This window comes from Neopelma chrysocephalum, unplaced genomic scaffold (genome assembly GCF_003984885.1).
Source record: "Neopelma chrysocephalum unplaced genomic scaffold, ASM398488v2 Primary Assembly neopelma1_24, whole genome shotgun sequence".
Classification (NCBI taxonomy): domain Eukaryota; kingdom Metazoa; phylum Chordata; class Aves; order Passeriformes; family Pipridae; genus Neopelma; species Neopelma chrysocephalum.
Window position 1 is genome coordinate 8,259,295 of NW_020897693.1, and position 71,375 is coordinate 8,330,669.

The 71,375-nt window shown below is 41.8% G+C and overlaps 3 protein-coding genes and 1 long non-coding RNA gene across 7 annotated transcripts in view; 2 read left to right on the forward strand and 2 right to left on the reverse strand.

Moving 5' to 3' along the window:
* Positions 1-3,452: 3,452 nt before the first annotated feature.
* On the forward strand, positions 3,453-42,739 carry TRPM5 (transient receptor potential cation channel subfamily M member 5). The gene is made up of 24 exons (XM_027702015.1): positions 3,453-3,569; positions 4,517-4,697; positions 6,100-6,266; positions 9,582-9,762; positions 12,212-12,276; positions 14,070-14,261; positions 15,562-15,664; positions 16,533-16,651; positions 17,284-17,634; positions 19,886-20,017; positions 21,273-21,396; positions 23,466-23,611; positions 24,354-24,466; positions 25,876-25,971; positions 28,327-28,585; positions 30,095-30,213; positions 30,746-30,878; positions 33,278-33,452; positions 35,932-36,100; positions 36,787-36,965; positions 38,236-38,368; positions 40,348-40,420; positions 41,252-41,342; positions 42,371-42,739. The coding sequence occupies exons 1-24, from the start codon at positions 3,453-3,455 to the stop codon at positions 42,469-42,471; spliced, it is 3,519 nt and encodes a 1,172-aa protein (XP_027557816.1). The 3' UTR covers positions 42,472-42,739.
* Positions 42,740-44,835: 2,096 nt separating this feature from the next.
* On the reverse strand, positions 44,836-49,127 carry TSSC4 (tumor suppressing subtransferable candidate 4). Of its 4 annotated transcripts, none has more exons than XM_027702026.1 (4): positions 49,000-49,127; positions 48,656-48,779; positions 47,745-47,817; positions 44,836-46,687 (listed from the first exon to the last, which is right to left on the reverse strand). In XM_027702026.1, the coding sequence occupies exon 4, from the start codon at positions 46,597-46,599 to the stop codon at positions 45,559-45,561; it is 1,041 nt and encodes a 346-aa protein (XP_027557827.1). In that variant the 5' UTR covers positions 46,600-46,687; positions 47,745-47,817; positions 48,656-48,779; positions 49,000-49,127; the 3' UTR covers positions 44,836-45,558. The 4 variants fall into 4 exon arrangements, with proteins under 4 accessions (XP_027557827.1, XP_027557847.1, XP_027557837.1 ...); XM_027702046.1 differs by having other exon boundaries at positions 48,565-48,779; XM_027702036.1 differs by lacking the exon at positions 47,745-47,817.
* A 282-nt stretch (positions 49,128-49,409) lies between these two features.
* LOC113976671 lies at positions 49,410-53,679 on the forward strand. Its single transcript, XR_003537144.1, has 2 exons — positions 49,410-50,236; positions 50,718-53,679. It is a non-coding gene; the product is annotated as an uncharacterized LOC113976671 (long non-coding RNA).
* A 1,672-nt stretch (positions 53,680-55,351) lies between these two features.
* CD81 (CD81 molecule) overlaps positions 55,352-71,375 on the reverse strand; it is a 33,948-nt gene continuing 17,924 nt past the window's right edge. The window contains exons 3-8 of the mRNA XM_027702068.1: positions 66,697-66,794; positions 63,723-63,797; positions 60,923-61,030; positions 59,881-59,976; positions 59,472-59,561; positions 55,352-58,776 (exon numbers count right to left, since the gene is read on the reverse strand). Coding sequence (XP_027557869.1) covers positions 58,714-58,776; positions 59,472-59,561; positions 59,881-59,976; positions 60,923-61,030; positions 63,723-63,797; positions 66,697-66,794 — 530 coding nt within the window. The 3' untranslated portion in view covers positions 55,352-58,713. The remainder of the gene's footprint in view (positions 58,777-59,471; positions 59,562-59,880; positions 59,977-60,922; positions 61,031-63,722; positions 63,798-66,696; positions 66,795-71,375) is intronic.

The following is a 71,375-nucleotide window of genomic DNA, read 5'->3' on the forward strand; positions in this document are numbered from 1 at the left end:
GTCCCTTAATCATCTTCATAGCCCTATGCTGGACCCACTCCATGAGCTTCATGTCTCTCTTGCGCTGAGGAGCCCAGAACTGGACATAGCATTCCGGGTGAGGCCTCTCAAGCTGAGTAGAGGGACAGGATCACATCCCTTGACGTGCTGGTAATGTTCTGCTGAATGCCCCTCAGGATACCATTGGCCTTCTTGGCCACCAAGAACACTGCTGGCTCATGGGCAGCTTGTTGTCCATCAGGACTCCCGGGTCCTTGTCCACAGAGCTGCTTCCCAGCAGGTCAGCCCCCAGCCTGCACTGGTGCCTGGGGTTATTCTTCCCCAGGTTCAGGACCCTGGAGTTGCTTTGCTGAATTTCAGACAATTCCTCTCTGCCCATCCCTCCAACCTGTCGAGGTCCTCCTGAAGGGCTGCACAGCACTGCGGGGTATCAGCCACTCTCCCATCTTTGTGACAACAGCAAACTTGCTGAGGAGGCATCTGCCCCTTCACCCAAGTTGTTGATGAGTAAGTTAAACAATGCTGGGGCCAGTATTGAACCTTGGAGGATGCCACTAGTCACAGGCCTCCAAAAAGACCCTATGGCCTGATTATGACCCTCTGAGATCTGCCATCCAGCCAGTTCTCAATCCCCCTCACTGTCCACTCATCCAGTCCATACTTTCCTAGTTTCCCTTTGAGTTTGGTTTTTTTCCCACTACAGTGTAGTATGTATAGAGCAGCCTTTAAAATCTTATTCCCCACCCTTTTAAATACAAAAGCAGCGTTTCCTCGCTCTGTTAGCACCATTGGGTAGAACACTGAACTGACACAGAACATTTGTACCTGTACATTACTTCAGTCATACTGAAAGTCACAGTATTTATCCCTTGGAAGTCAAACAAAAGGTAGAAGATAAAACAAGAAAAACTGTCAAGGAAACTTAGAAATATCACTCCCTAGTAGTCCAGGATCTCATCTAGTGTAGATTCTCAGCTCCATATATGGCTGCACTATATTCTTGCATGGATACCATTCAGATTCTACGTAATTTTTGGACTTGTTTTACGATTCTGTCAGTACTGCTTTTCTGCTCTTGATGCTGGAAGATCTCCTGGCTTGGAATATGAACAGAAGAACAGCTGTAGAAGATCATAACAAATTCCATGTAGCTCTGTATCCTGTCACAGACAGTGGCCTGCAGGGATGCTGAAGAAGTGGTATAAGAACAGATGGAAAGATGACGTAATACTTCTCCAAAATAAGCTTTCGGTCTCTAATGTGATGGTTCAGAGACTGCTTTTTGGAAAAAAAAAAAAAAGGAAGAAGGTAGTACCTTGTGCAGTCCCAGTTACCAGGTGCTTTCCTCACTTTCCAGCCTTATAAAAGCTTGTGAATAAAACTTCTGTTTCTGCATCTTACCTATTTTTATCTAGTTCACTGTTGTTCACTACCACTGAGAACCAGAATTCCTAAACTGAAAATCAAATAATGTGCTATTGCTGAAAAAAATCATTTGCCCAAATGCAAGAATGTTCCTTATAAATCTCAGCAGCGTAGTGTCTTTATTCCAAAAGAGAAGTCACAGATAACCACATGAGAGAATTTTGCAAGCTAAAGTCTAAAACGGGACTTAAAATTAACCACTTGAGGCCCAATTAACTATCAGATTACTCTGTAAATTACTATCTATTCCAAGTTCATTGCTTGTATGAAGCTATAAATACGTGTGTACTGTCTAGGACAGTGATGAACAGTGACTAATGTACCCTGGAAATTCAGTCCTGAAAAATTTTCTCTAATCAAACCCTTTGTTCTGTCAGCAAGTTCCAGGAAGGGTTTTCTGCACTTTATAGCAGAAGAAATGTATTATTATTACTCTGTATTAACTATTTGTTCCCAGAATACTGTCTTCAATGCTCTCAGGAGATAAAGCTGCACCTCCAATGGAAAAGTGGACTTGAACAAAAAGGTGGGCTTTGCTGTGGCTACCATAATTGATGAAGAAGTTCTTTTAGGTAAGACAGCCAGAGTAGTCTGATATCTTACTGTTCACAATCAACACTTTGTTCTGTCCAGAAGTGAGTAGCAAGCAGGCAGGGAGAATGAGAACAAGCATCTTCAAAGCTGTGATCTCCAACAGAAGTTTGGGGGTGGATACAGAGGTGTGGCATAGCTATAGGGGAGGCAAATCATGAGAGGGTTCATAACCACTTTTCAGAGGCAGATTGGAGAAAAAAAAAGCAACTCTGAGCAATGTTTTCACAGAAAACAGAAGAGAAGAAAATACAGAGGCAGCAGGGGTGAAGCAGCCAGGGCACAAGTTCCTAAGAGAGTTCCCAGACTAAGGGAACAGCTGGAGGGCTTGCTCCCTCTACTGGAGCATTCTAATAGACCCACAAGAGACTTGCTAGCTTGACCCACTTTTAAGTCCACAGCAAATCTCTTGGACTGAGAAATAAAGATTAATGCAGGGTTGGTTACCATTGCTGGCTTAGTATCACAAGGGGTTCCTTTAAAAGACTGGATACATACTTCAATATGCAGATGAAGGCAGAAGGGAGAGAGCTATTTCATTGCTTTTGTTTTAAATAGAAACAAAATAAGGCATACAACTTGAAATCTGTATTTTTCAGATCATAATTCTGTCAGTTCGGTCAAGCTGGAACATGGGAAAAGCAAGTAGACCTTTCCAGTGCCTCATGTAATGCAAAAGAACAACTCTTGTTATATGACCTTTGCACTAGGACAGATCACTTGCTGTCATTCCTGTAGCCACATATGGAGAAAACCACCTGTGTTTTTGAACTGTGTGTTCCTGTCGAGTACAGCCTGGCCTTAAATACTTTGGCTTATGAATAAATAGCTTATTCCTAGAGCAAACAGAGAGTAAACCTCTCCTAAAGTATCTTCAGACAAATACAATGTCATCACTTAGTTATTTAGCATTCATGTCAGGTAATATAAGTCACAGCAACATGTAGCACGACATCAAGAAACCATGACTCAGACACTCACTGACACAGCTCTACTCTTGTTTGAAATAGTTTGTGGCTGAGACTCCTCTTTCTCTCTTGTAGAATTAGGGTCACCTTTGGGCTATGAGACATCCCACATGCCTTTGGACAGATTGCAGGGTCTTGCACCTTGCAGCTCAGCTTTCTGCCTGCTAAATGAGAGTTGAGGGAGCCTTATTCCTTCATTATTCCTTTTTATAACTTAAGTTAGATAGTGTTCTGTGGCATCTGCCTCCTCCTATATATAATGTCTGACATTTGGTACAAAGACCTCCAATTTTAGCTGAACATTACAAGCATAATAGTAAAAAAGTAAAATATTTGACTAAAAACTCAGCTAGATGTATGTTAGTGGATTTTGTGGCCTCTCCAATTTAAATAGCTTCTCATTTTCCAGTTCTCTGTCATCTCAGTGAACATCTTGGTCTACTGGTGCTCAGTCACCTTATAAATTCAATGGAGGAAATGGAAACCAAGCTCTGCAGTAGTGACAAAGAGGAAGCTTTCAAAAGAGAACTACCATACTGCATAGGAGAAATAGACTTCACAGCTTCTGGGAAGAAACATGGAAAGGTAGGGCACTGAGGATTTTAACCCTTTAACACTATTGCTGTTCAGCTATTACTTCTTAGCAATAAATGTAGAGACTGTAACAGTGAGGGTCAAAGTGCCACAGTGTGAGGCACCACATTGTACTCAAAGTAGGGACCATACCTTCCTGAACATGAATGTGGTTTAAAATATGGCCTATTAATATACAGGAGTCAATCACCTGATTTGCAATGATATGCTACAAGTAGAGTTGATAACTTTTCCCTTAAAAAAAAAAAATCAATTATGTGCCCTACTTCCTTCATTTTGCATCATTCTCTGCTTTTACAACTTTCTGCCAAAAAATATTAACTTGGATTTCAACATTTTAAACATACTTCTGAGCTGTTTCAAGATTTTTCCTAAAGTTCTCTCTCTATTCTGCTAATATGCAGAGAAGGATATATATGGACAGACCCACTTGCTCACTAGTCCCATGCTAGAGCAGAAGGACTTCCTAGGAATTCCTGAAATCTGCCTTAAGATTTTGTTTCATCATAAAGTCTTAAGCACAAAGTCAAAATATATACAGAACTGAAGAAGCAATAGATTCATGTAATGTATCCTTGAAAAACAGATGCGAATTCAGGTGAAATTTTTCATCTTGTGGAGAAACAAGAAACACATAAGAAATTTGTTGGCTTTGCTAGACTGCCACAAAACCAAAGGCAGCAGCACTAGAGGAGAGTGTAATATGTCAGTGTGCAACACAGAACTAGCCCATGGAACTGGCCCAATTACTGAGATGGCAATTATACAGAAGCTTGCTAAATTCTAGTATTTAGTTCTCTGTTGGTTCTTGCTCAAATAATTTTTTCTTAAATAACCAAGTTTATGATAATTCCCTTCTGCATTTACCATGAACAATCTCTTTACTGTATCCCACTGTCCTATCGCTATTCACTGGGTTTTTGTTTTGTTTGTTGAAGTTTATTAAGGTTCCAAGAACCATTCACCCTGGAATTATATTTGAAGTTATGCTCAACAAATGGAAGCTACCTGCTCCCAACTTGGTTGTGTCTTTAGTAGGGGAAGAAGAAAATTTCCAGATGAAGCCTTGGCTACGGGACACCTTAAAGAAAGGACTTATAAAGGCAGCTCAAAGCACAGGTTAGTGCTTTAGGTGTTAAAGAAGGAATTCGTATTCCTGCTGAATTCTCACACCTAGCATCCAGTGATCTGCTAATGACAATGGATTTGCTCACAATTTTTGGAAATTCAAGACTTTGCTGAATGCAATCTACAACCTGTATGTAAATAGCTTTGAAAGTTAAAGTGATTGTATTATCGGAGCAAAAATAAGTTATCTTGAACCAAATTACTCTAGACAACCATTCCTGAAGTGTAAAATTACCTGACATTATTCCCTCAGAGATGAGACTAGAAAGATAGCATGAGATAGGACCAATTACACTGTCTCTCTTTGGTGTCGTAACAAAATAATTCTTAAGAGAGCAGTGCAATTTAACTTCAATAAGAGTGAATTTAGGTCAAAAATAAGAATTCTTGTTTTCTCCCTTTTCACTTTTTAGCTACCAGTCAAAATCATGCTACAGTCGTTTTTACTTCTTGAAATCTTGTTTTCATCAAAGCTAAGAGTTGAACAATTTACTAGTCAAACTGCCTATGATTAAACTCAAGATTAACAAAAAGACCTTGTTAATGTATAACACAAAGTAAGTCAGCTCACTTTTTCCCTGGCTGTTCACATGAATTACAAGAGTAGTGAAAAGCATTTAAAAACAAAACCAAACCCTCCAGTGTCTGGGAATAGGCATGGAAGTGACTTTCACATAAGATGACATTTTTTTTCTATATAGCTTTATGAAAATACCCGCAAAACAAAGTGAAAATATCTCTGAGCTTTTCACAGTAATCTCTTGGTTTAGCTTCACTGTTCCAGACAAGATTGTAACAGTTTTGCTTTTTGTAATGACCAAAGCCCAGTACTGAAGCTCATTTTGGTGCTTCTGTGCCACACAGTTATTCTATAGCTCCACGTGCCTTCTGTACTTAAAACTGGACAGCATCAAGATCTCCAGTCTCTTTATGTTACATATTTGAAAAAGGCCAACTATCTGTTTATCTAGAGTGTTCATGATTCCTTGTCACCCTAACAATGCTGCTATAAATTCGACTCTCCTAAAGAGACAACAGTCAGAACTGCCTGGTACAGGGATGTTTCTGCTCGTGTTTAGACAGTGAGTGACTCTAGAGTGGACACAGCATTCTTGATGAGCTTATTAATATCAGAGTAAAGATGGCAACATTGCATCTCATGATATGTGAAGAATGTTTGCTTGGGCATATAATTTCTTCTTGTTTTCCTTATTAAAGTCTTATGTAATTTGTATGTATTTTAATTCTAAAAGTTATAGTCCATCAAGACCTGTCTTCGCTTTGTCTACCTAAAAAAAAACCTTAAATCCAATACTGCAAGTAATGTTACTTGACACACAAACATGTTCAATTACAAAGAAATCATCTAACTGTTTTTAAAAACTAATTTCAGGTGCCTGGATTTTTACCAGTGCTTTACGTGTAGGAATAACAAGACACTTAGTGCAAGCAGTCCGAGATCTCGCACTGGCTAGCACTTCATCCAGAGAAAGCGTGATTGCCATAGGAATAACTTCCCTCAGAAAAATTCGGCACAGAGAAATTCTGGACAACATAAAGGTACTTTTCACTCATTCTACTTGTGAAACCAGATTGTTCAGATATAAGCTGCACATTTACAAAATTTGGAAGTGGTTGGCAGAACAACATTTATATAATTGTAAAAAAAAAAAAAAAGGAAAAAAAAGTGGGTTTTAAACTGTGTTTTAGAAGAAAAAAATAAAGAGCGAGAAGGGTTTAGAACCGAATGATTCTGTGCCCTGCGCATTCGGCGCACGCTGCAGTGATTCCAGAGATATACGGCAGATGGCAGCATTAGACATTAGCGCAAGGATGAAGGTCAGGAAAAGAGCACATGGAATAAGATACCTTCAATGTTTTTTCCCCTGTCCACTTACTGCAGAATCTCTTACTCCAAGCTATTATATAAATACTGTAAAAAGCATATTTTCTGTTATGGAAAAACAGACATAAATATTCCAAGACAAGGTTTTCTTAAGTAGCCACTGAAGTGGTGTCTAATATGCAAAAACTTGCTCAATACACCAGGCAAAAAATACTAACTATGCAGGATTTTGCCCAGTTATTGGAAGCTCTAGGGACTTCTCAATTTGGGTCAAAGAAGTCAAAGTTCTTGGGAAGAAAAAACCAAAACCAAACCCAAAACAAACCAACAAATAAAAACCCTCACCCAACAAAACAATTTCTTAAAGTGTTAATACTAAATTGACCTGCAAGTGGAGAAAAAAAAATGTAGCATTACCTTTTTGTCACTGGGGATACAGTCTGTCCTAAGCAAAATATTATAACGATAAAATTGGTGTGTAATAACGACCAATGACAGTTTCTCTGCACTATTTTACTCCCCTGCAGAAGCTAAGAAACAAATGACAGAGGCAGCCCTTTGAACTCACACCTAGCTGCTCTTTCAGATAGGCCTGCAAGTACCAGCTAGCAGCTGGGAGACTGCCAGACCATATCAGTGATTTATTGTAATTGGGCTTCTCCTTTTTACATCGTTTTTTGCCAACGACAGCCACCTGTGTGTTGTACCAGGTGGGACTCTTTAGCTGGAGGACTTTAACCTATTTGTGTGGGTGAACTGGTCTGAAAGGACCTCAGAGGAAAGAATTCAGTTCATTATGTTTGTGAATTTTGCTCAGGAAAGTTGCTTTAGCAAATGCAAACTATTTCACCTCTCTCCTAGGTTAAGTGATCAAAATACATCTGCATCTTTCCCAATCAGCACCTACAAAACAAGTGCACTGGTCTTTTTATTGCATTAGATTTTCTCTCCCTTAACTAAAGCCCGAATTCTTTGGCAAGGAATATTTTGTAAAGAACGTTCCTGACCCTATGACTTCTGGCACAGCTTCTACCCAAAAACATTTTGGATTTTAGTCAGTAACTTTAAGACAAAGGAACTACAGACAGGGATGTTGATCTAAACCCAACTCTTTTTATACTTGGCACTAACACAAGCAGCTTGTTGTATAAAATAGAGCTAACAATCCACACTAGCAAGGAGAAAAACAAGCCCTGAAATCAGTTGATCCCTCCCGTCTCTTCTGTGTTAATGGTGTGCTTTAAACATCATTGAAACATCACTTCCACATTTTCAGAGAATAAATAGGAAAATCCCAAAGGGCCTTTTTCAATTGTTTGTTGTGCCTCTGGGTCCTAGTCAAAGGCCAGATCTTGGGTGAGTAGGCTTAATGTTGCATGGCAGCAGAATATAGGCACACCCTCTGTCAAAACAAAAAATCTGAAGGAAATTAATTGTATCGAGAAGCTTTCCCCAACAAATGACAGACAGAGAGAAGGAGGTAAAAGAAATCTGTGGCACTTGCTGTTTGTAAAGGATGTGCAAGTTTACTGCTGTTTTTCCTGGAACAGCGTCTGATTTTCCTACTCTTCCCAGAGCTGCTGACAAGGAAAGACGCCACAGGAACATGCCTGATAATAGCCCTTTTCACCTTTCTTTGAAGGAGATTTCTCCAGTTTGGCTGTATGCAGCTTCATTTCAGAAAGCAACATAGGAGCATGATATATGCATGTGCAGCATGAAGGAGCTTGTCCTCTGGGTTGCTTCATGTTTTTATGCATTAATAGTGCTGCTATGAGCTCTTTCATTGCCTCTTCAACATCAGCCTTGGTCTTGTCTGTGGAGAACATGGATAACTGCTGGGTTGGGCTTTTCCCAGGATTCAACTGGGCACCTCCTCCTCTATCAGACACTGCCAATAACTGAGATTGAGGAAGGCCCTACATAAGACTTGGCTCTTAAATACCTGAATGTAAATCTCTCTTCCATACCTTAATGACAACTATGTTACTTGTGTAGTTACACTGCTATGTTCTCAAAAGAATTTGACACCTGTCTGTGCCCACACAATTAGGATGAGGAAAATGCAATACAGTCACAATAGTCAAGCTGACAGTCTGAGTTTTGCTCATCAACTCAAAGGCTACAGGAACTGGAAACAGGCATGATAGAAGGAAATGCTGACTTTAAACAGTTGTTTTAATCTGACCTACTTGCAAGAGGACAGTAATTATGAAAATGAAAAATAATAACCAGGCATTTACAGCCTGGCTTGCAGCTAGGAATGCAGTATCAAAGTGGATGTGCAAGAGTAGGAAAGAAAGATGTATTAGGGAAGTAAGGGGAGCTTGAAAAAGTATTTGTGTGGAAGACCATATGTAGTGCAATTCTTAGAACAACAGACTGTAACAGGGGTTCTATTTTACCTAGACTGATTTTATGCCAAAAATCACTAATAAATCATTTAAAGACATAACACCCCTCACACAAAATGAAAGATAAGAAGATTTCACTTTCTAAAATCCGTCACTCACTCTTTTAGAATACAATTTCCAAACTGAGAATAATGATTAGACTTCATATAACCCTGTCAATTAAGTACAGCTGCATTTAAATTGCTATGGACATGTGGCAGGCTAACTTATCTACTGGCCTAAACATGGACAAAATGCTACTGTAACTAATAGGTTTGCCCTTCCTTATACCAGCTGAGGCTTTACAGCTCCATCCACAATTACGGGGTCTCATGGTCCTTTTCCATTTGTCCAACAAACATTTCCAAAACCTACATTCCAGAGATGGTGATTGATGTCACTATGTTTTGCAGAGGCCAAGAGGGAAATTTCAGGGACTTCAGTTCTCAATCCTGTCAAATCTGATGCCTTTCAGAAGGAGCACATTCTCCTCTACCCTTTTTCAAGAATCTATTCAAGTGTCTCATAGGTGGTGTGGTATCTCAGGGTGCAGACAGCACAGAAATGGAGATTAAGCACATTAAAACATGGACTGGGTTTTGCAGAGAACACTAACATCTGTCCTCCTCTCTTTAGAATGAAAGTCTTGTACACTATCAATCAGATGATGATATTCAAGGCCCACCATATTCCTTGGACCACAACCATTCCCACTTTATTTTGGTGGACCATGTAACACCAGATGAGCCAGATGGAACCACTAAGCTACGTTTCACCTTGGAAAAGCATATTTCAGAACAGCGTACTGGATATGGTGGTAAGCAGGTTCTATATAGGCATGCTAACTTGAGTAGTACTGATATTACAGTGATACCTGTGGGGCCCTGGCCTTATCAAAGGCAAGTCCAATTCCCAAATTGGACAATTGCTTACAGAGGCAAGATCAAGTAAACACATTTGTCATTATGTAAGAGGCAGAACTTCGGTTACTTCTGAAGTAGAGAAAGCTGCTCTTTGAACCAAAGATCTGGACTTTTATTGCATCTCCTTAAATGTAGCTCAAAGCTGGTCTTCAAAGCATAGCTCAAATTGCCTTAAACACAACAAATGGAAAATAAATCCAGCTTCAAGTGCCTTAACCAGTGGTTCTAAGAGATTGATATTCACTGTTGTGTACTTTTATCCCCTCTCATACACAAGGTCTTGAAGTGCTCCCACACTGGAAGAAAAGACTTTAGTTCTAAAGCCCTCTGAAATATTTTAAGCCATATTTATTTCAGGATAAAACATTATCCTGGGTAAATACTGTAGTGGCTAATGGCCATCTAAATGTATGTGACCTTTGTTTATAATAAGAACTGAGTGTTGGGCAGGTCTATTTGTGGAAAGAATTCAGTTGTAGCACTAATTCAATCACTTTTGCCTTTCCTTTGTTTCTGTAATACCTGCAGTGCTAGCACAGCTGAAACAGAAGGGAGAGCACATTTATTCACAGTTGTGTGCATCAATGGAATATTCCATTACATAGCCCATAGTATGGTTGCACAGATGTACCTGAGGCCATGAATGCACGTGAAAAATACTTGTCTGGTGACTCACATAGGAAAGACCACAGGTGGGCTGTAAGGGTAGGCTGAGGTTGTAGTGCTGAGAATCACAAAGTAGCCTCTTTTGGCTTGCAAACCAAATCTGATTGAACAGATCTCAGTGGAACAATATTCTGACAAAGAATGCTGATTCATATGACAAATATTTCACTGGAACATACTGAATTCAGCTTTATCTTCTATAAACAAAACCAATGTCAGTCATTTAAGCTCATTTATACACAAGCTGAGCAAAGCTATGTGACTTTACTGAAGTAAAACACTTTATTAAGGTCACGCAGAATTTCCCTATTTTAAAAAACATCTAGAAGTCTTTTAGAGGAAATTTTTTTATATAGTAAATATTCCTTGCAATTAAGGACTTTCCACCTTCCCAGCATAAAGTCAGAATACACTGGCCCCTCCTCTGGCTAAATTTTATCTAAATTTATGGTAAATGAAGAATATTTGAAGACTTAATCATACCTTGAGGAATGTGTGGTCACAGAGGTCACTCTTCAAAGAACATCACCTTAGAGAGGTATGACAGTGCTATGCTATTCACTAAAACAAATTAGGTTACTTGCCAATCGCATCCTGGCTACAGCTCACTTCAACATCATCTTTGTAGTCATTCCACAAGAGAGCAAACAAGAAGTAAAAGGAGATCTGTACAGAGTTCTGGGAGATCTACAAAGGGAAACATCAAAAAAGTGTTTGGACCAAATGCCTTTTATCTTCCAGCTGAAAGAGGCATTCATCTCATGATGCTACTGTTTTAATTGAGCTCCTTCAGGCCAATCTATAGTCACCTTTGGATTACAGAGTACAGCATCTACAGTATAAACCATCTAAAAATACGTGGGCCCCTGTAGGAGGATATCTTAGGACAGGGATGCTGACCTCATTTCTTCCCCTGCTGCCATGACATGTTAAATATTTCATTAGCATTTCTTTTAAAAGTATCCAATTATGTTGTTATTAATCACCACACTAGACTGTGCTGAATGAAATTTTAAGCTGTTTAACCAGAATAATGAGGAGTATATGGTTCCTGTCTCCTGTCAAATCATATCTGACTCATCTCACCCTAGCTGGTCTACACAGTCAGCCTCTTCATATTCTTAAATCCTCCTTTTATAAGGTTTTTCTCCTGGATTCCACTGCACCTTCCAGCACATGTGTAACACCAGGGATGAACTGATAGCTTTTCACTTCTAACTGTATCTTAATGTAAATAATGGTAGCTGCCTCTCTGAAAACAAAACAATCTTGTTCTGCACCCTAATACAGCTCCATTACTCCATAACCTGATAGCCTTGCAGTAAATAAATAACCTAAAAATTCAACAGTGGTATGACACACAGAAGTCCCAATATCCATATTGTGCAGCTGAGGTGTGCTGAGGAGAGAACAGCCTGGACTGCTTACTAAGCATCACACAACATGTCCAAGGCAAAGGTGCCTTCATCCTGAATCTTAGACCAGGACCCTGTCTGATAGGTGACGGTGTTATTCTCTTCCTTTGCCACTTGCTTCTGCAATTGCCTGCCTTCTGCAGGTTCGTGTAGGCACCAAAACAGCACAGAAGAAGACAAGTGTTTTTGAGGAGTTGGCAAAACTGCAATAGCTTTGTGAAAGCCATCAACTTTTTTAAAAATTAAACTATCTATTTCACAGGAACGGGTAGCATTGAGATCCCTGTGCTTTGCTTACTGGTAAATGGAGGACCAGGCACACTTGAGGTAAGAAGCTGTTTTCAACTTTAGAAAAATAAATTAACTGATGCCAAGTAATTAATGGAAAATTTGGCTGGATGACAAACACATCTATTGGCACTTTACATAAAATCAAATTTCATATCTATACACCATTAAGAATTGAGTTCTGTTAATATTAAATTTGCCAGTATTTGTTTGGGAGAAATATTTCCTTCTGAATAGGCACCAGCTGATTATTAAAGCTTCCATTGCCAGGTTGTACAGTGGGAAGAAAGAATCCAAAACCAAAACAAACTCACAAAAGCCAGCTCCAGATCTAGTGAAACAGAAATACTGAGCTATTACTTGAGAACACATACAAAAAAGAGATGAATCATTCAGTGCTGTCCAGCAACTATGAGACAACTGCCTGTCCCAGAGCTCAGAGGAAGTACAAGACCAGGTTTGCTAGACATGCCATTTAAAACGTTAGTATCCTAGTCCTACTGAGCAAAAGAACATTGTAGGATAGAAGACTGGATGTTGTCTGCTAACAATCCCAAATCTTCAGTGAGGATCAGTTTGGATTTTTTTCCTGAGTAGTTCTACAACTTAAAGAGCTTGTTAACAAGGACATACTCCTTGATTTCTGTTTTACTGTTTTTCTTAATAAAACTCTCTGTCTACAGTAACTTTAGAGAGACATAATTTAACCATAATTTAAAGTTTTCAAGTGATGAGATTGTACCATGCAAGCTGGTAACCTTTTTTAGAATAATGACTCATTTCTGGTGATGTTTTTCCAATTTCAGTCTCCAGTCCCTGTATCTTGTCATAACTTTGTCAGATGGACTAAAACAAACACTGGTATTAAAAATCTCACTGTTTAAACTAGGATTATGTCACCTCTTGAGCTTCCTTTCCAGAAGCTAAATATTGCAGTGTTTCCTATATTTTTGGATTAGAAAAATCACAAATTATGACATATAAATCCTCTGTTCAAAGTTTTAGAGAACAACATGACTTGGAGACCAAAGGTGATTGGGTGAAGCTGCTGGGAATCTGCTGGGAAGGGATAACTGGTCACACTTTTTTAGAACATCACTTTTTTTAATTACAAGTTGCATGATGCACACCAAAGACTACAACAGTTTTATAAAACTCAAAAAAACCTCAACACCAAAATTAGAGAAAAAAGTGTGCACCACAATTGAATCAATGGAGTCCTGCATGACTCCAGAGGAAGAAATAGACTGGCAGCAAATAGTCATTGTGCAATTGTGATGCCATGGTCTCTGCTTTCTTCTCTCAGCTACCTGCCTGACTCATTCTAATTGCACAAGTAATGGAATTAATAGCCTTTAACTGTTGTAGTTGCTATGATTCAGTGTTTTTTCCTGTAGCCCAGTGTTATATTCCCACAGGCAAATTCCTGACTTTCAGCACATCTTTGCTGGGTGTAGCAGGCAGAAAAAAACGCTACACCAAAAAGCCTGCTAATAATTTCTGTGTAAAGCTACTCTTGCACTTGACTACACTGAAACACAGAATTCAGGGGGGAAAAAAAGTCAGGGTCAAAGAAATTTTATGCGTTGTTTGTCCAAATCATGTTGCTTAGCTACTCAGCAGATGTGTCATGAAAAGAAGCATAGTCAGGGGCCTATACATGTATGACCTGCTACAGAATCTGAAAAATCATAATAGCTTAGAGGACTGGACTCATTCCACAGTTAATCTGGTTTAGATACACATTTACTCCTAATTTTCCAGAAGTCCTTTTTTTGAATAACATTTTCTTTCCATATGTGAATTCTGAAAATGTACTTTTTAAACTACAGAGAGTTTGCAGTGGATTGGAAAATTCTGCTCCCTGGCTTATCTTAGCAGGGTCTGGAGGTACAGCTGACATCTTAGCTGAATTCATGAATGACCCACAGCTTATCATGCCAGAAGCTGTTGAAAAGCAATTTAAGGAGAAATTCCCTGCAGAAAGCTTCTTGTGGAAGGACATTCTTCAGTGGACACTAACAGTGAGCTCTCCTAACATTTGTAGCTTCGGTAGCCCATTCAGTACAGGTTTGGCAAGAAGCTGCTCGGAAGTTTTGGGTACTCCAATGCTTCGACACTAGTGTTACAGGATACCCCTCTAACATAAAAATCAAATGCTCATTTGATCATACAAACTACTTTGTTGTCCTAGTGATTCAGCTGAACACTTAGGGCTCTGTCCTTCATCAATTATTTCCCCAAGCAACAGCCAGCACCCAGGAACACCACAGTCCTTCTGTAGGACATGAAGCATTATTTATATCCACAGCTGTGGAGCTTGTGCAGCTGTGACAGAAGAGACCTAATTCATGATCTACAGCTGTTAATGGAAACCTAGTTGTGGATAAGTATGAATAAATTAAATAGAATGAAGAGTGTTTAGAAATTATCCTATCTATTGTCAGTTGCTTGTTCTTAAAATATTATTGTTCTTAAAAAAAGGAGGACAAAACAGATTCATAGATTTTCCTTACTCTTTGTCTTGAGGTTGCTGGACTTAAACCACTATGCATAAGCCTTTTAGAAACAAAAAAAACACTTTGAAATCACCTTTATATGAAAACCGAAGAGCACTGTGTGCCTGTGAGATAAACTAAGTCCACCTGACCTGAGCCACTACTTATTCTTTGCAGTCCCTGCCATAATCCTTAGCTTTAAAAGTTTAAAAGTTCCACATACTAATTCATGAGGAAGAACTTTGCCAGATTACTAACAAAAGGGGATGAAAGGCATATAGAAGCAATATTGCCAGATGCTCACAAAGTCTCAGTGCAGCTGCACTGTGAGAAAGAAAACTCAATAAATAGACAAACAGAAGGAAAGAGAAGACTCCTGTGTATATCAATATTTGAGAACTTTTACCCAAAGAAGAGTTAGAGACTGTGCTTTTAAATCAACAACTCTGAGAGCAAAACTTAAATGTCAAGGCAGGATGAGATTTAACAAAACTAGTGGTATGCTGGCTATAGCATGACTATGAGTCAAATAAGAATGTGAGTTAAGGAAGGATCTTTTAATTAAAGCAACGCTCTGGTTCTCAGGATATCCACGTTCTGATTCCTCCTATCCTGCTATGTGACTTTGAAAAAGCAGTAACTCCCTCCTTGCCTTAGGACTTATTTATATATGGGAAACTAATAATGTTTGTCTTCTTGCCAAACCTCATCTTTACAATTAGAATGTAAGTTTTTGGGAAATACAGTATGGGTGATCTTCACTGGGCTCTTGGGCACTATATATAGCAATAGGACAATGTGTAAAATGTGTTTCAACTCCCAACAGATTCAAAACATTATTTCACACCAGCATCTTTTAACTCTGCACAATTTTGAGCAAGAAGGTTCAGAAGAACTAGATACAGTAATTTTAAAAGCTTTAGTAAAAGGTAAGAAAAATAAACACGGAACAGTGTAATGCTTGTTTTATTCGACATCTTCTATGCCATAAATATATTTCACTTTATTCCAGTGCAAGTTCAGTTGGCTGTTGGATCAGATTTCATTTCTGATGCACTGTTCATTTGTTTGTTGACAAATTAACTGTGGCAGTTACCATAGCTCTTGTAACCTTGCCTTAAACTACTGTTTGCTTTTTAGTCTCATGCTATTGTATTATACTAATTTAATTGCTCCTTTATTTCAACACTTGCTTCTCTTAGTAGTAGAGGTTACAGAATAACTGAAATATATTGGAGCAATATATTATCCCAATTACAAGCCATTAAAAAAAACCAACAAGAAAACGAAAACAAAACCCACAAGTAGACAAGAATGGCCTTAGTTCTAGAAATAATCCATTTCTCCTATAAGAAATTTTCACTGCATCTTGTGGAAGAAAACATTACTTGTGCTGCCACATACTTCAGTTTCTGTTAACTTAATGGTTTGTGTTAGCCTAAATTTAGCATGGGGAGGGGGAAAGATATTCTGTTCCGGGTGTGTTAATTGAAACAAGGCAGAAACAACAGCCAGTCCTGTCCCCTGCTTTCTACAGGCCAGGGTCCCTCTTAAAAGTGAAAAGCCATTTAAACTTAATGGCTTAATAGAGAATTCTGCTAGAAAAAAAATAATATATTTGAATATTAATATTTCTTAATTCAGGAAAAAACTGCTGTGAAGAGTTCCTGGCTAAGCAACCCACAGATTTGTGATAGCTGAAGGAGAGCTTGTGCTGCTAATCAAAGTACCAATACTATATTAAATTAAACATAAGTGTGAAGTACTGAGTTTATTTGCCTTTCCTATTTTTACCAGCCTGCAAAAGTCAGAGTCAGGAGGCCCAAGAATATCTGGATGAACTGAAGCTGGCAGTGGCCTGGAATAGAGTCGACATTGCTAAAAGTGAAATATTCAATGGTGACGTGGAGTGGAAGGTACCAGGTTTTATCTTACAGGACAATGGGTGTATAATCCAATGTGTACAGGACAATGGAACATCCCAAAAGATGGCTTCAGTTTTTAACACTACCTTACTGCACGCTCCACTAAGAGATTGGGCAGCAGTATAATGCTTCCTGAGGCTGTTTATCTTTAGGGTCCCCTATATCAAAATGGCTGAGTACAGAGGAATAATTCAGCAGTCATGATCTTTTTCTTGAGCTCTCTGGGGGCAAGAATCTTTCTCCCCCTTCTGTATAGGTCATTAAGGCAAACAAACCAAAGCTTAAAAGCACAAGAACAGGAAGATATTACTGTTAGAAGGTGGTAGGAAGAATGTCACTGTTTTCAACTGCTGTATAAATATGCAGTGCAATGGGTACCCAACATCACCACAAGTCCTACAGCAGGCTACTTGTGCTGATGTTTGCACATTATTGCTTACACAGACATTTTATCACAGAGAAATCAAGATAGTTCTACCTCTTTCTCATTGTACCCACTGTTGACCTGGTGGAAGACAAAATGTGCATGTTCCCATGTTAAATCTTACGTCTTGTCATCCAGCCATGATTACCCCCAAAAACTTCCTTGTTTTTTTTTTCTTTTCCTCCCTATATCAATGTAGTCCTGTGACCTGGAGGAAGTGATGATGGATGCTCTGGTCAATGACAAACCAGAATTCGTAAAATTATTTATTGACAACGGGGCTAACATATATGAATTCCTGACCTACAGTCGTCTGCAGCGACTCTACTGCTCCATTTCTCAGAAATGTCTCCTCTATGAACTTCTTCTGAAGAAGCATGAAGAAAACAAGCTGACCTTGGCAGGGCTCACTGGTCAACAGGAAAACGAGCAGCAGGACATCTGCCCATTCTTCACTCTCAGTGAGGTCTCTAGAGTTCTCAAGGATTTTCTTCATGATGCATGGAAAGGTTTCTGTCAAGACCTCAGACATGGAGGCAAGAAAAAATCTGTGAGTAGCAACTTCACATCGTAGTTCTGCTCTACTCCAGTTTACAATTTGAACAATTTTAACTAGGTCTAGCCTTTCGGGGTGGGGCAGGGAAGGAAAGGGAAGATGACAGAATAGTCACTTCAGTTTCTCATTCATTTTTTCAGTCAATTTTTTCACATTTGAAATGGTTTGATCTTTTTAATTTCAAAATTAAAAAGGAAAAGAAAGTAATTTCTAAGATAGATTGTGATTCCTCTTTCTCCCCCTCTGCACGTGGGGTTTTATGCAAAGTTTCACTGTACCTTGATCTACTGCTAAGATATGGCCTTTGTTTCACAATCTACAGAGGCCCCTGTATTTCACACTCTCACTTTTTATTAGACATGAAAATAGTCTGCATTTCTCGTACAGAACTTCAAGCAGAAGTATTTGAAAGGCAGTATTTTCTAGGAGAAAGAAAAGCAGGCAATGGACATTTTCAATCCCAGGTCTGAAAATGGTAATCTTTATACATGAAACTAGTCCCAGCTTTATACTGTGTATGAGTGGACTGGATATTCAATAACATGCAGTATATGATACTTACCTTTAGATCATTATAATCTTGTTATTGAGTGACATAACACACAGCAAGAAGTAAGAATGATTGTGTGAAGTGGCCCTGGCAAGCACGCTGGCCACCATGTGACAAGGATAAGATGATATGGGTACATCTGTGGAATGTCTGTAGTCCACAACTGTGCCATAGATACATCATTTTTGCATTTTGACAGTATATTTAATATTAAAACTCCTAAGTAACACAGTTCGTGAAAAAGCATTTAGAGTAAGTTTGGATGCATGATTTCAAAACAAAGACATATAGAGAAATTTCATTAAGATTTAGTTTTAGACAAACTAAACAATTCAGCCATTTGTTATTTACCAAGTTCTAATTCCATCTTAAAACTGTTTAACCAAAAAACTATTAAAAAAAATTCTCACTAAAGAGCTTAAATCACTTTTGTTTTGTAATCTCTAAATTAATTAGTAGTATGAAAAGTTAAGTTTAAATCTAGTCACAGTTCCTTCATTCCCAAGGACAGACAACTTGGGACCACACCTCTGAAGTCATTAAGCAGACTCTAGATTTACAAATTTTACAGAAATAAAAATTTACCCCAAAATCTCACTTGCCTTTCTGGCATTTGGCAGTAAGTGAGCTAAAGCCAAGTGCTGTAAATAAGGCCCAATTCAGATATCAGATCACACTGTCTAGTAGCTTTTTTCCTTTAAAAGCTTCTTCCCATGTCTGCTTCTCAACAGTGGCTCAATCCAATTATCATTGGCAACAGTACTGGGACACCAGTGTCACTGCTGCTAAACTGTGCATGTTGTTTCAAGTTAGGTACTAGTTGTTACGAAGACAGGTGAGACTTTTAGGATATCTTTGTCACCTGTAAGGTTTTCAAGGCAATTCAATTTATTAAATAGCTCACTACGAACTGAAGAAACCCACCCCCAACCTCCCGCCAAAATGCCATTAAAATAAATTTGAAGAGAATTCCATAATTCAAATTATTAAAAACTATATTCTCACAAAAAACTTGTTTTCTTAAGAATAAATATACTCTGGCTGCTTCTAATTAACACAATAAATATAAAGGCAGTTTTAAAAAATACTTAGAACTCGGAACTTGACCTAAGTGGCTACACTTCCTCTGGATAATTTTTTATCAAGTGCTAAAGGAATAAGCAGCGTTCTACTTAAACTGCTCCCTGTGCGAGTGAAAGGTTTCTCAAAGGAATGACTAAAAAGGGGTATTGACGTACTCTGCTCTTGCACTGTACAGGGCCTTGGCGAGATTTATTTCTGTTGAAATAAAATGCCTTTTGTTCCCTTTTCTCTGAAACCACGTCCTCTGTGGCAGTCAAGCAGAGTCAAATATAATTGAAAGCAAGCTCAGATTAGTTAATCATAGGTTTGTCTTGTATGATATTACACACCAGCGGTGAAATCCCAGCCTTAATAAAGTCAATGAGAATTTTACCATCGGCTTCAGTGGAGTCACCATTTCATCCAGAATGTTCTCACACATATTGAGTTGTAATGGGGACACAAGGGTCCTTTGACTCAGTACAGAATGAGCTAATTACCTCTTAGTCCTACAGAAAAGAAAAAAAAAATCAAAAGAAGAAGCAGCTGGCAAGGCCACGAACAGCTTAGATCATGTCATTTGCATGGAATGGACTGCAAAGCACGTTTTAACTTCTACAAACCATATTTCAGGATAAAATGAATACAAAGCGATTACCTGGGCCCTTGGATATGAACCAGAAAAGCGAAAATCCTTGGAGGGATTTGTTTGTATGGGCAGTACTTCAAAACCGGCACAAGATGGCAAACTATTTCTGGGCTATGGTAAGCTTTGAGCTGTAGCTGCTCCAGGTGAAATATTAACGTATTCCAAGTTTACGAGATGTTTTTTTTGCTCAGCCTTGCAGCTCAGATGACAGATAGGTTTGTTTCCAAAATCCAAGAGGTAGCATTTATAGGGCTTTTCATCTCTGCATGGCTCGTGGCAGCAGGGGCCAGGGGGTCTGATGGAGGTGTAAATCAGCACAGCCTGAACCTCTGCGGCAGTCAGCCCTCCCTTCCCTGCTCCTGGTGACTCAACACTCTCAGGTGCAGGTTTTGTGCCTTCTACAATGGGTCAATTGAGTGGGTCCAAGCATGGTGGGAGGGAAGAGGGTGCAGTGAAGCGTCCTTAGCTTATGTGCTCTATGTGTAGGAAACAACAGCATCACGCTCTCGAAGGCTGAGCTTCAAGCTGGCATAATTGGCTGCTGTTTTACAACCCGCCACAACCGAGGCCCTGTCTCCTGCATCTGGGAGCCTCCCTGCCCCCACAGAGTGAGACAGCTATCAGACTCCATCTCTGACCTTCTAGAGGAGTGCATCTGGCACGGGGGGAGTCATGGGGAGGGACAAACTGCAGCACAGCTCTTCAGGCTGCAAGTGTGTGTGCGTGTGCATCAGCACCTTGCAGGACCTTGTTTGTGGAGCCCTGTGACCAGAAGGCACGTCTCTGCTCTGTGACACTGCTGTGCCTCTGCCAGCTGTGCTCCCTCCTTTCTCCTACATCCTTATGCAGGGTCTCAGCACAGCCACGTTGGAGGTATCTCAGCACTGTGAGACTGTGTTGCTCTATTTCCATAGCATATTATTCTCCTTTCTAGTCTTTGACTGCTACCCCAAATCAGGACCCTGTAAGGGCCTGGACCCAGAAGTCTCCAGCCTTACAAGGCACAAGAACTACCAATATAGAATCATAGCATTTTGGGTAGAAAGTGACCTTAAAGATCAACCAGTGCCAACCCCCCTGCCATGGGCCCTCCCACTAGACCAGTTTGCTCAATGCCCCATTTGACCTGGCCTTGAACACTGCTAGGGATAGGGCATCCAGAATATGTGAGTTTCAATTCTCAATCATCAAAACTGTCATTTCAATCAATATTCTGGACTTTCAAATCTGTATTTGAGCAAAAATTTTTCTTGGAAGGGGAGATATGCATGAATTTCTTGTTGTTGTTAGATGTGCTCCTTAGCGGAGTCTCCCCCATTCAAAAATGCCCCCCAGTGAAGGGTGACAGCAGCACTCCTTTCAATTCTACAGGGCCAGGAGGGTGTAGCTTCAGCTCTGGCAGCCTGCAAGATCCTTAAAGAGATGTCCCGCCTGGAGACGGAGACCCAAGCAGCCTGTATAATGAAAGAGGCCAAGTATGAGCAGCTCGCTGTTGGTAAGTAATGGCACCTTTTGAATGGCACAGAAAATTTAAGAAGTAACTGCCATTGGAAGGCAAGCAAGTGAAAAAATACTGTTTGAGGTGTAAAAGGTCAACTCTCATGAATAATTTAACAGCCTTGCAGCACAGGCAGTCCCAAACATTCAGATACCACAGAAAGATTTAAAACCCAATCATTTTGGAAAAATCATTGAACCAAGACTGGCCCCTGGGATGCATGGAAGAAATTACTCTCCTGCTGCTCGTTGATATTTAAGTGTCTGATCTTAGGACAAGGTGCGTTACAGTGATGTGGAAGGTAGAATAACCAAAATGCTTCCAGGCTCACAGCAGCCTGGTATTCCTGCTATATCACGCTTGCTCTGTAAGGGCCACTAAAGCAACAAGTTTTAAGGTTTTGTCATTGCTGCTAAAAATAATTTGAGATTACCTCACCCAGAAGAGGGCTAACTGCACTGCAAACTGCAGTGAGGCTCAGACTGGTTTTGCAGCAGACAAGCTGCCCCTCCCTACAGCAGTAAATCATCCAGGCATCTGCAATGCCGGAATGCTGAGCCCTTTCCTCTTTGCCTGGTTTAGAAACAGATGTCTGCACACAAGCTTCTCTGCTGACCTGACTTCAGCTCAACCCATACCTGAGGGTAGACCTGCTGTGAACAGAGGGCTTTAAAATATGCCACACATTGTAGCAAATGCAGAGGTTCCTCTCCCTTGAAGCTTGTACATCAAGCAGCTGAAGGCTCATGCAGGCGTTGCTACAGTATTTATACACAGATCACATTTCCCCTTCTTGTCACAGGGCCATTATTATTTACAAAAATTAAAAATCAGGTTCTCATATAATCACAGGACTCAAGTAATTTAGTCATGGAATTATAGGGCCTAATCCAGGAATCTGCTCCTTGGCTTTGATAAGTATTAGATCAGATCCTCAATTTTAGTTTCTGGCCCAGATAATGCTGTCAATATTATAGAAACAAACTTTCTTTAAGAGTGATAAATACTACATCAACTCCAAAAGATGTCTGTATATTGGCTTATTTTAAGTGCACTTGATCCTTTCTCCAGCCCTTCCAGTGTAACGAGATGTAGGCTGGCTTTGGTACTGAGATAATCAAGTGAATCAATAGAAGGAAACAGACACAAGAATCCCGATCTTGTCAAATGAGAAAATATTGATTTTTTGGGACTATTTATCCTAGTTTCTAAGCTCCAGGACCAGTTTCTCTGGAAACAACTATGCCATAACACCCTAGCAAGTCTAATATTATTTGATGTCAAATACCTCTGTCTTAAAACCAAGGATTTGTTGTCTACAAGCCAAAGCTGAGCTGCTCCTTTTGTTTAGTCAGGAGAGTGGAGACAGCATGGCAACTCATCCTTCAAAGTGTAAGCGGATCACCCAAGTGATACAGTTTTGCTTGATATTACCTAAAGCTCCACATGAAGCAGCTACAGAGGAGAGACTGTAACAAATACTGACATATTTCCAAGAAGTTGCTTATGCTTTCCGAAGAAGAAAGGAAAAAATCAAAACAGAAACCAAAATGCAGAACAAAACAAACAAACTAAAAACAACAAAAACCAAACCAAACCAACAAAAAACACACAAAACCCAAACCCCAAACCTGTCAGAGGCCCCATGCTGAGAAAAGTGCATGCAGATAGAAAGAAGTAAAAGGAAGGTACTGAGAGATTGACTCAATTTTTCTGTAACAAGTGGTAATTTTAAAATTACAGTGATTTTTTTTCACCAAGGCAAATCTGTTTCATCTGCCCTCTGCCCCAACACATATACAAACACTCATAAAGCCATGGTGAGTTATTCTTGTGTCCAGCATCCTTCCTCTCTCCCTCCCACCTCCTCTTAGCTCTCTCAGGCTCTTTTCAATTACTGCAGCCTTGCAGAAGTCTCTGGTATAGCAAGGAGCATCTGGCAGTGCTCAGGGTTTGCTGCTGCTGTGCTGCGTCCTACACACATTGCCCTCTTGCCTATACATTATTTTTTAAATTTTTCTTTTAAATTACAAGATCTGTTTGTCTATGTTTCCTTCATTTGACAGAACTGTTTAGCGAATGCTACCACAACAGTGAGGAGAGAGCATTTGCTCTGTTGGTGAGGAAAAATCAGTACTGGAGCAAAACCACCTGCCTTCAGCTGGCTACAGAAGCAGATGCAAAGTCTTTCTTTGCACATGACGGTGTCCAGGTAAGTTTTATATACCCCTGGGGCTTTAAGTTGGACACAGAAGAGAATAGCACAGCAACTGAACAACACTATGAAATGCATTCCCCTAAGAGCCACTCTTCAGAGAAGGGACTGTCCTCTCTCCCTAGCACCATATGAAGAGGACATTATACCATGTCCTTGCCAAGGTAACACAGTTCCCCCTTTGCCCACCCTTTCATCCAGTTGGCCCACAGACCAGTGTGCTGAGAGGGTTTAGCCTTTAATCTATTGTGTGCTTTTTGCTTTTTATTCCATCCTTGCTCACAGAGAAGCATCAGAAAAGCACTGTAAATCTGCCTGGGGCATGATGAAGCTGCTCCAAGATGTGAGGTAACTCCTTGTTCAGATTCAAGAAAGAGCTCATAGAAAAAAAGTTAAATCAAATTACTATTCAGCTTTGCTCTCACAACCTGAATTCTCTCCACATACATGAAGCCAAATTAAGAGTGATGGTGCTTTTAGTTCCCAGTGCCTGACTTGCACTTTTTAGTACTACAGATGTTGTTTAATTCCATTTGACTTGCTGTTTTTTCCACTGGTCTCAATAACTCTTTGCATACTCAACATCTGCAGAAGGACGTGCAGAGTGCCTGTTTGCTCTGAAGGTGTGCCTGCTCTCAAGATTTCCAGACCATTCATTGTGTCACAGAACATAGGTGCACTTCGTCTGCAAGTATGGGGTTTTGGTGTTAAAGCCATCTCTTGTTTTCTTGACTTTCAGGCCTTCCTGACAAAAATATGGTGGGGAGACATGTCTACAAGCACACAGATCCTGAAGTTAATCTGTGGGTTCTGGTGTCCTTTCCTAATCTACACAAATTTAATAGCATTCAGGTATAAACATAACTATTTGGACACAAGAGATAAGTAAGTGATGAAAAATAAACCATAAAAAATATTCAGACTCAAAATTTCTCACCTAAGTGATTAAGACAGTAATATTGCCTCAGAGTGTCAAAAGGACTGCTATTAACCAAATCAGTTTTCTAGGGGACTCAGTGATTTGTGCATCCTGTGTTAGTGCCTGTTCTCATACTTAAAATATCAATGCCACGGTTTCATATAGATCATTTCTATTTTGCACAGTCCACAGAAAAGCCTGTTGGAATTCTGTCAGCTCTGGATTCTACACAGTAATGTTTAGAATATCTCCAGGTGTAGCATTGTCTGCTTCTTCTAGATTTGGAGATGCCTGGTTCAAACCTCTGTATCTTTTCAAGGAAAACAGACATCACAAGGCAGTATTATCAGCCACAAGCCTTGATAACCATAAGTCAAGTTTAAAAACACAGGACTGACATTAAATCAATTAAGATTTTCAGATTAGTCTTCTGCAGGCATACCGCTGGAGCTTGTAGTTTTCAGCTTCTTGTCACAATGAAGATGACCTGAATCTTAGGTTTTCTTGAAAAAAAAAAACATACACAAAAAAACTCGAAAAACAAACCAACAAAAACCAACCAAACAAAAAACTAGAAAATAAAGAAAGAGCAGCCAAGATGCTCAGATAGTCATAAAAATCCAGGATCTGAAACTTTAAGAAAACCTCATAACATTCATAGAATCATATACAAATCATCAGAATTGGCACTATGGAATGACATGTTATTATGAAATACGTTTATTAACTGTTAAACCACATAAACCAGGAGAAAAACTTGTTTGGCACTGCTGACTTAAGACTTTCTTTCTGCTAGTATCACTAAAGATGACCTTGCCATACTGGCTGCCAGATTCACAAATTCATTTAATGTGATATTTTGGCAAAGTTTTCATGGAAAAGTTTAAATTATGATTCATAATCAAAGTAATCCTTTCAAAATTTCCATTTTATGGCCTCCTTTACCTGTAAATGCAAGAATTGACACGTTCTCTACTGCTTCTGGCATTTCGTCTCTTAATTGCTATTGAGTAACTAGGAATGGAGAATTGGGCTATTGTCTTCTAAGACTGACTGAGGGGTTTATTTCTGCTCAAATCATAAGTAATTTGAAGAAACTGAGCATCCTGCTCCATTTTTGTGATGCATGCCAATTATCACTTCTCTGAATCTTGTGGATGACTTCAGCCTTCTCCTTAAAAATAAACAGAATTTGTAAAGGTAAGGATTATGCATTTTTTGCTAGCTTCCCAGTGGAGCAAGTCCGAGATAAGTACATGCTAACAGTTCTGTATTAATGCCAATTTAGCAGTGAAAAATGACTAAGCAGCATCTTTCAACTAATGAGTTTATTTCCTTACAGTGAGGAAAAACCATCAAAGAATGAGCCAGAGCCATCAAGAGAGCTGGACAGTTGGGATACAGAGAGGACTCTGTTTTTTTCCAAGGAAGAAGATAGGTAAGTTTAAAATCATTAGTTAAGATAACTCATACGACAACAGTCACAAAACAGGACACTTCTTGTGGATTAGTGACCAGTTAATGATCTAAGGAGCCACTAAAGAACCAAGAAAATCACTACTCCTCAGAAAGTGCTGTACCCTCTGATGACTGCTGTTGTTGCTCTCTGAAAGGAATATAAAAAATAAACAGGGATATAGCACTGCTTTAACGAGACACCACTTTACTTGTTCTGAGCAGGTAATTTCTACAGAACAAGGGATCTACTTAATACCTTGGGAATCAAATAGCATTTCCTGACATTCCCTTTAGCTCAAGGTGGCTGGTATACATTGGATTTTAGGAATTTATCGTATTACTGAGCTGAGCAGAAAGAAGGTTCTCAGCAAAATCTTACATTATTTGAGTGCATCACTGCAGACTTTCCCACCAAGGCATACTTCCACACACCAGTACTGGGGAATTTTATATTGAGTTGGCTTCTCACCATTCTAGTGCTCTTCCTTTATATTTTAGAAGATGAGCCCTGAGGAACATTATGAGTTAGAGGGAGCATCACACAAATGGGTGACTGGGCACAAAGATTTTGTCAGTTGCTCCCGGCCACTCATAGATTTGTGACTGAGAACTGAAGCCCACCCTATGCCTCTACCACACATACACTCATTGCCAAAACCTGGGAGACCACAAGGACTTAAGTCAGGATAAGTAGCTTTTGATTGGTACAGAGTCCTCTTAGTGGTTAAATAGTGCTAAATAGCCACTTGTATTAAGCTTTTCCATAATTTAAAGAGAACTTCAGAGGTATGTGAACAATGATAGAAAGAGGAAGCATCATCTGCAGTATGAAGTCCTGGACCAAGTCAGAGTTATTAGATTCTATTTTTACTTCTGGCATTTAACTGCTGGTATATTGGAGAAAATCATTAGTTCTTCTCTCTCCCTCCCTAACCTATAAAATAGGTGTAAAAGCATCTGCCCCTTGGGAGCTACTTGTAAGCAATATCATAAAGCACTCCCATATCTTGAGTGCAGCATGGTTTGGTCATTACATTGTGTGTTCCAACTGCTATTATCTTAACAATTTATTTTAACAAGGAGGATCTCTCCCTCCTAGATCTATTTCAGCATCTTACAGCAAAACTGCAATTATCTGTTTATGATATTCGCCTGTTACCGTGGGAATGTATCTTATAATGTCATAAATTGAGAGATAGTACAGAACCAGGCACATAGAAAAGATTAGCTGCGAGGAGAATTTTTTCCTTGTAACAAATGTATTTAATAATTAGCAAGACTGTCAGAGGAAATTAAAAAGAAGTGAAGAATCATTGTTTATTTTCTGTGAAGTGAAATTGAACCCTAGTGTGCACATCCTTTGTTGGAGACGACACTTCTCAGAGTCAGAATCGCAAATTAAAGATCCAATAACATCCCTAGCTTACACAGGAGAGCATTTTATGTGGAAACAAATCCTCACACTAAGATCAAATTGCTATCAAATACAGGGAACTTGCATTTTCTGTACAAGATAATTTCCATTGCCCATAGACACCACTTCATGTTCCAAAACACAGCAAAACAACTGTAGATCTACAGGTCAAATTTCCCTTTGGTTACCAAAATACTTGTGTAATTCCACAATACTCAAAGACTACCTTAATACATAATTTATGAGGTCAACTCTTTTTACTAAAAGGCTTCTACATTGCTTTTTTTTTTTTTTTTTGCAATTTACTCTGATTTAATCATAAAGGGCAAGATGCCAGTTGTGCAAAAGACCAAAGTATTCCTTCAGTAGTTCTGTCAGACTCCAGCGAGGATAGTCAAGATGCTTAGTATGATCCTGGATCATGCTTAGTATGATCCAGCACTTTGAGACGGGGTCAAAAGTTTAAAATCACAACAACAAGAACTTCTGCATGCAAACACTTCAAGAAAATTTTAGAGTCAAAATAATTAAGAACTGATTCACAAACTACATTGGCCATTTTCTTTTCTTTCCTATTATTTAGGATGATAAGAGTAATTAGCCCCCTTCCCCCTCTCCTTGTGTATTTGCAGTGTTAGCAGCACATGCTGAAACACAAGGTTACAAATCAAATTAATACAACTAAGCTGAAATAACAAGAATGTGCATTTAAGTCTGATGTGACTTTGTTTTTCAAAACCTTCTTTTTGATTTGAAATATTTTTGCTATGGTAATGTGATTGCTCTGACTTTACAGCCTTCAGCTTTTCAACCCCCAGCATCTGTCTGTGACAAGAAGCTTTATATAGAATAATATTGAGCCTATTCCCATGAACTAATTTTAGGAAATTGTCACAAGTCTATATTTTTTTCCACTTGCAGAGGAAATGCTAAATTGGAAAAACAGAACTCTTCTGAAAACAGAGCGTGGGCAACATTCATGTTTACCCGGTGGAGAAAATTCTGGAGTGCCCCTGTAACTGTATTTATGGGGAATGTTATAATGTACTTTGCTTTTCTGTTTCTATTTACTTATGTCCTTTTACTGGACTTTAAACCACCTCCACCTGAGGGTCCATCTGTTAAAGAAATTATACTATACTTCTGGGTGTTTACCCTTGTCTTGGAAGAGATCCGACAGGTAAGTGACCTACATCATCTTAGAAATAACACATTAGAACTTGCAACATTTTTTTCAATAGACCTGCAATCTGTATAGATGTACAAGCTTGAAGATTTCAAGTGTTTTACACAGGTGAACAATATAGAACTTACCTTATCCAAAACATCTCACCTCTCTCCCAGAGCAAGCTCTTCCTCCACCACATAAACCTATAGCTCCATCTCTGTTTTTCTATCCTACTCCAGCTGTAGCCAAGTCAAGTGGGCTGCCAACATTCAGATATTCTTCACTTTGTAAAGTTGCTTTCTGATTTCACTCCCCAGAACTAGGTGGGTCCTCCCACCACAAACCATGTAAATTGGAAGTTATGTTCTACACCTGGTAACATAGCAGACAACTCTACATCCTTTTAAGAGATTCTTCATCACTGGGGTCTGTTTTAAAAACCCAAATAAATGGATTCAGGTTATTTGTGTTTTTCCTAAAATACTTCTCAATGCAAAACATTAGCAAATCGCTTCTGGGTTTGCTTTTCTTTAAAAAACCAAAAAACCAAACCCACCAACCCTCAAAACCTCTTCTCCATTACTCTCCCATTACTGGTTTTGGAGTGTCCTCAGTTTAACAACTGAAATATTGTGTTAACAATGCTGCTAGTGTGTTGCCAACTGTGAGTGCATAAAGCTCTTCTCTTTAGACAGAAAAAAGCAGTTGCAATCATTCACTCTGGAAGAACCAATAGGTGTTCATTATTTAGGCAAAAGGAACAGGGAAGGGGATCCCAGTGTATTACAATTTATCTGAAATTGTGCAGCAAGGCAATGACCAGAGGAGGACATGGAAAATATCTGGAACAAAGAACATTTCATTATAAACCTGTAAAACATGAAGACTGCCAGGCTAAAACCCAATTAAGAAATCCAACTCCTTGTCTAGATAATCAAATATGCCCTTACTGACAATTTCAGTACACAAATGCAAATCTGTTCATGCTGTTTAGATAGCAATGTCTAGAAGTTGAGCTTTGCCTGGAAGTTGTTGTATTGTTTAACAGCTCGAATGCTGACTTAATCATAGAATGGTTTTGGTTGGAAGTGACCTTAAAGATCATCTAGTTCCAAAACGTCCTGCCATGAGCAGGGACACCTTCCACTAGACCAGACTGCTCAAACCCCCGTCCAAACTGGCCTTGAACATTTCCAGGGCTGGAGCAACCACAACCTCCCTGAGTAACCTATTCCAGTGCCTCGCCACCCTTACAGTAAAGAGTTTCTTCTGTAAAAATCTTAAATCAGGACTCAAAAATTCTGAAGACTATTATGACAAGAATAAAAATATTTTTTTCTCTTTTGTCCAGCTTCTGTGCTTTAGGATGGTAAACTGAGCTTATGTTTTCAAGCTTTGTTTTTCCTTATTACACTAGGAATTTGGTTTTGTTTTTCATAATGAAAGAGAAAAAGGAAACAGGTATTATGTTAAAGCTTACAATGAAATAGGTCAATAACAATGATTATTTCTCTGTTTCAGAGTTTCTATACGGATGAAGACACAAATTTAATGAAAAAATTTAAACTGTATGTGGAGGATAACTGGAATAAATGTGATATGGTGACGATCTTTCTTTTCATAATTGGGGTAACCTGCAGGTATGTATTTGTTCCATGTGATGTGGTCAGCATCAGTAGCAAGGGCTATGTACATCAGCTGACAGCAGAGTCTCATGCACAAGAGGACAGGCTGTGACATTTATTCTTACAAACTTTGAGACATGTTTCTGCAATAAGAGCCTCTAAAATTCTGTTGAAATCATAGAAATTACTCCAGAGACCACAAAAAGACAAATTGATATATTCAAATACATGTACTGAAAAGCCCTGCTTTGTTTGTTTGGTTGGTTTTGGAAATTGCTTTTACTCAAGCTGTAAGGTTTTTGTTTTATTTTTTAATAAACCTCATTCAAGCCAAGAGAGAGAAAACAGTGTTCCTCCATCTTTTGGCTATTTCTCATCAATGTACAGACATTATGGCAGGCTCCTCTCACAGGCTTACGGGACCACAGCCCCAAAGCGCTTGCCTTTTCCTAAGTAGGCTGTGCCCTGAACATAAGTGTTGTATTTGAGAAAATACTTCTCAGCAGTGTTTGCAGAGATCTGATATTTCATTTCATGTGTTCTGCAGGATGCTGAACTCAACTTTCCAAGCCGGCCGTACAATACTTGCCATTGATTTTATGGTGTTTACACTTAGGCTTATACACATTTTTGCAATTCACAAACAACTTGGACCGAAGATCATAATTGTGGAAAGGATGGTAAGAGTGCAGTCTCTCTCAGATAAATACCCATGCCTTCTAAGAAGTAGGAAATCTTCTCTTTATAAAGGAAATCAGTTTATAATCTATCTTTATTTTTAAGGCTTGTTATTTTGCATATTACCCTGAGATTAGATACAATGTTTGAAATAGATCCCTCTGAAGAGCTCTGTAGTGTAATAAATTGGTCCAAATTTACTAATCCTTGTACCTTACCTAATAATTTATACTCAGCTCTGGCAAACAAAGAATAGAGAATCCTTGACTTACTGGTCTTCCTCCTATTTCCTAAGCTGTCTGCACCCAGAGGAAAGACCTCAGACAGATGACAGGTCATGCACAGAAGGGCGGGTCTTCCACTGATCGACTCTGCTCCTCCTCAGGAAACAGATCATGTTTTTTGCAACAAGAGCGAAAAAAAATCCACGAAAAAGGATAGTTACAAATTTGCCACAGGAATTATTTTTACTTGTAGTTTTTAGGTCCAAGTTACAATGAAAACATACTAGTATTTGGTAAGCATATCTTGGAAGATGTTGATAGAATATTTTTATTTATTACCACTCTGCAGGAAAAGAGACATTGGGAGTACAGCTACTGCATTTGGGTATGCGTTGCTATGTTGAAGTAGCTTTTTATTTAGGCAAGTTAATCCTCAAGGTCAATTAGCTCATGCTAACTGATTAATATAGAGTTCATCTAATTGTAAGTGCTATTATAGAGTTACAAATATTTGATTTGTGACTCACAGCAGAACTCAGTAAAAGCTCTACAGTTTAAACAAGCCTATACATTGAATAAACATAACTAGCAAGCTGTTGGATTTATCTACAAATGCAATAACTGGAACTCTAACATGACATTTGGTTGAAGTAGCAAAAGGGTAAATGGCAAATAAATATTTACTCTTGATCATTATCCAGCTTACAGCATACTTTTGTATGGTGTTCACATTGTAAGGGAACAAGTCAGATCCTAACCCTTCCTTTGCTGCATACCAAGCTAAACCAGGGCTTTGAACAAGTACATTGACATGTCTACTTTGCTGGCATCTGAAGTCATGCAACATATCACACGGATTGAGAAGATCCAAATAAGAACATAAACAGCAGCCTAGACAAAACCACAACGTGAGACCTTTCATATTCCCCCCATCCAAGCTAACACAATGCCTTAGCTTTGGTAGTTCAATGTTGAACCTTAATGTCAAATGAAAGAACAGTGAGAGTTACTTCAGTAGAGGAAACTTTCTTTAAAGGTTCATCAAGGGGGTTCAAGCAAGATCATTTCCTTTACTTAAACAGAGATGCAATCCAAGATGGTCTCTTACAGTTTTTCTTCTTTATAACCTTGCCACGGAATCACTGAAACAGGTCTGTTAACTTTTAAAATGATAGAACAACACCAGAAGAATGCCCGTTCCCAGAGAGAGTGCAGGCTGGAAAAAAATACTTCCATACCTGCTACTGCTCTCACATCACTATGGCACAATTACAGTCATGCAGCATTGCTAAATTTTAAATCATCCAGAAAACAAAAGAGATTGATGAAAGTCAGAGAGACTGTCTTGCCTGGTTTGGAGACCCTGCTTCTTATTAGAACTCCAAGTAACGTCCTGGAGGTCTGAAATGCCTATGCTTTTGGGTTACTGTACAATCCAATAATCTAATTGAAATGAATCTACAGTCCCTAATGAACTCTGTCAGATTAGATGGGAAGAGGATGAAGTGTTCGTCTTCCACAGGGAAAAATTATTGCACTTGAAATGCATATTAGATTTTTTTTTCTAAGTAAGTGTTCTAGGATTCAATTACTTCTGCTCCTGTAAAGAAACACAATATTTAAAAGCAGGAAGACCTGAAAACGATCCTTTAGATGCATCACTTAGCTTGAAAACTGAAGACAGAAGCAACCTGATCCTTGCAGACTTCACTGTCTGCTCTCTCAGTGGTTCAGTATTCATCAATGAGTGCTGACTGTTACCGGGATTCTCTGCTGCAGCAGAACCCTTGTAATTGACAGTAAAGGAGTCCATAGTGCTGAGATATCTCACAGAAAATATGCATTTAAAGATACAGTGAGATTGACTTAAAAGATAAAACGTGTTTCATTTTGAAATGTTAGATGATTGGAAAGCAAGGTTTTAGTTTAAAACATGCCTTTATCTAAATGAGCTATCAAAGAAAAATGCTTATTACAGGCCAAGAACAATATGAAAACAGCAAGGTCAGGAAAGGAATTCTGTGCCTGGAACTGTATCATATTCCACCTCCTTTAACCTAAACAAGGTTGTAAAGAAACAGAATTATTTGGACCATATTCATACAGAAAGACTACTGTTCTTTGACTATGGTATCACAGTCACTGCTCCTTTTCTCTCCACCCCCTCTATTTTTTAGATGAAGGATGTTTTCTTCTTTCTGTTCTTCTTGAGTGTGTGGCTCATTGCCTACGGTGTGACAACTCAAGCTCTACTTCATCCCGATGACAGCCGAGTGGAATGGATATTCAGAAGGGTGCTTTATCGGCCCTACCTTCAGATATTTGGCCAGATTCCACTGGATGAAATAGACAGTAAGGAAATTTCTGTCCCCCTAACTAGGCTTTTCTTAATGCCCACTTCTGATTAGAGTATGAAATTCCTTCCAAGTATTGTCTCCTTTTATTTTATTTTACTTTTTTTTTAGTCTTTGTCCTACAGGAAAAAGTTTTCACATTACTATAACATAAATAGTATATTTGCAAAGAGATAGTGTGCATTGTGGAAGTATAATAGAGCATAAGGGCAGGCCCTATTTAGACAAGGTCTCTGAAATGTTCACACAAGGATTTGCAGTTTTAAAGGCTGGCACGCCTTCTTTCACTTTGATCCATTTCCATTCAGTATACCTAGACCCAGATAACCCTGTGTAAACTGAAATAATAGCACCTCTATACATTTTGGCAGTAGTTTAACATGACAGTTTTAAAACAGTACTGCTCTGCTCATAAGCAAACATTATATTTTAGAATAAATATTCCTCTAGAGCATTTATTTACTCTGGAGATAAAGCTGCCCAAATCAAATAATGGTAGTAATTGCTTATGTGCAACATTGCAAACAAAACAACATAAAAATAATCGCAAGACACAGAAATAATTAGACATAAAAGTTCAAAGGCAACATTTCTGATAGGCAAGCAGGTGAAATACGTTAATAGGTCATCTCCCAAAGAAGTCTGAAGTAACACCACAGCATTTAGCCAGAATAACAGTGCTAAATGTCAGTGGCAATAATGAAGTAGGATTCACACAGAGTAATATAAATGGAACAAAAAAAAATCCCATATACAAAAGCTAACTGGTAAGCATTCTTTCATGTTCACTCTGCTTAATAAGAAAAAACATGTCTCAGAAAAGCCAAAAAAGTCTGAGTGAGACAAGAGAGCAGGGGTATGCTTCATCTCAGTTTTAAATGCCCATGGTGTAAGCATGCATAGCACAATCAGTCACTCTTATTTCCATTAAGGTAATTGGAGAGACAAATATTTCTGGAATAGGATTCACTTCATTTGGAAAAAGGTCATATGTAGCATTCCCTAGAAATGTGTGTTTCTCTCCATTGAAACTCCAAATGGTGTTTTCACCTGGATAGATAACTGGCTAAAAGAAACAGAGAAAAAAATAATCAATTGTATGGGCAACTTCCTGAAGGGAGTAATTTGTCCTGGGACCCTCTGGGGCTTATTCTGTTTAACATCTTTATGAAACATATGGAAAAGGAGATGGGTAATGAGGAGAACAAAATTTGCTGACAAAACTACATCACTGGGTAGTAAAGATGAAAACTGACTCCTAAGAGATGTAGAGGAGCCTCATGAGTGTTAAATCATCAAATGAAATTCAGTGTAGATAAGTATAAGGTGAAAGCAGTTCCAGCTGTGGTGAGCTTTGATATAACTGCATGCTCTAACGAGTATGACCTGGGGTTATCTGTGGCAGCTGCAAAAAGAATTAGTAGTGAAAAAATGGAGAATGAAAAAGTCAATATCATTATGCTACTCCAAATTTGTGGATTTAATTCATAGCTGGAGACAGACTACAGCAGTAAGTCCCTAGTCTGATGCAGTAGAACCAGATGTTCTTCCCAGCCTTGACTGCAAGCTCAGATACTGAAAGCAGTTTAAATTTACAACGAGGAACCCTATTCCCAGTTTTACTGAGTTTTCTCCTCTAATGCACATACTAGCATAAGGACTGCGAAGACACAAGCGTTGAGGGGAACACAAACTCAAGTTGACATTGAGAACTCAAAACTAGTCTAAAAAGGATCCAGCCTGTTCAATACAATCCCCTTTCTGATGAATGCTACTAAAAAAGCCATCTATGACAGCCATCTTGCCACTAAAGGAGCAGCTAAGTTGTGGAGGACTGCACTGTCCTAGGGTTGCAAATGTCTTGCACGATAAAGCAATGTCTCTTCATGTACACAACATGATTACATTTTCACAAAATTAAAGACATTCGATGTTAGTGCACACAAATGACCTTTCAACTGCAAGAAAGTTCTGTAGCTCAAGCAGTCAAAGAACTGCCCTGTTGGGGTAAAGAGATTCTCGTATTTATGGTCCTGCTAGTAGTCAAAAAGGGCAGTACAAAAATACTACCACAATATTTGGTTTAAGCTTTTAATGATTGCAAAATATTCAGAAAAAATCGTGCTAGTGCTCATATGCAGCCAATATTAAATCTCATTTTAGTAATCAATATCATCACTGTCCTTCATTTTTATTTTTATTTTAACAGTAAAGGTACTAAATATACACATCTATCCATGTCACTAGTTCTTAAAGAAAGACATCTTTAGAGATGTTAATTCAGTTTTTATTTGCACTGAAATAGCTATGAAATGCATTACTTCAAACCTCAGGAACAATTTGTAATTCTTGCCATTCTTTGTTGAAAATCAGAGATCTTGGTCACCAAAATGCAATGCTTTTGTCCCCACACTAAGAAACATGTGGCAGTAGGATTTTTCAAAACTATTCTTTTATTTCTCTATCTTTCTTTGCAGCATCACGAACATATCCCAGGAACTGCACATTCAATCCACTGCAGATTCTGCAGGAAAATACACCATCGTGTCCTAATAGCTATGCCAACTGGCTCGTCATACTTCTGCTGGTCATCTTCCTACTAGTCACAAATGTTCTCCTTATGAATCTCCTGATTGCAATGTTCAGGTAAGAGTGATTTCACCAAGTATCAAGACAGAGGCTGCAAAGGTTTAAGTGAATGCCCACATTTACTACATTGCTGTTGGCTACTTATTTAGGAATACACTTGCAATTTTCCTGATGAACATTATTTGGGGATTGATAGGCAGAATTCTGTGATCATATAGCTCTTAAGTTCTCATCATCCTCACTCTAGCCACATTGAAGATAAGAAGAAAAGAAGCCTCTTTGACTGCTAAAACTTCAATTAAACATGCATAGAAGCATCTGGGTCCCTGGCTGTGCTGCAGCACAAGACTGCAGGTGCAAAGCAGCCATAAACTTGGCAGACTTAACAGTGGATGATCCGCACATAAGGGAAATGCTTGTTGTCAACACGGCTAATAATGATTCATTTGGTTGAAGGACTGATGTGGCATGTTTGCTGTTCTTTTCTGAGTGAAATAGAATTACCTTTCTTTAAAAAAACCTGAAGACCAAACTAAAACAAATGTATCTTTTAACATCTGAAGACTGCAACTGCAATTATTTTAATACCTAAGAATTTGCACAAACTTTAGATGAAATTAACACTACTTGCTGTGCTTGTGTTCCTTTTTTAAAGTAAATATGGGACTAAAATTTGTAATAATAATCTTTATCTTGTTGTGGTAAAAACAGTTATATACTTTTATTTTCCCTTCCAATTACAGTTATACTTTTCAAGTAGTTCAGGGCAATACAGACATCTTCTGGAAAGTTCAGCGCTACAATCTGATTGTGGAATATCATGGCCGCCCTGCCTTAGCACCACCATTTATCATTATTAATCACATAACTCTGGTTCTCAGAAGACTCTTCAACAAAATGGAACATAAAAAAAACCATCTAGGTGAGTTGCTAACAAACATCTGGCAACTGGAGACCCTGACACTCTCCTAAGACATGGTTCATAGGCAAAACAGAAGAGCAAGGCAGATTTCCCAAAGCCAAGAGTCACAATTTAACAAAGAGTGCCAGGAGATGACAAATGAAAAATTAAGGTTTATAACATAAACAGTTTCCCACGATGCATTTCTTTATGCATCATAGTTATTACGATATAAAACAGGTTAAAGGGATTTGATTTCTGAAAATAAAGCAATTTGATAGGTTTCATGAATAGTTATTTCACTTGCTCCTGAATTTTAATCATTATTAATTATGGGTAACCCTATAAACAAATACCAGGTCTAAAAATCTACTAGGATCAGTGGAATTACCCAATACAGAGACACAGAAAGAGAACAAGCACTCTTAGAGAAATGGTGGTGGCTTAAAAGTTATAATTAAAAGAGCAGATGATGTTCAGGTAAATACAGAAGGGGCTTTCTATCATGATGGCAAACTTGGTAGTGTCTCATAATAAGCCTATTTACTTCTCATGCACAGGGTGATGATGGGCTTTGGAGCAGAACTGTTCTCAGACTAGACCAATTCATAGCCCCCTCACTAAGCTCCCTCTCAGACACACTCCTCCTGGCTAGCAAAGCGTGCTGCTGAAGATTCTTCAAAGAAAAGAATTCTTTTTTCTCCTAAGAAAGCAAGAACCTGACCACTCAGGCTATAGATTCAGCAGTGTTTGGAGCATGCAGCAAGTGTGCCCTTTTACCAGTCTCTAGGAAGATGTGTTTGTGTTCCGTTCAAAACACGTGTGAAGTTGAGGTCTCTTGTTGGCTTGGACACTTGACAGCAACAACACCAGGCTTTCTATTTCAAGGCAGGGGGATTTATTCACAGTTTGTCCTTCCCACTTATAATTGCTCTAGTGAAGAAGCTTAGATGATTATGTTCAGATGCACTTTAAGCTCTGCTCATTGAATACTTTGGGGCTAAAATATTAAGTCCATTAAGGTTGTAAATGAGTTTAAATGAAACCCAAAAATTGGTTAATGCTGTTCTCTAGAAAATTCAGGAGTCATATCTAACTGCAAAAAGGTTTACAGCTTGCCATCACAAGAAAAAGGTACGAAATACTTTACTTCATTTTCATAACATGATTCCTGCAATTACAAAGGGTCTGCAATGGTAAGACTTCACTGTCCTTTAGCACATCAGCCTTTCACTACTAGTATAAGAGAAAAGGGAGTTAAATATAACTTTTAATTTATTTTGTCCTACAGAAAGAGATCTTCCATTGAGCCTAGATCAAAAAATCATAACATGGGAGCTGGTACAAAAGGAACATTATCTTGTAAACCTTGAACAAGAAAAGAAAGAAAGCAATGAAGAAAGGCTGAAGGCCACATCTAATAAGTATGTTATTCTGACCTACAGTAAGTGTAACTTGCAAGTCCCACTTTGACTGAGATCAACATTGAAGTGCTTGTAAAGGTTATATGAATGGTCCAACTGGAATGCACTTAGGAAATACACAGTCCATGAAAAAATGTGAGAGACCAGCATCACTACAATATTAGAAGAGTTTTTGTCACTCTCAAAGTATGTACAATTATAGACCTGTAAGTTCCAGCCAAATCTGCAGTCAAGTTTAATGAAAATTTTATTCATGAAGAAATGGTGGAAAAACAGCTGGTTTGCTATGCTGCAAATCCCCTGTAGGAATGAAACACAGGAATGAGACTTTTTGATGGCTTAGACTTTTGAATAGAAGTTTAAGATACCTTGAATTAACCCCAGCCCACAGATGCAGAAGAACAAATATTTATGGCTTTATGGCATGACTGAGTCTCCATTTACGTACTTCTATAAAATATCTCCCCACTAAGAATATCACTTAAATTGGTTTAGTATGCTAAAGTCCTAAGTTAGTATTCAGAGGTTTAAACCTTTCAATGAGACACAAAGTAGTTATACACAGGGGAAACAGAAACATCTAAGGCAATACTGAAAGCCAGACAGCAGAGCACTCTTCAAAGAAGTTTTTAATACCTGTTCCACGGTTTCCTCTTATAATAAAACTGACTTCAAATAGAGGTATAGTGGGTGTGAAAGCTACCATAAGAAGAAAGTTCCATGGAAATTGTCTTGTGCTGTCTGCTTTCTTTCGAAACAAACCTCCATCTAACTCATAGAATAGCTGGAGACCAAAATAGTGTCCTTACGTACTCTTCTCCCTCTAATTTACATGGACCCTTAATTCATAATAATTTAGAATTATTATATTGGTTTAAGCTTTATTCTCATAAGCAGATCACTGACAAACCCCAGGAGTGAGAGCTTAATTGTTCAGACAAAGCAACAAATATGTGTGTAATTGCTTTCAAACAAAGGGCACTATTATATCCTTTTCTAGCTTCAAAGCCAGAGTGCTTTAAAGATGGTACATTGTAGGTGAGCTTACTGCTTGTAGGGGAAAAGTGAGAATCTGTCCAGCTTCACAGTATTTCAGGTATAGCAGAGCCAGAAAGACTAGAAAAGATTCAGATGAACACCACCAAACCCATGGCTTTTCATCTTTGCTCTTAGGTGGTAGCAGTGTTTTTTTGAAATCTTATGAAACCCTCAGAAAGTGATTCTTTGAACTTCGCACTGAACCAATCTCAAAATGCATTAGACCCACCCAGCAGCAGGTTTTTCACATAGATGTGATTGGAACATAACCTCTTAGAGGGAAACTTTGAAATAAGTAGCTAGGAGAAACCGGAGAGGGATTTGCCAAGCCTATGGGGAATCAGAGGCTAAGAATAAAGAATGATGGGAGAAGAGGTGAAGGATGCAGAAAGCATGTGGATAATTCCATGATTTGGAGGCACTATATGGAAGTTCCCTACACAATTCCTTTGGACTGCATGAAAAAATGCCAGTTCCCAAAAATGAAATCTTGTGTAAATTTTAGGTTGCTTACCTCTCCTGTGTAGATAGAAAATATTGTGGCCTCAGTTCTCACACCAGGATCAGTTTCCATTTGGTACAGGTGGGAGAGCCACATGAGTGGCTGAAGAGACAGAAGGCTCCTTTCTGCTGCCCTTGACTTCCACGGCAGCTGGGGCTAAGTGGCCCTCACCAGAAGCTGAAGGGCTGCTGTGATCTGCGTCAGTTTATGAGTCCCTGAGCAACAGGTGCATGAGAGTGTTCCAGAGATGCTGCTCTGTCCAATAAATACTTCCGGGAACATTTCAAAAGGACAAAACTTTTAGGGGGCTCTGGGATGTCTGAGCAGCACAGAATGCAGTGAGGAGCCATGGCTCTAGTAAGTTACACAGGGTTTGTGTTTCACGATTCCTTCTGAAGCCTTTCCTTTTTGCTCAAAGCGTTCTGCTTTGTTTCCACAGGGTGGATAATTTGTCTAAATATTTTAGTGGGTTGAAAGAACAAGAAAAACGGTTTAAAGTTCTGGAAACCCAGGTAAGTAATAGTTTTATAGGCATTTGTATCAGCTTTAGGATTTCACCATATTTCTCTCATTTAATAGTGGTTTGGCAGACCCCATTTAGGGATAAAGAGAAGGAGAAATGTATCTGTGTGATGGTTTCACTTTCCTTATTGTTTTCTGTCTGGTAATATACATGTGTAAAGAAACATTATACCACTGCTAGAAAGGAGAAAAGGGAATACAGCATTTTTTGCTCTCTTTGCTAGTCTACTTGAAAAGTGTTTATTTCCTTTGTTAAGGATGCTTCTGGAATGAAATGCTTCATCTTCCCCCCCCCCTTCTCAGCCTTCTCCTAATCTTTTCTTTCTTTAAAACTGTCAGCTTAAAAAATACCACTATTCTGCCTGATCTGACCTAATCTTCGTGGACATCGGTTTTTCTAATTTTCTCAGATGCCAGGTAGGAGCATCTCAAAGGGAAGTGCCTAACATACAATCATGAAACGCAAATAATAGCAGGAAACCCTGTCTTTCGCTTCTGATGACAAACCCTTGAAATATAAACAAACATTTCTTAATCAGTCTGAAAATGTTCAGCATTACCAGGTGCTATGTAGCACAACTGCTATTGTTTTCTTTATCTCTACGCTCTCCAGTGTAATTTTGGCCTTGCTGAAAGTTCCTTATCTTAATACTCCTGTTACAGTTTCCCTTGCCTCTCTTATCCATTTTATGGCTTCCTGAAAAAAGTCATGTTATACAGGTCCAACAGGAACACACAAGGAATGCTTTAGTAAGTTTATGCCAGCTTGAGATAATGCAATATATCAGAAAAAAGGTATCTAATCAGTAACTATTTTGTAGATTTGCTACTGTACAGCTGTTATCTCCTCAATGGCAGAGGTCTTAACCAAAACCAACCTCCTGTGCACACAACCAGCTCCAAACTATACACGTAAGTATTGAAAACAATTATGGATGAGCTAATTAATACAGTTGAACAATGGAGTTAAAAAAATGCAAGGGGAAAGAAAAGACTGGAAAATAACCACATAAGGAGATACATAGAAGTAATGGGAATATAAGGAAGGAACAGAATACTAATATTTCAGAACGAAAAAAATGACCTTTTGCAAAATACATTAAAAAGGGGAAAGGACTGTCACTTAGTGTGAGTTAGAATAATCTCACACAACTTCAAGCACATAAACAAGTATCTACTTGCCACAGAGGATTTTCTTGGGGGTTTCTTGAGTCAATGAAATAGTCCTACCAAAATATTTAATATGGATAACAGTAATCATTAAAAATAAAAATTGAGCAAGTCTTCTACTTCGTTTTAATCAACAGAGTTCATTTGCCTTCAGAGTTGCAATTATTTCTGTCAGTTAAGAATCTTGTTCAGTGTCCCAGGGTTCCTGTTTGGAGTTTAAAACATTGGAGACAGAAAAAGACTATTTCTCGGCCACTGCAGGATATCCAAAACAGTAAAGATTTTGGATATCCTTCTATATGATCTATTTCAACATCTATCTATTTCTATCTATTACACAAAATACCCTTCAAAACCCATAAACCGAACATATATATACTACAGGGGAAAAAGAAGTAACTGGATAATTCAACAAAGTTGTGACATGACAAGACCTCAAGTCAGTCAGACTCGAGCTAACCTCAAGCTTTACTTAATTCTGTCAGAAGCTTATAAAACCCTTATGTGAATTGCTTCATTATCAGCATTCAGTAAGAAAACCCATCCTGTAGCAGGCTCCCCAGGCATTTTAATACTGTAACTGCATAAAAATCAGAAACTTAAACAGCTGTAAAAATAAACCTGTGTTTATTATTTACTGAGCAAATGCATAGTAATAGAACCTACAGTATCCTTTTTTTCAACATTTTAAAGTTTCATAAGCAATTACTATTATGTTCCCCTTCTCCTAAGGCTTTTAAACAAACACATGACTTTTACAACCCTATTAGGTGTGATGAATGCCAACACAGAACGGCCTTTGCCAGAAAGAAGTGAAAGAGAAGAGCATCTAGATCAGTTTGAGAATGACATCACATACATCGATAATTAAATTTATTCTTATTTCTTCAGATTAAACGTTTTGTCCTACTGTACTACTGCAGAAGTAAAATCCTGATCTCATGAAGGCCTAAGAGCCAGCTCTCAAAGCCTTTACGCTGAGCACTGTCAATGGTTGACATTACTGAGGATTTCTTGGTCTTCCTGCTTCAATTTTTGGGCTTTCTTTGCCCCTGCTCATATAGAGGTTTTCTGCAAAACCATTCCACAAACAGCACTAAAAGCTTTCTCCTCCGGGGTGACTTTACCACTTTATTTTCCAAATACGATCTGCCTTCTGTTCTCCAAATACCACACCCTCAATCCACCGCCACCATTGCCAATTTCCACACTTCTCTGTTTAAGGGAGGCTCCCTTTGGAAGGGTGATCATTTACGCACTAAAAACCAAGCCCCTTCTTTGGCCAAGAAAGCAAGCTCATACTTCTGAGTTGCTTAGAAAGGAAATCATGAAATATTTTCCACAGGAAAAGGTCTGGGATACTGAACTATTACAATCCATACAGTTCCTGGAGTTCCTGCAACCCTTAAACAATTGTATTCACCGTCTTCTCTTCCCACGCTGGCTCCTGTGAGATATTCCTTTGCTAGTATTCCTTATTGAGAGCTCCTCAGTCATCCCCAGAAACTGGAAGCTTATTGCTTGATCCTCAAGCGTGCAGCGGCTTGCACTCATTTTCCAAACACAAAGTATTTGGATTCTCCCACAGTCAGACTGCCAGCTTCTGCCACTTGCTTTTTTGTTCTAATGCCTGATGATGGCTGCTGCCAGCCTCCCGTTGTAAAGGAGCCCTTGCCCTGTACCACACCGCATGGAATGCTGCATCCACATCTAAGCAGTTTTCTGACTGCATTTTACTTTTCTCTCTCAAAGGTCAGGGAAAAAAAAATCACTAGGAGACTTTAAAACAAGAATGTGTACCAAGAATTATCCCATGAACTGGGAATCTGGACTGTTTGTGGCTTTTTTTCATTACTTACACTGGCTTGTACATCTTTAGCATGCAAAAGCTCGCTGGCTTTATTAGAATTCTGTATGAAAAGATACACCAGTAAAATTGGTATTAATACTGTTCTTCAAGGGGAAATTTCTTTGGAATAATATAAACAGCATCAGAAGGGGGAAGTATTGGGCTGTGTCTTGTTTTACAGTGATAAGCTTCAACTGCATTTCCTCACGCATACGATATTGCTTCTACGCAATGTAAATGTAGGTTGCACAAAAGCTGTTACCAGAGGTGGAAAAAAAAATAAATCTCAGCTCTGACAAAAACACCTTTCAGAAATGAGTCTTCTATCAACATATATTAATCTTGTTATAATGGCTTCATAAAACAGGCATTTGTCCAGTTTATTCAGCTGTGCCCCAGGCCTGTGACTCCATTAACAGCAATGGAATTCTGGTAGTTCTACCTGTTCTTCACCCTAAGCAAGCACAAATCATAAACCCAGTAAGTCTGTACTGAGCTACATTTTTTTGTTAAGTAATAGGTATCTTACAACCAGCATGTCTTGCTCTAGGCAGCAGCTTCCACTTTGAAATGGCTACTATTTTCATTGTGATCAGCACACTAATTATCCACTGGAAAAATTTGGAATTGTTATGTCCCACACACACGCACTGGAACAACCAACGAATCTACCAATGACCCCTTAATTAATGTGCATCCAACTTTACACTCATTCTGCTCTTAAAAGGTGAATTTCAAAAGATGGAGCAAAACTGCTCATTTGACTTGTTTTTTTGCTTGTTCTGCCAAATGATGCATCTGTTCAAATATGAAGACCCCCCCCAAGTGATTTGGGCCTACCAGTCAATTACTGGTAAGATGGACCCCCCTCAGAGGAAGTCACTCCCTCAAATACCCTTCTGAGTTTGAGCAAGCACAGCTTACCAAGAAATATCACAAATTCTTAACAAGTCATCTTTCACTACACAGTTATAAATGCTACCATTGGGTTGGTTCATTTAGAATACTGGCAAAAAAATGTCAGTCCAAACTGACCTGAACTAATTTGAGTTTCAAATCATACAACCTTTCAAAGTATTTAATCTTTCAACCTTCTTTATTAAATTTACTACATTGCATATAAAACTACTATATTTGACATTCCCTACAACATGAATCATTGTATGAGATGATTCATCCCATGAGGGGATTATAAACTGGAAAATGGCTGAAAATGTTAAAAATGTGAATTTTAGAATCTGCAGGACTTGACGGAGAAGTTAACAAGACGGTAAACTTAAAGTAACACTCTAAAAGGTTTTCAAGACAATTCTCAAATCAAATAAACTGAATATTTGTTAAAACTTCTACTCCTGCATTACTAAGCATGGTTCAAAGATGAAGAAATCAAGCTACAACCAGAAGTTTATTGCATCACATAGAACAAAAAAGTATCCAGTTCTGGTATAAATATCTCATTCCCACAAATACCCCAATCCACACACAGAATCAGTATGGAAGCAGCTCCTCCTGGAAAGGACATACAAATGTGCAGATCAAGGATAACCATATCATCATAATATAATTGGGCACTGTTGTGCTTTCACTCTCAATGGCAATGAGAGAAGGACCTTTTTGAAAAAGGTTTTCTTCCCTGGGACAGGGTCAGGAGAAACCACACCTTGTGGAAGACTAGGTTTTATTTTCACTGTTTAAAAATCTCTACATAATGAGCTCATAACCTTTTCTCCAGGATTCCACAGGATTTAGGAACAACTCTTAAAATTGGGAGTTACTAGGAAGCCTTGCAGCCTTTTTGCTAACACTTCTTTTTCTTTGGATACTTCAGCTCCAGAGCAAGCCCGAGGGAGCTGTGAAAGCAAACAAATCATACCTTATTCTCTCCTGCTAGGGTGCAACTATCCTACGCCCACAGATTTCTCCTGAACAAAAAGTCTGGAGTTTATTTTAGGTAGCTTGATTTCTAACAATATAACATGTTCTTGGTGGCTATGACACAAATCATTGGACAAAAAGCTATCACGTGGTTTTCAGAACAGGAAAAAAAGAAAGGGAAAAATATGAACAAGACAATACAAGTCCTTGGATGCCTCCAATGTGCTTCATCCTTCAGGACTCTTCCTCCTCCCCTTCGTCATCTACTTTAGGTCGGAAATTTTTCCTACTCTTTTTCTTACTGCAGTGGAATCCAACTGTTTCCACTGATGGCTCTTCAGCTGCACCACTAAACCTTGCACTAAGCTTATCTTCTGTATTCTGGTCCCCTTCCATCATGCACTCCTCCTCCTCTGTTGCCTTTCCACTGTCACTGTCTAAGTGCCCCAGCTCTACCTTATCTTCTTCCCTCAAGTCATCAGTCTTCTTAACAGATTTTCCTTTCAGATCTGTCTTCATCTGTTTCTTATGATCCTCCCCTGCTGATCTTTTCTTTTCAAGTCCATCAACACCTCTTTTAGTTGGTTTGGTGAAGACAATCCTCCCAGCTCCGCAGCTGGAAGGGTCCTGGTTGAAGTACGGGGTGTAGCTATCCTGGGTAGCTGCACTTTGTTCCTCCCCTCTTTTCTTCAAACCCTCTAGAAATTCCATGGCCACTGCCCTGTTAGTCTTGTCACTAGACTCTGAAACTCCCTCTAGGCTGTATTTGGTCCAGCGCTCTGGGTGTGCCACATAGTCAGGCACTGCAGGAGAGGTTTTGGGAGCCAGCACTGGTCTGGCTTGCTTTCCCACGTTTTCTGGAACCATGTTACCTGAAACTGTGGTTGGAGGCAATGGACGCTTAAACCTCCCATCAACAACATTATCTTCAGGCATTGAGGGCACAGACAGCTTGGCCGCCTCTTCCAGGGAATCAAAAATGCTCTGGCTACGGAGAGAGAACGTAGAACTCATGCCCCTCAGATGGAACGGCTGGACTGGAGATCTGTGACTGCTGTTTGAAGAGTCAGGGGTCTCCCCTGATCTGTAATCCCCATCATCTACAGATGGCTCCTCAGGAGATATTGTATCAACTTCTGCTTCACCCGCTAACCCCAGATCATCAGAATCAGAATCGCTGAGCGACACCGTGTCTGAGGGCAGAACTCCTTCATAGTCTCTGGCACCACCGGCCACGATCCCCAGAAAGGGTTCACCTGCCTCCTGGTCTTCCATCTTCGAGCTGTCACTCCACTGAGGTCTTTGACGTAGGCCCAAGAACAGCTGCAAATACAGTTTTCCAAATGCCCAGCGAGTTTAGTGCCTGGAATACAATGGAGCATAAAAACTTTACTGTGAAATGAGAACCAAGTATGAGACCATCATTCTGTGCAGTGCAAAATAATTATTACTGCAATATAACAGGTAACTGTACTTTAGGGATTCCTAAGCAATTTTCCTTCAAATGAAAACATTATTTAAGGAACGAATGCACATTAAAATTAAAGATTTACACAAGACTGAATACAAGAATATGAAGTAATTAAATACAGTGCTACACACCAAATTTCATTGCAGGTTACAGCAGGTCCAAATACTGAAAGACGAATATAAGGCTTTTGAGCAAATCTGAATCCCACATAACTGTCTTAGGCATCTTCAAAGAGACAGCAATGACCTTTCCAAATTACATCCTGTGTTTATTCATATGGTATAAATCCACAAAACCACATCCTAATTTCTCACACTTGATTCCGCCATTATGATCCTTTTTTGCATTATACCTTCTGTCCCAACAATCATCATGTTCTGCCTATTGTAAAGGACACTATCACTGATTGAGGCCAGTGGCAGGAACCCCACAAAAATATCAGGGCCAGTTTCAAGTCTGCTTTAACATGGCATAAAGTACAAGCTCCACTCCTTCCTTGGCTTTAAGCTCTCATGTCATTACTAGATTCCAGGAATCAGAAAACAAGCCAGCTCAAGAAATCAATCCCATTGGATTAAGAAAACTAATCGCACATGCCATGCTTGAACATGGAAACAAGGGGAGATGGCAACCATGGGCAACCAAGAGCAGGCCCTTCAGTCAGTAAATGACAGCGTGATGTGAAGTCTGACTTTCAGAAGCAGCTGGAATACCGACACTGCAACCTGCTTGAAGGGAACCTTGCTGAACTGAGGCTGTCAATGATCATGCTATCACTTGCTGGGCAATAGGAAACAAGAGTTGGCAAACACACACTTTGGTTCAACTCACAGAAGTGTAAATTAAGAAAACAGTTCTAACATATTATTAGAATAAGTTTGACTACCTAATTATAGGTTTCTCTGAAACGATGCAGTAAACAGACATGGAAAGTCTGTGAGTCACTCACTTTCTCTTGAGACTGAGTCAGTTTCCCCTCCTGAGGGTCAGTTAAAGCCACCAAAGATCTCAGCACTTCCACCCTAGAAAACAAACATTTCCATCAAGATACTGGAAATGTAGTTTTAAAAAAAGTTTCGAAAATAATTCCTTCCCCCTGAATCATCCAAAGCTGCAGAACCAGGTTCTAAATCTGACACAAACTCATGCTGGTATAAAAGTCTGCAGATATTCCTGGATTTTTGGCAAAAGAACAACACACAGCCTAATAAGGCAGGCACCACTATATTTACTCAGTCTCCACATTCACATTGCCAACTTTATTCTGTATAACAGAAGTTTTTTTAAAAAAATCAAACCATAATTTGCATGTGCAGAAAGCTATTATTAAATAAACAGTATTAAATGCAGTTAAGAAAATAGAAAAATAATAGTTATGCGTTGCCACTACTAAGTGCTGCTAAGTATTAAGGCCATGAGTAGCACAGAGTCCTGTTTTCAAAGAAAGGTTGTGTTCACAGTTAGAGCCAGATTTTCATAAAGCATAAAACAAAGAATCTTCTGAAGAACCCAACAGACCGAGTGCTGTGTTCCATGTGAAGTCTGGGTGTCTTTGACAAAAGGGATCTGATGACTGCCTTTGAAAACACTGCACTCCATGTATTTCCTAATGGGAAATAATCTTCTTAAAATGATAGTCTTTGGAATACATAAAAAGTAATGACTACAACTCAGAAGAGGCATTGAATCACATAACTAACTATTTCAGATGGCAGTAAGTGTTCATTGCCAGCTGTGAATCAGGGTATCTCTTGTCTGAGGGCACTTACACAGAAAGGAAAAATTCTGCTCCTAAGGAGACGTTTTAGCCTTTATAGCGTTAGTAGCCAAACATGCTGGCCCTTACACCACACCACTCACAGGTTTGTCACAGCATGATCACAGCACGACTCGGAGAGGACGGCGTCTCTCCGCATGGGAAGGTCCCCATTGGGCTCTTCCATCCTGGTCTTGCTCAAACAGGCTCTGTAAGTCTTCCTGCAGCCTGTGAGGAGAACGGAGACCCCCGTCACCGCAAACCACGGCCACGGGCCCAGCGCCCTTCCCGGGCCGGGATGCTGCTGGATACAAACCGCCCCCACCACACAAGCCCTTCTCGCTGGCCTCTGCACCCTCCCGCTCCCGCCGTGCACGGGGGCCGCCATCCCGCCCGCCCGGGCACACGGCGCGAACCGCCGGGGAAGGGAAAGGGGATCGCCCCGTACCCCGACACCGCACGGGCCCAGCGTCTTCCACAGCAGCCTCCCGGCTCGCCCGCCTCTACCGCTCCGCCCACGGCCAGCGGCGCGCCGGGACAGCGAGTCCCCGCCGGCAGCCACGGGGCGGCCAAAGCGGCGGCGGGACCACAGCTCCCGGCGAGGGCAGCGGTGCGGAAGGGGAAGGAGTCGCCGGTCCCTCCCCGCTCCGCCTCTCTCTGCGCTTCTGGGAGTTGTAGGCTCCCGCTTTTCCTCAGTGGGGGACATTTTGAGAGCGAATTTTTAGGGCGAGAGGGGGCTGAGCGACTACAGCTCCCAGGGCGCACCGCGCCGCCCGACATTTCGCAGCCCGTGCTGGGCCGGGCTCGGGGCCCCGGGAGGGGGCCGTGGGGCTGGGCACGGCACTGCACTGCACGGCACCGCCGCCTCCCTCCGCGGTCTGGAAAAAAGACGTCACAGCTTTTGTTCTCATCGGAAAAGCAGGGCTTGGCCGCAACGAACACTTCAGAGGAAGTGTCTGGTTTCTTTGTGGGTTTTTTTGTGTGTGTGTGTTTTGTTTTTTTTTTTACCTTCTTACGTGTTTATTTTCAAAACAGAAAACCCCAAGTCACTGGAGGCATAAAACCATTATCCATAACAAAAAAAAAAGTTTCCACTGCCTGTCCCAGAAGAACATTTTTTGTGCGTGTGTCAAGAAGCAGAGCTCTGTCTGAAAATGTTTTATTGGTGTTGGCCAAAGAGGCTTGACCTTTTTTTTCCCCTTGTTTCAGCAAACAGTTTAAATTTTCAGCACAAATACATTTCCCCAGTGGCTTCAGTATTCAGCTTGTTTTCCCTATGTTTAGGAAAAAGTATTTGGTGTGCCAGGCAAGGTTGTGGCTGTGGAGGCTTCACTGGCTCCTTTCGAGCCGGGCCTCACTGTGAGTCACCCATAATATAAACTGCAGCCACTTCATATGCATCCTCAGATTTTAAATACATACTTTTGCCTGCTGGAGTGTTGCTAATTACAATAATTTATGAGACAAGGGCTGTGTTTGGAATGCATTTGGCAGCAATGATGGGGTTAGTGCAAAATGTCTTCCATCTAGCTGGAGTCACGCTGTCGTTTTAAAACTAACAGTTTTAGAGGTGTTTCCCCATTTAGTGATCCCATTTTTTTATGTATACACATATGGCAGTACGGTCACAAGAATTCAAATGGGTTCTCGGAGGGAAGAAAGGCAAACATGAGTTCTTCAAGTAGGTGAGCAGAAAGGGAAAGGAGGAGGGCAGTAAACAGGCAAAGGCAGTGAAGAATAAACCCCAGGTAAAGGCTGCCAGTGCTGTGTAACACTGTCTAGTGTGCCAGGGACAGAGCAGGAGCGAGTAGTTGAGTGTAGTAAGGAGCAGGCAAGAAAAGGATGTGGAGTAAACAGTGGCATGCCCCATTTCTGTAAGGCTAGAGACAGCATCAGGGTACATCATAGACTGGTACAAACAATGGCACTGTTTCTTGTTTTGAACTCTGGTTCTGTGTTAGATCAGGGGCTCAGAGGGGCAGAAGAGGGCAACACTACCTCGCTATATCACATGGGGATGTGTGTGCTTTCAGGGACAGGCCATACTTCTCCATTTCCAGAGGCTACAAGTTCTTATTTTTTGCCTGGGTGCTGTGAATATTGATAACCAAGGTCACCTTTGGAAGCTGAACGTACCCTTTTCCTCCTTCCTGGTTTTTTATTCAGAAGATTTAGTATTGCACACTGCAGGGAACTGGGGATGAGCTGCTCATTCTCTGGTGGCTGAGGACAAGACAGCTTGCAGCAGTGGATATACTGGTGTGTTGGGATTTTCGCTATTGCTTGGCGACAGCTGAAATAAAAATAATGAGTCAGAGTCTGAAGACGAACAGATGGTAAAGTGTTTTCCCCTTCCTGGCCTGAACTGAGGTGGCTTGAAGAGGGTTGGGGGCTGGAAGGTGGATCTGAGCTGCAGCACAGGACATCATCCAAATGAGCGGGTTGTATCCAGTGAGTGGGCTCCAAGGGGCCACTCAGTCACGGAGATGGCCCCATGTGCCTGCAGGAAGCCAGCGCGTCCCTGCGTGTGGGGGTGGCATGTGCAAATGCACACCATCCTCGGCACCGGACCGGCGCCTCCCGCTCCTGTCTTGCAAATAAATCTGTTGTTTGGCCCCCATCCGGTGACTGTTTCCGCTGCTCCCTGGCAGTCTCCTGCTGCTGCTCCTGTGCTCAGAGCCTGGGGTAGGCGCCTGGCAGGGACTGCTGGCCCCTCTCCTTGCGGCTGTAGGAAAGCGGCAGGCGATTCCCCAGCAGCCACACGGATCCTACAAGCCAGACAGAGCAATAAGATGCATTTTCACCATCTCCTGCATCTGGAAGGAGTATGGAGGTTAGACAAATGTGGCCACATGCAGCTCATGCTGGAGGTCCTAAGGGGAGGTGGGGAGGGAAAGGATTATTTTACTGCAGGCAAAAAGGAAAAGCAGAGTCATGACCACCACATCCTTCTCTGCTGGGAGAAGGCAGTCACACCAAGCCAGACCGGTACAATAGAGTTGCCCTCTCCCATTTGCCAGAAGGAAATCCTACCAATGGCCTTGAAATCCCCTGTGGGGCATTTCCAGAATTCAGTGCTTTGCACCACCTCTCTTCTACAACAAGCTCTGCTTACCTGTTTTACTTTGCATGTTCATTTGGTCCTGGCTCACCTGAAAGCACGTTTGATTTATTCCAGTGCTGTTTACCCATGTTGGTGCTATTTCCCCTTAAGGTAACTACATAAAATTAGTTCCTGTGGAGTGAGTTTTAATGCAAGCGGGCTATGAAGGTTTTTATCAACTTGATTCTTCACAATAATAGTGGTATTGTCAGCCTATAGAGGACCTGCAGGGAGACCCTGCAACCCCTTTTTTATTAGAGACGTTGCATGTGTGGGAGGGATCTGAAGTCCTTTATGAGCAAAATTAACACTCTCTGCAATTACTTGAATTTTTAAAAGGAAACAAACAGTTGGGGGTGTCTGTTCATTTTGATTTAGCTAAAGAATATTTGTACTAAAAAAATCCTTCTCCTAATCTGGCTGCTTTTTCCTTTTTCCTGTCATTGCCCCAGCATGCCTGATACCAACAGCAGTGATGAAGGGCTGAAAGGGGTCGAGGGAACCAGCTGAGGACCTTGAAGTTTACATTAACAAAAAACTCACAGAACCCTAAAGCTCCCCAGATCTCTTGTTTGAACAAGACCTAATGGAGTTTCATTAACCAACACAACTTTGCAGCCAGTGCCAAGCCTTGCATTTAACAGCACTAGTCCTTGCTGGAGGAAATCTCAGCAGTTTACTCACAGCTGGCAGACAGGGTGTTGTGTACATGCTGTCTCACCTGACCTAACACCACCACCTCTTTGGTACTCAACAAAGCTGTGTTCTGACATGAGGGAACACCCTCGCAAAGCTGGGCCAAGAAACACCTTTTTTTAAAAAAAAAAGGAAAAGGTGTGATTAATTAGAAATGTTACTTGCAACCATTGACACTTGAGATGGGCCATCTAAATCCAGTGAGAAACACCAGGCAGTCCGCAGCATGCCTGGTTGCAATTTATGTACCCTCTAATGTATCTGCAAGTGTGAAAACAACTTGGGTTTCAGTTATGCAGCAGTTTTAGCAGCTGGGAGGTGTTGTCTGTTTGCTCCAGGTCCCTGGGTACTGCGGTGAAAGCATCAGGCTGCCAGAGTCAGACAAGCTGCCAGAGGTTAGCTGAAGAGGTTACACCACACACTTCTGTGTCCTCCTGCTTGGGTTATGCCCTGTGCAAGGAAATGTGATGCTCTCCAGGCTGAAACTGAGTGGTCAGATAACAATGTGCAGCCTCTGTCTAGTTCAGGTGCACAGCGTAGTACATATGGGACTTGAGATTCGTAGTCTGTGTCTTTACCACTTAATCAAGAGCTGGTCAAGTAGTTAATTGTTTTCCTTTCCCCTTCAGCACCCACTGGTGACAGATGTTTCCTCCCTGGGGGCTGTATTTCCACTCTTGCGGACTCTCTGGTGCAGTCACAGTTTGCAGCTCTACCACAGCCCTTACAGTGAAAGAGTTTGTTGAAGTAGTCACCTTTTTTTCAGAACAATCTTCTCTGTTGTCAGCTGCTTTGCCTTAGGGCTGAAACTCCCTCTTGTCCCCTAACTAGAAGGGCCACACTGCCATGCCCAGCACAGGAAAAGTGGTTCAGAGCAGGAATGTGAGCACAGCACATCCTTCATCATGGAGCCCAGCAAGCAGAGCTGGCAGGCAGAGGGAGGGTGCAGCCAGATCCAGCAGTGTGGGTGCTTTCCCCTACAGAAACCTCCACCATAAACAGCTCTGGCATGGGAGGGCTGGCTGGTTTTATATCCTCCTGTGAGAATATTGCAGATCTTAGTTAGAGCTTAGACAACGTCTGATTACAGAATGGAATAAGCAATTTATACATGTTAGTCGCAGCTGCCTTAGTAGGAAACCATTAGGCACATTGCTATTTAAAAAAACAAACAGTCCAGAAGAGGCTTACGAAACACAGCTCACCAAAGCAAAAACTACCTTCAAAACTTCTCGTTAGAAACACTGTAGGAGGTTTTAATAAGAAAAAAAAACAGTTTAGGAGGGAGGAGGAAAAGAATTCCACTGGAAAAAATCCCAGCTTGGTCTAGTTTAGAAAAATTCATGCCTGTGTTTTTATTATCTGAAAATTCTTGTTTCATTAAAAAAAAAAAAAGATTCCTTAGTCATATTCCTAGGCATCAGAATTCCACAGTAAGGTCTCCAGTGACTTTCGAAGTCCCTCAGACCTCTGGAGAAAAATGTTAAAGAGAAGTGTAAGCCAGGGTCGTCCACGCAATATAAGCACAAACAGGCTGGAAGCATTCCACCCACCCCTTACCCTCACAGTGGGTTATCTATGTGGCCTCACATGCTCCTACATGGCAGGACTGTTGTTTTCCAAGAATAACCCATATCTTCACTCAACAGCACCTCAAAGGGGCCTGGTTTGCCTGGTCCTCTCCCAGCATCACATTCAACTCATCTGTTTCAAGCACACCAGTGCAAATACTCAGACTTGAAGTGCAAAGAGGGACTGCATTTAGCCAGGAAGGTTTAAGATCCTAGCTATACTTCCAGGCTGAGGTCCCAAGGCACACACCCTGGATGCTAAATACTGCCATGCTTTGCCAGTTAGCCTACACTATTGTTTCTCCCCCTCTTGAACACCAGCCCAGTTCTGACAGTGACTCATATCAGCTTAATCCTAGTTCCAGAGGCAGGAATAATTTTATCCCCATCTGGAGCAACAATGCAGTGCCACAATCCAAATGTTTCAAGGCATGAAGCAAAGAGCATCACATTCATGGGAAAACACCTAGAGGGTCAGCTGAGGACAGCATTCCCTGCAGCCTGAATTTTACTTGAATCTGAGAATGAGACAAGCCTGTTCCCTTGGAAGACATGGCAGAAATCTGTACACGACGAAAAGAAACAAGATCTGACAACACATCATTAAAAATCCACTAACAAGGGTGATTGCTTTGTTTCTTTTTTGTTTATTGTTTTTAAATATCACTTTTTTTTTCTTTCCAGAAGTCATTATGTTCGACTCCATTAACATTCAGGTAAACAAGTGAAAGAACAACAGATGGGCATGATCTTGTAGCACAGGCACAGCCGCTGGGAGCAGGACTTGCCTTTCTTTGCGGCAGCTGAACGTTTCTCTCCCTCGCCCGCATTCCCTCCCTCTCTCTACCAGCAAGGGCGATGGCTGGCAACTGCCGCAGGACATTTTTCTTCAAACACAGCAGGAAGTCCAAGACAGGACAGAGAAAGGCAGGCAGTTGTGGGATCACAGCACTTGGGACTCCCACTTTGCTCTCAGCCAGGCTTTCCCCTGAAGGTGTGGAGAGGCAGGTGGGGGCAGCAACAGTGGCATTACCAGACCATCCACAAAAACCAGCCCAGCCCCCGGCCAGATGGCAGCAGAGGGCATTTGGGGACATTTTCAGTCACTTCAGGAGAAGCCCCTTGAGTGTGTGCAGTACTGCCACCTCCTCCCCCCTGAATTTCAGCACAGTTACTCTATTTTGCAATCCACATTAGCTCCCCCACAGCTGTGCCCCCCTTCCCTTGAGGGTGGGGCACAATTGCAGCAGCCACCACTGCTGGCAAGCAACCTTCTTGCCTTCCCTCAGCACTATTCTGATGCATCCCCAGCCTGCCTGCAGGTCCCCCCTCCCAGAGGCTGTAAAAACCCGTGCTGTTGAAGCCTGGTTCACAAAGCATCCTGGTGTTAAGGTTAACTGGTTGTAAAATTGCAGCAGTTCATCACACTATGCACACTATGAGAAATGTTTATTAAATTGATTTTCGTTTCATTTCTTAAAAAAAAAAAGGCAGAAAGAAGTTAAACACACTGCTTTGTGGCATGCTCCACAGTATGAAAAAATCCCAAGCATTCAGTTAAGCTGTCAGCGGCTCTGTTTGACCTTTCAATGTGGTCTTTGAACTCAGACCTGGACGGTTGACACTCCTCCACCAGCCTCTTTCCTCCTCCCTCCTTCAGCTCACAGCCATTTTCTCAGCTGTCACTAGCTCCAGGAGGGATGTTCCCATGGAGAAGGAGGGGTTTGTATTTACAGCCTGCAATTTAATCTCTTCTTTTTATTTTTTTTTTGGTTGTGGAGGGGAGCAGTACAGGGCACCATGTTGCACACAAATGCTAAGATATGCAGGAGAGGGGCTGAGGCAGAGCAGGGGTCCTACCTAGTGGTTTCCCCCCTTCACCTCAGCCAGCTTTGGGACTGACCAACTGGCAGAAGAGCCCTGTGGCTTTTGGATCCTGAATGCTTGCAATGGGGCAAGTCCTCAGCCCTTCACAGCTCCCTCTCTAGTTTGTGTTAACTCAGGTCCAGCTTCACAGGAGACCCAAGTGGGTAGTTTTTTCTGGCAGGGTTTCTCAGTTACTTCATCATTCTTAAGCATGACAGTTCCTCTCTGTCCCTGGGCTGACCCCTCCTGCTACAGCTGATGACCATTCCATCAAAGGGATTCAGCTGGTAACTCTAAAGAAAGCATTGCCCTCTCCTGCAAACATCCTTCTGTCTCCTCTCCCGTGACCTTCCCAGCTGCTAGCTGCTCCCCTCCTTCAGCACCTTTCCTGCAGCAGCCACAGGAACAGGAGGTGGCCCAGGAAGCTGCCTCTGGAGCTCTCCTCAGTGACAAGCCACCTCTGAAATGAGCCAGAGGGCAAACTGCAGTCCCTGCAGGACAGGGTCTTAGCAAACTTCCTGCTCTTCCTCCTAAAGCTCTCAGATTCTCTCTCCAAGTACCACTTTCTGCCAATTGCTCCTGCCTGGGACAACCCAAACCCCTAAAGGTACACTGTCCAAGGACACACCTGACCTGCATCGAGACCCAGTCTGTCTTCAAACAGAGCTCCAGCTGCATACACAGCATCAACTGAATACTGAACAATATCAAAAATATGGTATAAGGAAAGAAAACAGAACTGAAATGCGTAATGGCATATTTATACACATTTATCAACAGTCAACAAAAAAGGCGGCAAGTTACACATCCATTCTGTATGCTAACAATCTCGATGCACATAGATGTAAACACACATGCTCGGATGATGCGTATACATATAGCCACATAACAGAGTAGATGACCTGAAGGAGCTACGCTGGGGAGCAGGGGAAGGGGTTACCTACTGCAAAACCTCACCTCATTCTCGATGTGCACAACATGGACATTCAGGGCAGTGTTGCTTTAAGGCTATTTCTAAGGCTGAATCTTTTCTTGTCTGACCCCTCAATATGAAGATCTGTTGAAGCACTTCCTCCTCTTACCCAGCACAACTTGAGAGATAGATATATATATATATATATTTACCTATATACTTTTTAAAGGCCCTATATACTAAAAGGCAGGAATAGGAAAGGGGGGAGTCAAAGGGAGGAAAATCTTCTCAATGGATCAGTTTGCCCCAGTGCAGGAATTTTCTATGATGTAGTGGCAATGGCCATGGCAGCCATATGCAGTGAACAAGGTACTAGTTTAAAATGATCAGTGATCACGGGTCTCCCTCCCTATCAGATCTGAAGCTCTTTGTTGCAACAAAGGGGGAGAGTGAAACACTTTAAGAAACAGAAATATTCCTGAAGTGGAGAAAGTGATCACTAATTTAAACTCCTCCCCTTACCTGCTTCAAGGTGGCAAAAAGCTGAGAGATACTGTAATTTCCAGCTCAAGTGCCTGTACGGCTAAGGGAAAGGCTTTGCTTAAAAATATATATCTATAGAACTATACATATAGATCATCTTTTTAGTGACATTCTGATTTTATTACATAGCTCCTGGGTCACTCTCCCCCTCTATCTACATGGTAATGGAGTGGCATACAAAAGAAGCCACATACATCAAATTGATAACCAAAGTTACCAGATCACAAGAATGTGTTTCAACTGGTATGATCTAAAATCCTGAATTCCCTTGATTTTATAAGCTGATCTATTGTTGATATAACTGGAAGGTCTTAAAAATAAACTTTCATTTTTAAATCAGATTATGACAATTTCCCAGCAATATTACAGTGTGCGACAATGTGCCATAATTAAGGAAAATTTAATTGAACAAGACAGCGATGCAAAGATCAAATTTTAAGGATGTATGCATATGGTTGGCAACACCCAAGTGTCATCCTGCAGTACATAAAAGCAGTCTAAAGTCTGCTAAAAGATTTCTAAAGTCAAGAACTATTTTCTTAATGTTTTCTTCTTTTTCCAATATAATTTCTATGTGAGCATTAGTTTAACAGTGGAAAGTTGGTATAGAACTAGACTGTCCCCAAAACATATGTCTACAATGAAATATTGAAGGAGGTTAAAAAAGTAACTTAATTTTCAGTTTATATTTGAAAAACTGGGACGAAAATTCACCCTCTGACCTTTTAATGTAATGAATCAATGGAAATGAGCAAATTTATAAAGTTTAGCCCCAAGGGAAAAAAAAACCTATAAAACCAAAAACCATTTTTACACTTTATAGAGTAAAAAAATTGAAGCATGACCTCTGTTAAGGATTGACCTAACGATGCAAACAGGTTGGAGAGGAACAATGCACCCAAGTTTCCCCTGGGTTACATCGCACCCAGGCAACGGAGGCTGTTTCCTCTCCTCTCTCCCAGGCTTCAGGCAGTCAGCCAGGCTTCCCTGTGGACAGCCTGGAAATGCCAGGGAGTTGGGGTGATGGCTGGAAAAGATGAGTACAAATTAACAAAACCGCTAAAATCTGCTTCAGCATCCAATAAAAAAAGTCAGTAAAACCAAGGCAAAATTTTTCTGGTAACAGGCTGCAGCCTTCTCCTCTGCACATCTTCCACCATTCTGAGTTACTGGGGGTGGGGAAGGGGGAGAAAGGACTTGATCTCCTGCTACAGCAGCTTTCCCATCACACAAAACTGATGTGTAACTAACTCAGCCACAAAGATACGGGAAAGTTTTATTTATTAAACAAACAAAAAAAAAGTACTTCAAAATAAAAATGGTAAGTACTGTATGGTAATATTGGAAGCATTTATATACATAGTTTTCTTTGTCTGTTGTTGAAATGTCTCCTGGTCACTTGGTGGCACTTGGGGTCCCCTCTAGCGCCGTCTTCCCTGCTCCCCCCTTCCCCTCCCTGGCTCTCACGGCTCAGTAGACGGAGCTGTTCCTTATGCCACAGCACAGCACCATGCTCAGGATCATCTCGAAGATCTGTTGAGAGACACAATAGCACCAGTGAGGTGCCAACCAGTATGATGCAGGTCCCCCACTCCATCCCAAGGTCCCCCAATCCACTCTCATGCTAGAGGTAAGGGCAGAGATGCTACATCTTTGCTGCTGTTTTCATTAGGATTTGGCCAATTTGAGATAAGATTATGTTCTCCTGTCTCTCTCTGGCAGCAGCGGTGTTACATTACAAGCTTCCTGGCTGCCAACTGGACAGCAAATGCCTCGAGATTGCTCCAGCATTACAGCCCAGCCTTTGTACAGGCGCTGGGTTACCAGCCCATGCCACCCACCCCTCACTAGGGAGAAAACCCAACATGGCAAAACAAGCAAATCTTTTCCCACTGCAGACCCCAGTAACAGAACACAGCACCCTGTGAAACAAGTGGTTTTGAAGGCAGTGAGCAGGTTTCAATGGTGCTCTGCCCTTCTGGACGGGTTTGCAGGTGGCTCCTGCTCCACTGAGCTTGTCAGGTGCCTCCCCTAACAACTCGACTCCATGGAGGGATAACAAAGCCCTCAGTCTTGCCATGTTCCAGAGCAGCTGAGGTGCCCAGGGCTGGTGCTGCATGCTGAGCTGCAGGGGCATCTGGAGGAGAAGGATGGATCCAGCCCAGCTGGAAGAGGACCAGGGCACCCCGAGGTGGCTTTTCCCCGTCCCGCCATGCTGTCACGCTTACCATGATCACAGCGACCACGACAGCAGCGATACCGATCAGGTACAGCTTCCCAGAGAACAGTTCATCGATTTTTCTGTGGCAGTTTGAGTTCTGAAGCAGAGAACACACTGGTCAGATATCCTGCTTTCCCCTCACCTCCCCTCCACCACCCAGAAAGGCAGGTCAGCTTTCTCACTGTCCTGCTTATGTTCCTAGGTCCTGGCTCCAGGACTTCTGACCAGACTTCAACCCTCCACACCTGCCAGCCCCCTCAGCCAGGAACAGCAAATGACGAACCAATGGGAACATTCAACATCCTTCTACATCATCCCCAAATAAATCTCTACTCTTTATCTAATTCCCAAGAAGTCCCCAAATTTCCTTGGCAGCTGAGGTTTCTCATAGCAGCTGTGCTGACTGAAGAGCCTACCTCAAAAAAGCTTTTCAGGGAGTCCTTTCGGCAGAGGTCATCCCTCCACACGGGAGTGAAAGTTGCTGTTAAAGTATCGGAACCACAGCAGTCCAGCTACATGGAGAGAGGAAAAAAAACCCAACAAAACCCAGCATTAGCAGACAGCAAACACTCATGCAGTGCTCTCCCTACCCTTACACTTCCTTGAAGCCACCCAAGACTGAGGAGGCATCTTGGAAGGGGAAACAAGGGAGGACAATAAGTCACTAAATTAACCCTTTTTTCTTTCCATGCAATGCAGCTGCTTCCTACAGTAGTCCCAGACAGATCTGGCATGGCTATCCTGGAGAAGAGTGAATCCAGCTCTCTCCAGAGATTTTGTTTCCTGCTGAATGGAGCAAGTATCAGGATTAGTTACTCAGAGCTACATCCTTCTTCCACTGAATTTTTATTTAAATCAGGAGTGCTGAAGTAAATGAAAAGCAACTTAATTAGAGCCTGAGCCAGACTTCCCACCACAGTCTGAAGGCCAGAATATTGAAGAGAGTGCAACTCTGCTTCTTGAAACAGCAAACTTGACAGGCTAAGACCTGCATGTCTAAAGCATCACTTGCTTTAGACTCTGGTTTTCCCATTCATTTTCCTGACCTCCATTATTAATTCTCCTTCCTCCCATGTTCTCATTTACTCTGGCAGCAGGAAACTTCTATGGAGAAGAGATTTCTACATGAAACTCAGAAAGCAGGCAGCAAAATCCCAGTGCTATGAACATATTTGATCCAGTTCACTCAGTTCACTCCAGTTCTCTCATAAGCATTAAAATCCCAACATTGCCTTCGTTCCCTGCCCAAGACTTGTAGTTCAACTTATTGCCTCTGCCTCGGTGGGGAGGATCAGTCCACATACAGGGACAGTTGCTCCTGTCAACACCTACCCACAGACAAACCGCCCACAGAAGTTCACCAGCTGTGATCTGCAGCACACCCTCTCCATCAGTGCCAGCTCTGGCTGACTCCATGCAGCCTAAGCAGGACGTGCAGCAAGAGCAGCAACATCTCACCGTTTCATGGAAGGTCTTCACTACGGCTTTCGCGTTGTTCGCGTCCGGTTCTCCCATGAGCGCCTGTTGAAGCGCTTGATCGTAGAACTGCTTCACATCTTTGGCTATCTGGGAAAGACATAGGAAAAACTCTCTTTCAGCCAGAGAAAGAGGAGGAAACCCATCCAGCAGATGTGCCTGAAGGGGACAGATCCCATCTCATGAGACTCGCAGTAAGATGAGCAGTTTTAAAATACATTAGGACCCCCCCCCTTGTTTGCACAGACATGTGAAAAAAGGCCTGTCTTCCATAGGGCTCAAGCCCCTCCAGCTGTAGCATGTTAAGAACAGCAAATATTAAGAACTTCATCCACCAGCCAGCAGATTCCAGCCAACACTATCCAAGGGCTCCACAAGCTCTCTCTAGCAGATAAAGACAGCCAAGGCCTGGAGGGTGAACCACAAGATCTGAGATAGCCTTCACCCCATGTGAACGTGCTTCTGGGCTCAGGAATGCAGAAGAGGCTTGTTCTGAACCACACAACACATAGAGACAAAGCAGGCAGGCAACATGTTTGCCACTGAGGCTGCAGAGGCAGGACATGCTGGAAAAGTCATGAGGAGGTGGGGTGCGCAAGCACGGCCAGCTGTAGGTATGGGCACCTTGGCTTGCTGGTTTGGAGGGGATGGCAGGAATTTGGGAGAGATTGCACACTAAAACCTAATGAGGCAGCTCACTTGGGTCAGGCAGCTTAGGTGCATTTAGGTGGATGTCAAACTCTGGCTGTGTCCCTACCCCGAGCTGGGCATCCCTGTCCTGTAAGTGGTTATGTGAAAAGTTTCATCCATACTCTAACCCTGCCACTGGCTGGTGAACTGCAGCCACCCATGGGGGTCTGCTCCACAGTGCAAGAACCTCCTGATTATCAGGGATACTGGCCTTGTGATTTCTCCTTTAACGCCTTCCAATAATTTGGAAGAGACAGATGAAAGGAGGACGTGCAAGAGAAGGAAAAAAAACCCTATATGAGCAAGAAAGGGAAAACACTTTCTAGAACATCTGCTCTTGGCAGCACAGACTGGATTAGCACATGAAAAAAGAAACTGCAGCAAGAAGGAGCATGATTTCAATCAATTATCCCAGAGTTCCTTTGTCACTGCTCAAAAAAGTTTGCTTTGGAGGGCAGTGTTCTCCAATCAAACCATTTGATTCTGGTACATGAAAAAAGTATAAAAATAATCCTACTGATTCTAAAGCATCTCCAAGAAGGTAGGCTAAGGGAGACACTGCCTCCAGCTTTGTGGAAGAGTGTCCCTGCTGGAAGCAGCTCTTGATGTCTGGGATCATTCTGCACTTCCCTCCCAGCTTGCATTGCTCTCAGCCAAGGCAGGGAGAAGCAACCCACCTGCCTTGTGAGCAGAGACTTCAAAACAGCCCATTCATCATCAAGGCTGTAAAACCAGCTGATGCCAACAGGCTGCCACCCTTCATTTTAAACTGCAAAATTAATTTTAGGGGCTGAGGTCATCGCTCTTGTATTAGCAAATCCTAAATTTCTCAGCTTTATGCTCTAATATCCAAGCGCCTTCTCCCCAGGACAGAACACAACAGCCATGGGGTATCTCCTTACTCAGCCTTCACTTTTTTTGCTGTTGGTTGCAGTTGCACATCTTGGACTCTTCAGGATTCACAAACTAACATCTGCGGGAGGCACAGCCCCTCTGCAGAGGTTAATTAGTTCACTAAAGTTGCTAGGAAACAGCACCCTGCCTGCATAATAATATGTTTAGCCACAGAAGAGTTTATTCCAGTGAAGTCATGCTCTCTCCCGCTGAATGACTACACGGGTGTTCCCATTCAGGCCAAGCCCATCAGCCATGGACTAAATGCATGTGAAAGCTGAGCAGGCCACCACCTACTTACACAGCTGGCTTTCGTCTCTTAGTCAAGTAAACACATTTCCTACTCTGCCAAGAGAGTCTAACCTTGGCTTTGAGTACAAGCAGTCCCCTTCTCTCCTCCAAACCCTCGAGGCCCAATGATCAACACCCAGCCCGCTGCTTGCTGCAGTACAGCCATAGCTCCCATACACGGACAGTTTTGCACTTCGAGATGAAACTCTGCATGTCTGTGAGCACATGTGACCGTTATGAAAGGAAGGTGAGCAGAAACAGAAGGTGAAAAGCTGCAATTTTCAGTTCTACCCTTTAGTTCACCCCCTCCAACCAGAAAACCTCATCCGAGCGGTCCCTAGAAGGGAGCCTGGTACAGACAGAGGGTTTGTACCCCTTGTGCGTGCACAACTTATGGATCAGCAGCAAGCCCAGTCCTGGCAGACAAACAGCCCAAAGCAGGCTATATGATACTGCTGAACAGTAGGAAGCACCAAGCAATCCTGTTAATGCTGGCTCTCCCCGTACGGTATTCCCTCCCTTTGGCACTATGCGGCTGGGTTCACTCTTTGTTCCTTGGCACCTAGGATGTGCAGATGGCTTTTCTTCACGACTTCATGCATGAATCAACTCACTCTGTGACTGACAGTGTGGCAGCACGGAGGAGACCCAAGCGAGACAGGCTATTTTTATTCTAGACATTGCACTACATACCCTAAGGGGCAGCTGCTACTGTCAAGTGCTCACATTTAAAGTTCATCAGCCCGGCCAAGAGGAGTTAGGTGACCTGCCCAGGTCACATCACTAATCCAAGCCCCCATGACTCGGTTTGGGAGCAGCTTGTAAGCAAAACAGTTTGTGTCAGGATCTGCTGTGGTTCTGCCCAGGCCTCCCAGTCCCACAAACACAGGTATCAGAGTTGTCTTACCTGGTCTTTGTTGACAAAGCCCCAAATTCCAGCCGCAACTTCGCAGGCAAACAGGATCACCAGGCAAGTGAAGAACTGCAAAGACAAATCAAAAGAGGGGTCCTTAACATATCTGGCTACAGGCAAAAGCAGCAATTAGGTGGGTAGAGGTGTGGTTGTACTGACAGAGATCAGAGCAAGGTGTCATCTGACTTCAAACCATTTTATCTCTCATACACACACTTAGCCCAAACATGTTTTCCTGTAACTCATTGGATGCCACCCCATGTCCAGGCTTCCCACTGGATGGCTGACCAGGGGTTAGAAAGCCTTTCCCACAAAGGTATGGCAGGGATGAAGATGCCCTGAGCACCACAAGATATGTTGTTCCTCTGCATACACCTGCAGGACCCTCCAGACAATGTTCCTGCTCTGCCACAAGTGCTCCAAGGACAGGAATTGCCAGTGAGGGGTTAAAAGCACATTTCAGCTGCTGAGGAGCTGGGGATGTCAGGGTGTGATTTATGACCAGCTCTCCAGCATCCACAGCCCTGCAAGGCTACTGCAGTTTTTTGCATAAATACTAACACGGACATTTTCCCACAGTCCCACCCTGTTTGTACAATTCCAGCAGTCCTCCCTGCCACCCCCCCCAAAGACTCCCTCCATCTTTTTGTTCAGAACACATTGTGATGGTTGGTCTGTTAGACTAGGAATGGGAAGCTGTAAAGCTCATACATCGGAGTCAGGTGAGAAGGCACAGAGAGGCACGCTTCATATGCAGCCAACATCACCTCTGTGACAGTATCACTTAGTGGCTTCTTCCTGGGAAAAGCCCCAAAGCAGGAGAGGTGCCATGGAATTAAAGATGCAAAAGCCCCTGGCTCCTGGGCAGTCTCTGTTCCAGACACATTCAGGACGTTTTCTTCAACAACAGAGGAAACGGGAGTTTCCAGAATGATGCCATGACCTGGCTCTCATGTGCAAGAGCAAAGGGTTATCAGCAAAATGGAAACAAGACTATTAACCTGATAACAGGAAAGGACTTCCAACATCCTTGTCCAGTTCCTGAACAACCAACTCCTGTGTTAACATCTATCTATCCCTGATTCCGTAGGAATATCTTTGGGGGACTGGGTCCCACATCGCCCCAAGGACTCACATCACCCTAAATTGTGGGCATGATGCCACTCTAATTCTCTGGTTAAGCACAAGGGCTCATTCTTGCAGTGGTTACCCTCCAGTGAAGGATGGCTTGTTTATCCCAGATTTGCAGCCACAACTTCCTGCAGACTCAGTTCTTCTGCAAGTTGGCTGCAGAACACCAAGAGATGCAGCTTAATGCTATGGGAACACAGTGATGTTCCTGGCCAGGCAGCTGGATGTGTCCCAGCCCCTTCCCAGGGAGCAGAGCCTGCTCCATGCCAAGTGGCTCCCTCCTGCCTTCCTCGGGTCTTGTCGCTCAGCATCCATGATGCCTTTGACACAGGATTTTGATAGTGTGGAGCTTCCTGGTACTTTTCCCTTCTGCAATAAGCCCATAGTCACTCCATCAGCAAGCTGAAGGAGCAGGGAGTGTGGCTGCTTCCCTGCAACACCCTGAGGACGCTGCCTGGAAATGTCCTTGGAGCACGGTGGGAGCCTTGGCCAGCGGAAAGTGTCCTTACAAGGCATCTCCAGCCTTCTCTTAGCAAGCCAAGGTGTGAGCAAACACAGACAGCTCACAGCAGCTAGAGCTACTAATTTCAGCCAAAGCAGACGGTTTCCCTGTCGGGCCTCAGGTACGTTGTACCATCTGCCCTTCTAATCCTCTTTCCAACTTCAAGAGGGAGTGAGGGGTAATTCAGGGTCTGTAATCACTTGCATTAACAAAATAAATTAAAATCCAAAGCTGCCAGACCTTGCTACAACAAACCCCGTCAGATTTGTGTGCGGGCTCCTCCTATTCCCAGCAGCAGGGATAATGCCTACAAACTCCTACAGCAGCTCCCATCCACTGACGTTCAGAAGCGCTTTATAAACACTGGGGAGAAGCACCCCCTTCTAACTGGAAATCAGCAGCAACCAGAGGTGAAGTAATCTGCAAGAGCAAGGGAAAGCAGCTCCATTTCCCTCTGTCCCAGCTGAGTCCACACCCATGAGTCACTACACCACCACAAAGAATCCTCCAGCCCAATGAAGCCAAGCGCTAAAAAGTCATTCCAATTTAAAAAAAAATTTAAAAAAATTATGTTTTACCCCTCCAGTTTTATTTTTTATGCATCGAGTTTAAAGCTGAACCACATGTGAGAACTTGCTTTAAATAAATGGGTCTCCCTTGCCCTCAAGGCAAAGGCTTTTGGTGTGTCTATAGTTTATACAATTAAGTTCATCCCGTGCCAGGAATCTCAAGCTGCTGCCTCAAATCAAGGACACCTGTAGCACTTTAGTAATGGATTTTCCAGGACGTACCTAGATGTTCTTACTAACATATTGTGGGAAGCCTTTGCTGTTTCCTTGTCCAAACAAATAAAAATAGTAGATGATTCCCTAAAAGAACTGGAATTGCCACAGGCAGCCTTGAGAAGGAGTGAGAGGGGAAGCTGTAGAGGACACTAGGTAAGAAAGAGGGTTTAATGGGTGCTTGGTAAGACAGCCAGACCATGGGGGAGATAGAAGCAAGGGGAGGGTTCACATATAACAGAGGAAATGAGTCTCTAAGAGTCCTGCTGATCTCACCCCTTCTGCTATGCTGCTGGCTTCACCCTCTTCCCTGCAGCCAGGCACAAGCAAGAGCCTGCCAGCTCAGCTGGAGCTCCATGGGCTGGACAGAGATGCCCTTGGCCAAACAGCGCTGCCTTGCTCCTTGCAGAGGTCACCTAGTTCCCACCTCCATGCTCACATATCCTCCCAGTCCCGTTTGTCGGAAAAGACCCCAGCAAGGAAGGCACAGCCATGTGATGCCTGGCAGGGAGATCGTGGTGCCAAGTAGCTTCCAAAGCTTTGTGCCTCTTACCGTTCCCAGAAGACACTGAGACTCCTGAATAGCACCGTAGCATCCCAGGAACCCCACGAACATCATAACAGCTCCAACTGCGATCAGGATGTAGATTCCTGCAAGGGAAAGTGAGACACGTTACTGCAGAGCTCTGCACAGCAGCATCTTAGTGCCAGGCCAGACCTTCTGGCTGCCCAGGGCGGATAACTACAGGTGTGCAGGATTAAGGCCGAAGAGGTATGAGTAGAGGTGGCAGCAGACATAGTAGAACACAACGTACATGAGTTGGGTCTCAAAGTGTTTAAAGCTACTAACACCAAAACTCTAATAACTCCATCACCTCCCAAATCAGAGGAAACAGAGAGCTCAAGCAGTACTAAACAGAGGATGTATCAGGAAAGAGAAGGGCTTTACAGCGTCCTCAAAGCTGTAGCAGGGAGTTCCCCTGGCATGCTGTTTTAAATATTTAAGGAGAGATGAAAATGATTAGTTAGCATATCTTTTAAAATAAACAGTAAGGCATATGGTTTATTTATATTTAACATCATACAAATATTGATTTGGCTAACATTTTAAAGGCATGTGAACCACAAACTTAAGGGAACAGCACTGCTTAAGCATCTCATGTAATAAAATCTGACTTTTTTGTTATAGGTTCTTCAGCGAATATGACATTTTTTACTTGAACTTACTGAATTTGCATAGCCAACTTGCACTATAACTAGTTCAAAGCTTGAAATGAGGCATCGGGAGTGGTTCAAAAAACACAGGAATGGAAGTTTATTCATTCGGGAAACAAGAGCTGGCTCAAGGCTCAAGTCTGCTGCCATGAGTAATCACCATGGTCTCAGCAACCACGAGACCGAGACTGGTGAAGCCATAGTGATAACTCAGCCAAACACTCCCAGCTCAGTTAAATTTGACACAGCTTTCTCCTGGTGTATCCCTTATATTTAGTGCATTTTTGGCTAACTAATATTCTCAAGTATTGTGGTTCTACTACTCTCTAAGTGAATCCTACTTCTCATCCAAAAGCAATTTGATACATGTAAAAAATAACCAAATAATTACAAATGAGGCAAGACTGCAGTCATTTTTAAAGGACAGTGAGAAAAAAAAAAAGGTATCATGATGAGAATAAAAGAACATGGGACATCTCACAGGTAACAGCAAGACAGTGCTTGGGAGACACATTCCTTCAGTGAAATGTTTTCTTCTGCTAAGAGACAAAATGTTTAGTAGTTATTAATCAGTCTGTCAGCTCTCCTTTAGGAACAGCCCTAACATATAAACAGAGCTCAAGATTAAAATTGCTTGTACATGCTCGTCATGTTTAAGATTTTTCTTATCTCTGTAGCTTTTAAACAATCTTCTGATAATTAAAGTGCAAAGTCTAAAGGGCGTGCACTGAGAGCAGAGTCAAGTCAAGTAAACCATTCTCTAAAACACCAGATACATAATAATGGTCTTGACTTGTTTAAAATTCCCTTACGGATATGTCAAACTTGGGGGAGGGTAAACTTTGGCTCCCACTTCTTCCCTCTTTAAAACAAAAATCACCAGCACCCGAACAATGCAAGCACTGATGCAAGGGCCGACTCAGCGAGAGGCAGTGACGGATATGCCACCCCAGCACGTCTGGCGCTGGGACTCTCCGGACGGACGGTGTTTCTCACCGGCACCGCACTCGCGCTATATTTAGGTGCCGCAGGAGGGAGGAAGCCAGCTGCAAGGGAAGCACCGGCACAATGGAGCATGCTGACCCCGCAGGAAGCCCCTCTTCACAAAACTTGACGGCAGCTGTGGCCGGAGACACCAACATCCTTGCAGCAATGCTGCCAGCAAAAGGGGAAGGAGGCACGAGTTGCATCTCCTGATGTGAACTGAAGGGATTTCAACAGCACCCAGTAGCCACAAAAACCCAACAGGCAACTGGGTTGTTGAAGCTTCCCAAGTGGGGGTGAGACACCTCCTTACGTGAGGGTGCAAAAAGAAGGGAAAAGCAAGCACAAGAAACCTCCCAGGAGAGTTTCTTGGAAAGGACAGGCCAGCAGATAAAGTTTTGTGGTTTTATCGCAACGGCTGGAGATGACATGAGGTGGAGCGGCGGTGGCAGCTGGGCTGAGCTGTATGTGGGGTAGAGGGGCCCCAAAGGGGCTGAGGAGGCACGAAGGAATTCTGTAAAATGAAGGCTGTCTGCTGAACACCTGCCAAGGCCAAAAGAGACTGATGGAGATTGTCAGATGCTACATAACTGCTGTCTCACAAAGAAGAACAAATCAGTAGTGGTGTCTCAAAAAATAGTCTACTTATTGTCACCAGGATCTGCTAATGCCCAAGAACTAGCCCTCACCACACCAGCTTGTACCAGTGAAGCTGCTGATTTGGGTTTTCAACCCAAACCATGTCTGGTTTTTGCATTTTACAGCCCTGGGTGACTCAACTGGAGAGTCTTCATCACAAGTTGCTTTGGGAAAATGAACTTTGCTCACCCCTGAGTGCAGCAGTTTCTGACTTCTTCTCCCATTAGGACAGCAGAGAGAAGACAAAGCTGAGTTGGAGGCAAGTCATTTCCATGTCTGAGAAGTCACTACTCATGATAACCAGCCCAGTAGATGGGTAGCAAAGCAGACGCAGCATATCTGGAGACCAAGCAGCATGATGCTGGGACCCCATCGACCAGGTCACTCCCATGGATGGACAGAAGATTTTATTCTCAAATTCTTCAAAATAATCACTGAAGGCAACTTCCAGGTTGAACAAATATAGTCAGGAGATCACAGAGTCATAAAGTAGCCCAGGTTGTAAGGGACCTCAAAGGATCCTCAAAGGTCCACCTTTTGTGCGAACGGGAACCTAGTTGAGACTATGCAGCACCCTGCCCACTTAGATCTTGAAAACCTCTAGTGATAGGGACTCTATCACAGCTCTGGGGAGGTTGTTCCAGGGAATGATTGTTCTCACTGTAAAAAATATTTTTCTGATATAGAGATCACATAGAAGCCACTGGTGGCTAGGAAAGTCCTGCTCTGAAAACTAGGAAATGAAGGCCCAGTGAGAACCTCAACTGATGGAGGAGACCAAGAGGAAACATGGATATTTGCTGTTTTAGGAAAGTCTTCCAGTGGCCTCTGTACTTGCTTCTTGCTGGGGTTTCTGGCAGCTTCAAAAAACCAAAACCAAAACTGACCTGCTGAACTCCAACCCCAGACAGGCCATGCAGACCTTGAACTGTCCTGGCTTCCCGCTTCTCTTCCCGCTCACGCTTCACCAGCTCTACTGTCAAGCAAGGAAACAGCAAGAAGGAAAGCAGGGAAGGGAAGAAGATGTGCACCATGTGCAGCTTCCTGACCAGAGCCCAGCGGATGTGACTGGTGGGGTGGGAGCAGTAGGAATGTGCAGCCAGGCGGGGGAGAGGGCAGTGATGACTGGCCTGATCTCAGAAAACCACAAAAAAACCCTGGAAGGCTTTTGGAATAAAGGCCAGCTTCATTCCCAGGCACAAACAAGTGGCCGTTATGGAGTTGCCTTTTGTTACTGAGCACTACAGCCTCCTGGGATGCAGCAGAACAAGACTCTGCTCCAGAGTTTATTTAAAAACAAGCACAAAATATTTAATGCAACAACAGCATCTTGTACAATGAATGCTGGCGGTGTTTCTCCACAAAATGCTATGCTGAAGGCTGAGAAAGCAAATGAAGGCAACCAAAGTGCCCAGCCACATGCTTTGAATGGTGTTTGTTTTCCCACACCCATCCTTCCCCTCAAGGGATGGGGTTGATGGGGGATTCTCTGCCTCCCGACTGGGTGCCAGGAAGCTGGGGGGCTGTTTCAGAGCAATCACAGCCCAGACTGGAACGACCAAGCCCTTTTCCCAGAAAGCAGCCTGACACATCTTAGCTTTCATTCCTGGCACACAGGGCTGATGACGCATAGTGTGGTTTTGGGCTCCATGTCTGAGCAAGGCACCTGTCATCCCCATCATGAATGGCACATTATCCTCCTTAAAGTCAGAGGAGATTCCCCCCAACTCCACAAGCCTCCTCACTATGTAAGCACCAGAGACTGGTTAATTCCTGCTAGCCTGTCATGGATGAGGAACTCTTCACTAAAGTGGTATTTGCTCCTTTGGGGCTCCATCCAAACTGGCACAATTTGGCATAAGCAAGGCTCCATCTGCCTTTCACATGCCACTTCCCAGCTCATTTTTATCACAGCTTTCTCAGGGGTTTCAAAACAAGAAGCACTGTTTGCCATAAACAAAAAGTAAAATGAGAGGGGTATAAAATGCAAACTGCAGTGCCTACAGCCATACTGCTCCCTCACACATCATAATCCTGGAAACAGCTGGAGCTGAAGGAACAGGTACAGTGAGCAAATCACGTACAGGTATTCATGGTACAAATGCATCTCCACATCCTTAAGCAATGCTACAGTGTGATTTCTAGCCCTATGGCACGGTTCTCTGATAAGGCAGCAGCAGGCAAAATTGCTAAAGATGCCACATGTAATCAGGCACCCACCAAAATAAGCTGTGAGCCTCAGGATCTGTATCTCAGAGTTTGGGAAGTCAGAGGAGCATTCGCAGAGATGGGTGGGGTCAATACTGCCTGGAGTCCTCCTACTTCCTTTTGAGATGGAGCCTTAAAGCAAAAAGCTTTAGGAAAGAGGCCAACCACTCTTAGCTTCATCTCCTC

Bases quoted from the DNA above. Each gene is read 5' to 3' on its own strand.
- TRPM5 (XM_027702015.1), top strand. From the start codon at position 3,453: ATGGAGGAAATGGAAACCAAGCTCTGCAGTAGTGACAAAGAGGAAGCT. The intron at 15,665-16,532 runs GTAAGAAAAATA...TATTTTTACCAG, and splicing joins TTTAAAAGCTTTAGTAAAAG to CCTGCAAAAGTCAGAGTCAG. The intron at 28,586-30,094 runs GTAAGTGACCTA...TCTCTGTTTCAG, and splicing joins TCTTGGAAGAGATCCGACAG to AGTTTCTATACGGATGAAGA.
- TSSC4 (XM_027702036.1), bottom strand. From the start codon at position 46,599: ATGGAAGACCAGGAGGCAGGTGAACCCTTTCTGGGGATCGTGGCCGGT.